General features: G+C 38.7%; 3 protein-coding genes across 4 annotated transcripts; 2 read left to right on the top strand and 1 right to left on the bottom strand.

The window, feature by feature from the left end:
- Positions 1-15089: 15089 nt before the first annotated feature.
- On the bottom strand, positions 15090-19223 carry LOC108413071 (macrophage mannose receptor 1-like). Its single transcript, XM_017685412.1, has 5 exons — positions 19133-19223; positions 16494-16895; positions 15970-16323; positions 15435-15797; positions 15090-15346 (listed from the first exon to the last, which is right to left on the bottom strand). The coding sequence occupies exons 1-5, from the start codon at positions 19170-19172 to the stop codon at positions 15342-15344; spliced, it is 1164 nt and encodes a 387-aa protein (XP_017540901.1). The 5' UTR covers positions 19173-19223; the 3' UTR covers positions 15090-15341.
- Positions 19224-28804: 9581 nt separating this feature from the next.
- On the top strand, positions 28805-30871 carry LOC119264724 (C-type mannose receptor 2-like). Of its 2 annotated transcripts, none has more exons than XM_037543428.1 (6): positions 28805-28898; positions 29008-29059; positions 29148-29546; positions 29755-30117; positions 30267-30629; positions 30726-30871. In XM_037543428.1, exons 2-6 carry the CDS (start codon positions 29020-29022, stop codon positions 30728-30730), a joined length of 1170 nt encoding a protein of 389 aa, XP_037399325.1. In that variant the 5' UTR covers positions 28805-28898; positions 29008-29019; the 3' UTR covers positions 30731-30871. The 2 variants fall into 2 exon arrangements, with proteins under 2 accessions (XP_037399325.1, XP_037399324.1); XM_037543427.1 differs by having other exon boundaries at positions 28997-29059.
- Positions 30872-34988: 4117 nt separating this feature from the next.
- On the top strand, positions 34989-47902 carry LOC108413070 (macrophage mannose receptor 1-like). Its single transcript, XM_037543763.1, has 6 exons — positions 34989-35034; positions 41065-41454; positions 41635-41997; positions 42155-42517; positions 47002-47015; positions 47693-47902. Exons 1-6 carry the CDS (start codon positions 34989-34991, stop codon positions 47900-47902), a joined length of 1386 nt encoding a protein of 461 aa, XP_037399660.1.
- Positions 47903-72089: the final 24187 nt, after the last annotated feature.

The raw sequence follows: 72089 nt of genomic DNA, 5'->3' as shown, positions 1-72089 counted from the left end.
TACATATTCATATTGTATAAACGGGTCTAAAACCATTATAAAGATGAGGAGTACATATTCATACTGTATAAACGGTTCTAAAAGCATTATAAAGATGAGAACATATTCATACTGTATAAACGGGTCTATAACCATTATAAAGATGAGGAGTACATATTCATACTGTATAAACGGTTCTAAAACCATTATAAAGATGAGGAAGTACATATTCATACTGTATAAACGGGTCTAAAAGCATTATAAGGTGAGGAATACATATTCATACTGTATAAACTGTTCTAAAAGCATTATAAAGATGATGAGTACATATTCATACTGTATAAACGGTTCTAAAACCATTATAAAGATGAGAATACATATTCTTACTGTATAAACGGGTCTAAAACCATTATAAAGATGAGGAATACATATTCATACTGTATAAACGGTTCTAAAACCATTATAAAGATGACGAGTACATATTCATACTGTATAAACGGGTCTAAAAGCATTATAAAGATGAGGAGTACATATTCATACTGTATAAACTGTTCTAAAACCATTATAAAGATGAGGAATACATATTCATACTGTATAAACGGTTCTAAAACCATTATAAAGATGAGGAGTATATATTCATACTGTATAAACGGTTCTAAAACCATTATAAAGATGATGAGTACATATTCATATTGTATAAACGGTTCTGAAACCATTATAAAGATGAGGAATACATATTCATACTGTATAAACGGTTCTAAAACCATTATAAAGATGAGGAGTACATATTCATACTGTATAAACGGTTCTAAAACCATTATAAAGATGAGGAGTACATATTCATACTGTATAAACGGTTCTAAAACCATTATAAAGATGACAAGTACATATTCATATTGTATAAACGGTTCTAAAACCATTATAAAGATGAGGAATACATATTCATATTGTATAAACGGTTCTAAAACCATTATAAAGATGAGGAATACATATTCATACTGTATAAACGGTTCTAAAACCATTATAAAGATGAGGAGTACATATTCATACATTATAAACGGTTCTAAAACCATTATAAAGATGAGGAGTACATATTCATATTGTATAAACGGGTCTAAAACCATTATAAAGATGAGGAGTACATATTCATACTGTATAAACGGTTCTAAAACCATTGTAAAGATGAGGAGTACATATTCATACTGTATAAACTGTTCTAAAAGCATTATAAAGATGATGAGTACATATTCATATTGTATAAACGGTTCTAAAACCATTGTAAAGATGAGGAATACATATTCATATTGTATAAACGGTTCTAAAACCATTATAAAGATGAGGAGTACATATTCATACTGTATAAACGGTTCTAAAACCATTATAAAGATGAGGAGTACATATTCATACTGTATAAACGGTTCTAAAACCATTATAAAGATGAGGAGTACATATTCATACTGTATAAACGGTTCTAAAACCATTATAAAGATGAGGAATACATATTCATACTGTATAAACGGTTCTAAAAGCATTATAAAGATGAGGAGTACATATTCATACTGTATAAACGGTTCTAAAAGCATTATAAAGATGAGGAGTACATATTCATACTGTATAAACTGTTCTAAAACCATTATAAAGATGAGGAATACATATTCATACTGTATAAACGGTTCTAAAACCATTATAAAGATGAGGAGTACATATTCATACTGTGTAAACGGTTCTAAAACCATTATAAAGATGAGGAGTACATATTCATACTGTATAAACGGGTCTAAAACCATTATAAAGATGAGGAGTACATATTCATACTGTATAAACGGTTCTAAAACCATTATAAAGATGACGAGTACATATTCATACTGTATAAACGGTTCTAAAACCATTATAAAGATGAGGAGTACATATTCATACTGTATAAACGGGTCTAAAACCATTATAAAGATGAGGAGTACATATTCATACTGTATAAACGGTTCTAAAACCATTATAAAGATGAGGAGTACATATTCATACTGTATAAACGGTTCTAAAACCATTATAAAGATGAGGAGTACATATTCATACTGTATAAACGGTTCTAAAACCATTGTAAAGATGAGGAGTACATATTCATACTGTATAAACTGTTCTAAAAGCATTATAAAGATGATGAGTACATATTCATATTGTATAAACGGTTCTAAAACCATTGTAAAGATGAGGAATACATATTCATACTGTATAAACGGGTCTAAAACCATTATAAAGATGAGGAGTACATATTCATACTGTATAAATGGTTCTAAAACCATTATAAAGATGAGGAGTACATATTCATACTGTATAAACGGGTCTAAAACCATTATAAAGATGAGGAGTACATATTCATACTGTATAAACGGTTCTAAAACCATTATAAAGATGAGGAGTACATATTCATACTGTATAAACGGTTCTAAAACCATTGTAAAGATGAGGAGTACATATTCATACTGTATAAACGGTTCTAAAACCATTATAAAGATGATGAGTACATATTCATATTGTATAAACGGGTCTAAAACCATTATAAAGATGAGGAGTACATATTCATACTGTATAAACGGTTCTAAAACCATTATAAAGATGAGGAGTACATATTCATACTGTATAAACGGTTCTAAAACCATTATAAAGATGAGGAGTACAGATTCATACTGTATAAACGGATCTAAAACCATTATAAAGATGAGGAGTACATATTCATACTGTATAAACGGTTCTAAAACCATTATAAAGATGAGGAGTACAGATTCATACTGTATAAACGGTTCTAAAACCATTATAAAGATGAGGAATACATATTCATATTGTATAAACGGGTCTAAAAGCATTATAAAGATGAGGAATACATATTCATACTGTATAAACGGTTCTAAAACCATTATAAAGATGAGGAGTACATATTCATACTGTATAAACGGTTCTAAAACCATTATAAAGATGAGGAGTACATATTCATACTGTATAAACGGGTCTAAAACCATTATAAAGATGAGGAGTACATATTCATACTGTATAAACGGGTCTAAAACCATTATAAAGATGAGGAGTACATATTCATTCTGTATAAACGGTTCTAAAACCATTATAAAGATGAGGAATACATATTCATACTGTATAAACGGTTCTAAAACCATTATAAAGATGAGGAGTACAGATTCATTCTGTATAAACGGTTCTAAAACCATTATAAAGATGAGAAGTACATATTCATACTGTATAAACGGTTCTAAAAGCATTATAAAGATGAGGAGCATATTCATACTGTATAAACGGGTCAATAACCATTATAAAGATGAGGAGTACATATTCATACTGTATAAACGGGTCTAAAAGCATTATAAAGATGAGGAATACATATTCATACTGTATAAACGGTTCTAAAACCATTATAAAGATGAGGAGTACATATTCATACTGTATAAACGGTTCTAAAACCATTATAAAGATGAGGAGTACATATTCATACTGTATAAATCGGTTCTAAAACCATTATAAAGATGAGGAGTACATATTCATACTGTATAAACTGTTCTAAAAGCATTATAAAGATGATGAGTACATATTCATACTGTATAAACGGTTCTAAAACCATTATAAAGATGAGGAATACATATTCTTACTGTATAAACGGGTCTAAAACCATTATAAAGATGAGGAGTACATATTCATACTGTATAAACGGTTCTAAAACCATTATAAAGATGACGAGTACATATTCATATTGTATAAACGGTTCTAAAACCATTATAAAGATGAGGAATACATATTCATACTGTATAAACGGTTCTAAAACCATTATAAAGATGAGGAGTACATATTCATACTGTATAAACGGTTCTAAAACCATTATAAAGATGAGGAGTACATATTCATACTGTATAAACGGTTCTAAAACCATTATAAAGATGAGGAGTACATATTCATACTGTATAAACGGTTCTAAAACCATTATAAAGATGACGAGTACATATTCATACTGTATAAACGGTTCTAAAACCATTATAAAGATGAGGAATACATATTCATACTGTATAAACGGTTCTAAAACCATTATAAAGATGAGGAGTACATATTCATACTGTATAAACGGTTCTAAAAGCATTATAAAGATGAGGAGTACATATTCATACTGTATAAACGGTTCTAAAACCATTATAAAGATGAGGAGTACATATTCATACTGTATAAACGGTTCTAAAACCATTATAAAGATGAGGAGTACATATTCATACTGTATAAACGGTTCTAAAACCATTATAAAGATGAGGAGTACATATTCATACTGTATAAACGGTTCTAAAACCATTATAAAGATGAGGAGTACATATTCATACTGTATAAACGGGTCTAAAACCATTATAAAGATGAGGAGTACATATTCATACTGTATAATCGGTTCTAAAACCATTATAAAGATGAGGAGTACATATTCATACTGTATAAACGGTTCTAAAACCATTATAAAGATGAGGAGTACATATTCATACTGTATAAACGGGTTCTAAAAGCATTATAAAGATGAGGAATACATATTCATACTGTATAAACGGGTCTATAACCATTATAAAGATGATGAGTACATATTCATACTGTATAAACGGTTCTAAAAGCATTATAAAGATGAGGAGTACATATTCATACTGTATAAACTGTTCTAAAACCATTATAAAGATGAGGAGTACATATTCATACTGTATAAACGGTTCTAAAACCATTATAAAGATGAGGAGTACATATTCATACTTGTATAAACGGGTCTAAAACCATTATAAAGATGAGGAGTACATATTCATACTGTATAAACGGGTTCTAAAACCATTATAAAGATGAGGAGTACATATTCATACTGTATAAACGGGTTCTAAAAGCATTATAAAGATGAGGAATACATATTCATACTGTATAAACGGTTCTAAAACCATTATAAAGATGAGGAGTACATATTCATACTGTATAAACGGTTCTAAAACCATTATAAAGATGAGAAGTACATATTCATACTGTATAAACGGTTCTAAAAGCATTATAAAGATGAGAACATATTCATACTGTATAAACGGGTCAATAACCATTATAAAGATGAGGAGTACATATTCATACTGTATAAACGGGTCTAAAAGCATTATAAAGATGAGGAATACATATTCATACTGTATAAACGGTTCTAAAACCATTATAAAGATGAGGAGTACATATTCATACTGTATAAACGGTTCTAAAACCATTATAAAGATGAGGAGTACATATTCATACTGTATAAACGGGTCTAAAACCATTATAAAGATGAGGAGTACATATTCATACTGTATAAACTGTTCTAAAAGCATTATAAAGATGATGAGTACATATTCATACTGTATAAACGGTTCTAAAACCATTATAAAGATGAGGAATACATATTCTTACTGTATAAACGGGTCTAAAACCATTATAAAGATGAGGAGTACATATTCATACTGTAGAAACGGTTCTAAAACCATTATAAAGATGACGAGTACATATTCATATTGTATAAACGGTTCTAAAACCATTATAAAGATGAGGAATACATATTCATACTGTATAAACGGTTCTAAAACCATTATAAAGATGAGGAGTACATATTCATACTGTATAAACGGTTCTAAAACCATTATAAAGATGAGGAGTACATATTCATACTGTATAAACGGTTCTAAAACCATTATAAAGATGAGGAGTACATATTCATACTGTATAAACGGTTCTAAAACCATTATAAAGATGACGAGTACATATTCATATTGTATAAACGGTTCTAAAACCATTATAAAGATGAGGAATACATATTCATACTGTATAAACGGTTCTAAAACCATTATAAAGATGAGGAGTACATATTCATACTGTATAAACGGTTCTAAAAGCATTATAAAGATGAGGAGTACATATTCATACTGTATAAACGGTTCTAAAAGCATTATAAAGATGAGGAGTACATATTCATACTGTATAAACGGTTCTAAAACCATTATAAAGATGAGGAGTACATATTCATACTGTATAAACGGTTCTAAAACCATTATAAAGATGAGGAGTACAGATTCATACTGTATAAACGGGTCTAAAACCATTATAAAGATGAGGAGTACATATTCATACTGTATAAACGGGTCTAAAACCATTATAAAGATGAGGAGTACATATTCATACTGTATAATCGGTTCTAAAACCATTATAAAGATGAGGAGTACATATTCATACTGTATAAACGGTTCTAAAACCATTATAAAGATGAGGAGTACATATTCATACTGTATAAACGGGTCTAAAAGCATTATAAAGATGAGGAATACATATTCATACTGTATAAACGGGTCTATAACCATTATAAAGATGATGAGTACATATTCATACTGTATAAACGGTTCTAAAAGCATTATAAAGATGAGGAGTACATATTCATACTGTATAAACTGTTCTAAAACCATTATAAAGATGAGGAATACATATTCATACTGTATAAACGGTTCTAAAACCATTATAAAGATGAGGAGTACATATTCATACTGTATAAACGGGTCTAAAACCATTATAAAGATGACGAGTACATATTCATACTGTATAAACGGTTCTAAAAGCATTATAAAGATGAGGAGTACATATTCATACTGTATAAACGGGTCTAAAAGCATTATAAAGATGAGGAATACATATTCATACTGTATAAACGGTTCTAAAACCATTATAAAGATGAGGAGTACATATTCATACTGTATAAACGGTTCTAAAAGCATTATAAAGATGAGGAGTACATATTCATACTGTATAAACTGTTCTAAAACCATTATAAAGATGAGGAGTACATATTCATACTGTATAAACGGTTCTAAAAGCATTATAAAGATGAGGAGTACATATTCATACTGTATAAACTGTTCTAAAACCATTATAAAGATGAGGAGTACATATTCATACTGTATAAACGGGTCTAAAACCATTATAAAGATGAGGAGTACATATTCATACTGTATAATCGGTTCTAAAACCATTATAAAGATGGAGTACATATTCATACTGTATAAACGGTTCTAAAACCATTATAAAGATGAGGAGTACATATTCATACTGTATAAACGGGTCTAAAACCATTATAAAGATGAGGAGTACATATTCATACTGTATAAACGGGTCTAAAACCATTATAAAGATGAGGAATACATATTCATACTGTATAAACGGTTCTAAAACCATTATAAAGATGAGGAGTACATATTCATACTGTATAAACGGGTCTAAAACCATTGTAAAGATGAGGAATACATATTCATACTGTATAAACAGTTCTAAAACCATTATAAAGATGAGGAATACATATTCATACTGTATAAACAGTTCTAAAACCATTATAAAGATGAGGAATACATATTCATACTGTATAAACGGGTCTAAAAGCATGATAAAGATGGAGTACATATTCATACTGTATAAACGGGTCTAAAAGCATGATAAAGATGGAGTACATATTCATACTGTGTACACGGGTCTAAAACCATTATAAAGATGAGGAGTACATATTCATACTGTATAAACGGGTCTAAAACCATTATAAAGATGAGGAATACATATTCATACTGTATAAACGGGTCTAAAAGCATGATAAAGATGGAGTACATATTCATACTGTATAAACGGGTCTAAAAGCATGATAAAGATGGAGTACATATTCATACTGTATACACGGGTCTAAAACCATTATAAAGATGAGGAGTACATATTCATACTGTATAAACGGTTCTAAAACCATTGTAAAGATGAGGAGTACATATTCTTACTGTATAAACGGTTCTAAAACCATTATAAAGATGAGGAGTACATATTCATACTGTATAAACGGTTCTAAAAGCATTATAAAGATGAGAAGTACATTTTCATACTGTATAAACGGTTCTAAAAGCATTATAAAGATTTTTTGTTGTTTGCATTGAAAATTGTCACAGGTTTATATGTGTGGTTTTGGATAATGTAATCTACCTCTACTTTTAGGGTTCTTTAGGAAAGCCAGTGGTTTATTTAGAACCGTGAGTTTCTACATGGTTCTTTATAACATCTGCTATTTTTAAGACGCCAAGCTTTTAACAATAAAACAACACTTTTGGGTGCTACATAGAACCATTTTCACAAAGTTTCTATATATAAAACCATTTCACCATGCAAAGAACCATTTAAGAATGAAATGGTTCTATATAGAACTCATGGCTCTAAATACAACTATTGCCTAAATTAAAAAAGCTTCAAAGAACCGTCTTTTTTTAAATGTGCTGTAAATATTACTAAATAGTAGAGCTGTAGCATAGACAATTGTTGCTCTAGACACATCCAAGACTATGACTAGTTGAGACTGAGTCAAGAACGAGTCTAAAGGGGACAGGACCAAGTGAAAAGCGATGAGAGCAAGATAGTGTTAAGTTTGGGTCCACTTTGAGACCAAGCATAACCTTTAATACCTTCCAGAACAATTTTTTTTTTGTTTTCAAGTTGTTTAGAGAACACTGTGGCCATTGACCACAACTTTCCACCCTGTTTACTGTCTTTCCCACAGATTTAAATTCAAATGTTGCTTTAGTCACTGCCACTTGCCATCTGAGGGGTTTTTGGGACTAAAGCTCCTGCCATCCATTCCTCAATAATGGACCTCCTTTCAAACTCATTTAGGTCTTTTCCTCTTGTCAGCTGGTCAACTGGCGTCACTCAGCATTTTACACCTGCCACAGAACACGATAGGATGTAACCTGTTTAATTATATCATGCAGTATGTCTGTGTGGAATGTTTGTTTCCTCACTTGTCTATTCAGGTTCTTCTTTTATTAGTTCACGCGTTGGGAATATGATCTTACACTCTCAGAATTAAAGGGCACTAAACTATCGCTGGACACTGAAAGACTTAATGTTCATGAAAGTTTTGTCACGTAGCTTCTGTGTAAAAATGTTTGATGAAGGTGTTTCTGTTCTGCCCCAGTATAGCATCACTTGATAATGAGCCTTTTTCTCTTGTTCTTCACAGCTGTCTATGGTGTATCTGCATACAGTCCTCATCGATATCACTTTGTGAACGTGGGTAAAACCTGGACTGAAGCTCAGAGCTACTGCAGACAGACCTACACTGATCTGGCCACCATCAGCAACATGGAGGAGATGAAGAAGCTGAATGCTACTCTGAAAGACAAACCTAGCAGCTCTGTTTGGATCGATGAAGTCAGAAGAAACACTGGGAAATGGCTCTGGTCTCTGGCAGATGCAAATTTCTATAGAGACGGAGATACGTACAGAAACTGGAATAATGGTGCCCTTAAAGATTCGAACAATGTTGGGGAGATTGAGAACTGTGTTGGGATGTTTAAAGACAGTGGAACTTGGTTTGATGTCAGATATGGTGTAACGTACACTTGTGTGTGTAATGATAGTAAGAATGAATTAAATATTAATGAAAGGCGTTATGACTTCATGAAATGACCACTGAAAACTTAATGTTTTTACTGTCAAACATTGTCATCTTACTGCTCTGTATAAAGTCCTTTTATGAGTTACAAGCACAGAAATGTGCAAACAGAAATGATTAATAATGTAATTAAATCTTTCAGAAACGAAGACGAGCACTGAAAGTTTGTTCATTAATGGGACAAAGATCTGGCACAATGCTCAGAGCTACTGCAGAGAACGTCACACAGACCTGGTCAGGGTGAGGAACCAGACGGAGAACCAGCTGATTCTTAATTTGTCAAAAAATATATTTAAATGTATTAAACATCGCATTTGGATCGGCCTGTTCAACGACTCAAGGAAGTGGTCAGATCAGAGTGACTCCTCATTCAGATACTGGATGTCTGGACAGCTCCCATATATATGTATATGGGATGCTGTAGAAATTTGTTGGAAAGTGTCTATTCTTTTATTTGGCACCTACCTAATTAACGGCCACAAGTGCAAAGAAACAGTTCAAATTTAGGTTGACATCACTTGAACTTATGCAACTTTGAGCCACTCGCTTAACATTTCAGCTGTAATCCATTAATGCAGTTCTTGACATTTCCCCTACTTTTCTGGAATGTCTGTCTTCCAGTGGATCTCCTATAGCTGTTGGTTTGTGAATGAAGCTTTACAAGTTCATAACAGTGTATTTACTACTAGTTCATTTTTCAAATGAGCAGTTTTAGAAATAGACATTTGACCTGGCAGAAGCATTTATCTACAAACAGGCTGTATATGACACTGAAAGACAAATGGACAGATGTATTTGCCTCAGCTCTATGAAAGAATCAAGGCCCTGTGCCACACTACTATTACCCAGAATCAGATGCTAAAAAAGGCATGAACAGAGGAAAATGGATGTGCTAGAAGGTTTTGTTTGAAATAACATTAGGTTCAGGCTCAGATTTTCTCTGGATCATTGAAAACAGAGTTGCTAATCCCCTGCCTGGACAGGATGCTTAGTGAGCTTGAACAAGTTTGAAGAGAGCAATTTTCTAGTGAAGATGCAAACCTTCTAAAAAGGTATCCAGGCATGCAGCCCTAAGAGCACATCTTGAGTGATTCTTTTTTAACTGAGCTTGCAAAGCACCACCGTATGGATCTCAAAACAGAACAGGTGCTAGTGGCCAGAAATTTTCTAGCCCACAAAACAGAATATGGATTCCCATCAGTAGATGATAACTGTGCACATCCTCCTAAATGCAGGTTACAGAAATTCAAGTTGCCCTAACAATACCTTTGGCAGAAAATGGGCAGAAAAGACTTCACAGTCTTGCAGTCAATTGAAAGTAAAATACTAGAGCTGCTGACTGATTTGCCACATTCAAAAACAAGAAATGTTTTTTGATGATCCCATTCATAGTAACAGTAGCAAACTGCTTTTAAATACCTTAATTCAGTTTTTACCACACAACATGGTACACCCAGCAAAGCTGGCCCATGGCATAGGATAACTATCCAACTAGTGTTACTGCCTGGCTTAAATAGTTTGTTGGTAAATTAGACATTTAAAAAAATGCTTGTTTTTGTATTTGTAAGGGAAGTAATATTGTTCAAATGTTATCCAAAATTAATCTAAAAAAGTATGCTTCTATACTAGTAATGCCGGGGATCAATGATGAGGCAGACACGTGATGAGAAGCGAGATTTGTCAGGGTCAATGAGCCAACATGGAAAGAACAAGGGACAGACATGACGAAAATGAACACAGGAAAAACACACAACGGAGGCCAGAAGAATGATGCTAAACAATACAATACAAACCAAACAAAGAAAAAACACAAACTAGGACATACACAGGGCTTAAATACAGGTTAATGAGACACAGGTGAAAATATTCAAGGGTGGGGTCTGAAAACAAGGGGGCAGGACCAGGAAGCAATTGATGAAAACAAAAGCACATGGACAGGACTAGAAGGTAAATACAAGCACATGGACCGGACTGGAAGGTAAACAAAAGCACATAGACTGGACTGGAAGGTAAACAAAAGCACATGAACCGGACTGTAAGGTAAACAAAAGCACATGGACCAGACTGGAAGGTAAACACAAGCACATGAACCGGACTGGAAGGTAAACACAAGCACATGGAGGACTGGGAGGGGTCAATCGTGACAGTACTCTTATTTAAACAGTTGAGCTTTGCTTAAATATTGTCTACAACTTTTTGTAGTCTACATATTATATGGTTGTTTTTAAGTTTATAATGATCTTAACACTTGGTTTAGGGGAATTTACTGTTCTTGTATTGGGGCTCAGCAGCAGTCAAGCCACATTCAAAACACTGAGTATCAAAACCAGGCTGATGAGGATGTGTAACAAAACCTTACTTGACATTGGGCACCTAAATTTAGCATTCAAATGTATTTATTTACCTATCAGCCTGCTGTTCTGGCCTGGTTATGTAGGCAAAATCACAGGCTGTGTATCAAGTATATATTTGCATGCATAGGAAAGCAAAGGCTGGATGCGACCCTGTCACGCCTCAGACAGTTCCTTTTAGTGCCAAGAACTCCGTCTACCAAGATACATTGGGAGAACACGTGACCTCCAGAGCGGACTCCATTTCCCAGGAGATGCTGAGTGATCAGTCACGCACCTGGTTCAGATCACAATCACCGGATTACTGATTTTCCACTCCTGTGTTAGGCAATCATATGACTTGCTATGAGTATACTTAAACTAGAGCTTTAGCTTGCTCTCATTGCGAGGTATTGTTTCATCTATGAACTTGCTGAGCGTTTTCCCAAATCGTTACAGACCCATGCTCATGACATCGAGAGCCCCCCTGTACATGTCCAACTGACACTGCTAAACTTGAATTTTGAACCTATTTGTGCTGCTGCAGAACCTCTACATCCACTTCAGAGTCTTTTAGTACCCACAAAAAGCTTTAATATGGGTAATACTGGATTCTTCCTTAAACACAGACACACATACTGACCTGAGGAAAAGAAGATGATGGAGATCCATGTCTGGTCCATTTCCAAGAGAAAAAGAGAAGCTGTTTGTTTTGGTATATCAACACATGGGAGTTCTATTTGTAGTAGTAAGGTATGGTATTCGTCACAAACACTAGAGGTGAGTCTGAGTCAAGACACATTGGATCGGAGTCAAGAGTTTGTAATAGTTCAGTCTGAGGCGAGACAAAGACAAGGAGTGAGAAAGTGATATGTGCATGTATTTATATGCACATATAAAAATGTATAAGAGGTACAAATTTGCATTACAAATACATACACTCTCATACACCCTCTTTCACCTGGTCTTATGCCCCTTTAGACTCAGTCTTGACTCATTCTCAACTAGTCTTGGATGTGTTTAGGACTCAACTACTGTCTATGCTTCAGCTCTACTTTGGAGTAATATTTACACATTTAAAAAGTTGGTTCTTCAAAGCTTCTTCAGTAAAGACAATGGTTGTATTTAGAGCCATGATTTCTATATAGAACCATTTCATCGTAGAAATGCATGGTTTTAAATTAACCACTGGCCCTAGTCCTAAAGGACCCTAAAATGTGTGATTTCATTATCCAAAGAAACACACATAAACCTATGAATTTCCAATATACACACTAAAAAAGTATGAAGAAGCTGTAGCCTCGAACTGAACAACAAATTCTCTCCTAAAAACTCATAAAACTTTTCTTGGTAAGCATATATAAACCCTGATGTCGCCTCATGAGACTCTAATATGTACTATCATGAACTGTTTGATGACTCCACGATACACATAAGGATGAGGAGTATATTGCAACACAAGTCACTATTCATTCTAATGACTTTTAAAGTGATAATAACCTGTACGTAGTTACAAAGTGTATTTTTCAAGTTGCAATAATTTTTATTTCCATTCAGAATTAGTTTGGAAAATAAAGTGTATCGTATTTTATCATTCGTTTACATGAAAGAGTACCAGGAAATGTCAGTCAGTTTACTCAAAGCACTCAGTTAGGGCATTTTAGATGTTTACATAACATGTATATGTACTACTCATCTGTTTGTAAGGTCAGTTTCATTATTAAGGCCTTGTCAATCACTTTTAGAGTTCATAAATATGGTTACAAAGCCTTGTTATAAAGAGTCATAAGTGCATTTGTGTTTGTAATGTCTTATGAATACAGACTTCATAGGAAGCATTACCAAATCAATAATGGCTTAGAAATGCAGTATAAAATATATTATATGATGCATTAATACAGCCTTCTGTAAGTTAAATAATAACTGCCTTTGCCTATTGTGTTAATTGCAATCTTTCAGATGCAAGCATAGTTAAGTTCCTCTTTAGTTTTGCTCTTGCAGTTTTCATAAGTAATGATCTTTTAAACATTACTACTTCTTTAGACACTACACTATATTACTGAAAGTATTCAGTCACCCATCCAAATCAATGAATTCAGGTTTGCCAGTCACTTCCGTGGCCACAGGTGTATAAAGCCGAGCCCCTCGGCCTGCAGACTGCTTCTACAGACATTAGTGAAAGAATGGGTCGCTCTCAGGAGCTCAGTGAACTCCAGCGTGGTGCCGTGATCAGACGCCACCTGTGCAGCAAGTCCAGTCGTGAAATTTCCTCACTACTAAATATTCCACAGTGAACTGTCAGTGGCATTATAACAAAGTGGAAGCGATTGGGAACGACAGCATTGTGACGTGTGTAAAGTTTGGTGGAGGGGGAATTATGGTGTTGGGTTGTTTTTCAGGAGTTGGGCTTGGCCCCTTAGTTACAGTGAAAGGAACTCTTAATGCTTCAGCAGATCAAGAGATTTTGGATAATTTCCAAAATTTTCCCAAAGCAGGTCCATAAAGACATGGATGAGCGAGTTTGGTGTGGGCCAACATCATATTAAACCCTATGGATTAAGAATTGGATCTCACTGAAGTTCATATGTGTGTGAAGGCTGACGCGCAAATACTTTTGGCAACATAGTGTATCCTGAGGATATTTGTAAGCATTTATTAAGAGTAAAGTATTGATAAATCAGTACAAGTGTGTTCCACTTTTGTTCATTTATTAATGCATTTTGTAATTTGCTCACTATTTTACAGGGAATTTGTAAAAACTTGTAAATAGTGCATTCAGTGATCTAACTGCAGCCTTCAGGAATCAAACGCTTTCAAATCTACACATAAGATGTGAATTTAGGTATTTGCATTAGATGATATTAACAAGATATTTATAAGTGGGTACTGTGAGTTTTTATGACTAAAATGAAACCATAAGTGATTTTCACAATTCTTTCACGCCAGTTGTTTAATAATACAGTGCAATACATGAAAACAGCTTAAACCAAAGTGAATGACAATGATTAGTCCCTAATGTATGTTTTTTAAAATAAACTCTTAATCTTTCCCTGAGGGAAGAAAGCATACAGGGAATGTGCATGTGAATAAAACATGAAAAAAGTTCAAGAAAAGCTTAAAAAGACCTGAACTGATATGAGTTGTATATTAATGATAACTGAAAGAAATAATGAGGCAATTAAATTTAAAATTCCCTATGATTACATATTAAAATAGACAAATATACAGAAGAAAATAATATTATACACACAGCCTCATAGAAAGTTATATATGGATAAGAAATACATGTTTATGCTAAAAGTCATTTTACAAGAGGTTGATGTTCAGTTTTTACTGCATTCTGACTGAGGTTCAGTAATGAGGCCCCCAGTAACTTAAAAAAAAGGTCAAATCTGCACATCAAACACTCAGGAGTGCAGTCAATATTCATGTTGGCAGACCGTTATAACTCTCACTGTTAAGAAAAGCAAATAAAAAGTATAAAACTGATCTGCTGATGGTGGTTCTGGAAGAGGAACCACCTGGTTTCAGTCTTTGGTCTTCATTCAGTCTTTTGTTGGAAAGAGAAAAACAAAAAAGACAGTTTACAAACAGAAAGCACATCAGAATCCCAGTAACATCCATGAACAGGAACTAACCTTCATAGGTGAGGCAGATGAAGTTGAGTTTCTGGCTCTCAGGCAGGCTGACCCACTGCTGACCTCCTCTAGCCTGCACTGCTCCGGTTCTCTCTACAAAGCTGCAGTCTTCTCCTCCTGTCCCATTACCTGGAGCCCAGTTCTGGTAGCAGATGGAAAAACCACTCACCCAGTACCAGAAACCCTGAGTGCAGGTGTGACGCAGACCCAGCCACACAAGTTCAGTGGAGGCGTTCTGTGCCACCACGTTCACCCAGAGCTGGATCTCCTCAGAGTGAACTGAGACCAGATCCACATGATTATCTCTGCAGTATCTCAGAGCTTCTCTCCAGGTCAGATTCTCCTTGATCAAGATCAGCTTGTCTGAAAGAAAAAGGAAAACATAATATGATTACTGGAAAATTTAGATGTTCCAGTGTCTTCAAAGTCAGCTTGGGGTTTTGCAGTAAACACAGTGTCAAATATAAATAAAAAGGTAAACTAAATTATTAACGTTTAAATGCAGACATTGTTGATGGAGTGAACTATAACTCACTCTTATGACAGATGAACCGCAGCTGGTTATTGCACGGCTTATTTTTCCACTGACCCTTCTCAGTCAGCGACACTGCAGCACACTTTTCACCTTGACCATAATTCTCTGGACCAGACATCCAGTATCTGAATGAGGAGTCACTCTGATCTGACCACTGCCAGGAGTCGTTGAACAGGCCGATCCAAACGCGATCAAAATTTGTATTCATTTTGAACGAATTAAGAATCAGCTGGTTCTCCGTCTGGTTCCTCACACTGACCAGGTCTGTGTGACGTTCTCTGCAGTAGCTCTGAGCATCGTGCCAGTTCTTTTTCTCATTAATGAACACGTATCTTTCAGTGCTCGTCTTCTTTTCTGAAAAATGTAATTACATTATGAATGTCAGTTATTTTAATAACATATTGTCCCCATAAACCACAATAGTACACTAGAAAAATCTGCACAATAATAATCAGTTTTCAGTATTTTCTAGATCTGTTTCATGAAGTAATGTCTTTAAGTAGCATATGTTTGTTTGTTCTTACCGTTGTAGCACACAAAAGAGTTTAATACTTTACACTGCTCATCAAACCAGTCTCCACCATCTTTAAACATCCCAACACAGTACTCGCCCATGTTCCCCCTATTGTTAGGTTCTCCACTCCTCCAGTTTCTGTATGTGTCTCCATCTCTGTAGACATTTCCATCTGCAAGAGACCACAGCCATTTCCCAGCAACTCCTCTGTCTAGGCCGATCCAAACAGAGCTGTTGGGTGCATCTTTCAGTTTGTTTAGAGTAGAATTGAGCGTCTTCATCTCCTCCATGTTACTGATGGTGGCCAGATCAGTGTAGGTCTGTCTGCAGTAGCTCTGAGCTTCAGTCCAGGTTTTACTCTCATTCACAAAGACATACTGACGATGAACGTATGCAGATACGCCACAGACAGCTGTACAAAACAAAAGCTAATATGTTGTATTTGGTCTAATTTTGCAGCAGAAAGGTGCAAAATTCACACCTATAACACACAATAGCACAAACACACAAGAGTAGACAGACACACATATGGGCAGTGTTCAGCAGAACGCTGTAGTGATGGCTAAACACTGAATGCTCTGTGGTATCTTGCAGAGTTTTGCAGAACATTGCATTGAAAGTATCATATTTAGAATATGTTTAGAGCCCAGCCAGATTACCAGTTGATCGAGCACAAGGGAAAATTCTGCCGTTGGCAATTTCATTTCATTTACAGCGTTTGTTGCTGTTACTGGTTGGCAGCTTTCTTCATGGAATTCTTCTGTCAGTGTGCAAAGCTGCACTGTAGTCTTCACAACTTCAGATACAGCTATACGATTTAAGATAGAGACATGCTTTGTATATCAGAACACTCGGCAAACCCAGCTCTCCATCATCCAACATGCCATCAAGCTGTGATGTAATCATCAGTGAATAGTTTGGCTCAAAAAACCCACCAAAATCCTGATATTACCACTCTGACTTGGCCTTAACATGGCAACACATGGGCGTCACAACATTCTGCAGAGCCTGTCCTCACAAACATATCATTTCACCCAGCTGTGACCAAACATCAGCCAGCAGTCCAGCTTCAAAATCACCCAAACTCCACTCACTGCTGTTACACTATATAGTCAAATGTATTTGGACACATCATCAATCATTGGATTCAGGTGTTTCATTCAGTTCCTTTGCCACCGGTGTGAAAAATCAAGCACCTAGCCATGCAGCCTGCCTTTACACACCTTTGTGAAAGATTGGGTTTGTCTAAAGAGCTCACTGAATTTGAGCATGGTACTGTTATAAGATGCCAACATTGCAACACATTTCTTCCCTCCTAGATTTTCTGTGATCAACTGTGAGTGGTATTATTGAAAAGAGAAAGGAACCTCAGCAACTCAGCCACGAGGTGCTAGACCACGTAAAGTTCAGAGCAGGTCGCAGAGTTCTGAGGAGGATACTGCATAAAAGCCACCAACGCTCTGCTGATCAGTAACTGCAGAGTCTCAAACCTCCTCTGGCATCAACATCAGCACAAAAACTATGTGCTGGGAGTTTCATGGCATGGTTTTCCATGGCCAATCAACAGTAGGCAAGCCTTATGTCACCAAGCGTAATGACAGATGCTGGATGGAGTGGTTGATTTACAAATTATTAGAACAAAAAAATAATAAATAGCATAAGGAAGCCATTGTTTTTTAAAGTTTGTGTCTTGCTGTGTATCTGAATTTTAGCACTCATCATGAACCCAAGAGGACCTACTAATTATTTATTTTTACCAAATAATACACAATTGAATAAACCATCGAATGAATCAGAATTCTTACATATTAAGCTCACAGACACTCCAGACTATCAAGTTCTGAAAAGGCATGTGAAGTGAGACTTTTATCAAGAACTGTCTAAGCAACATAAGCAACATATTGCTGCTGTTGGAAGTAAACCTCATATCTCCAAAATGGTAACTTTACAGGAGAAGGAAGAAACATACTTTACTTTCAATGTAAGTCAATGGAACCAGAATTTTTCCCATGTCATTTTGGGTAATTTCTTTTAGGCCATTCATCATAACATTTACAAAAAGTGTAAAGAGTAACAGACACTTTCAAATTATGTCAAAAAATGCCAAAAATGGAGATACAAGGTTTTCTTCCGACAACAACAATAAGCAACAAAAAAATTCAAGAAATTCGGAACGTGTGAAAATTCCATTGGAATTCTATGTCCAATATTGGCACAAGAGAAGCCTAGAGTCTCCTTAATATAACATATGGCCTGTATGACTGTCTCATGTAAATTCTTTGTAATTGTAATGTAACCAAAACACCAAAACATTCAGTAATTAATTTAGATAGAAAGTTAGATCTATATATGTCTTATTAATAAACATGAATTGATGTTGTTTCTTATAAATATGGTATACCTAGTAAATTTAGTAAAAAAGTATATTTAGTAAATAGGTATTCTTAAAAATGCATAAAGTAATTGTATTCTGAAATACCGCCATCCAAAAAAAGTGTAATTAAAAGTTTTCTGAATATGGATTCCTTAGAATTGTATTGTTTTAATTCAAACCTTGTATGTGAGTGGCTAAAGCTTTCCATACACCCAGCAAACACATTCATTTTCTCATGTTAGTAATGTTCTAGTAGAGGCAAAGTGCCCACTGACCTGAGAAAAGCAAGATGATTGAAATCCACTTCTGATCCATTTCTGAGAACCTCTGTATTTCTTCCAAACCCCACGGTAGAAAAGTAAATGTCTGTTTTTCTCCTCTGTGATGTGCTTCTGTTGCTCTTCTCCTCACGTTATGTTCATGCACAATGTTCTATGCCTATTTATCTCTCTCTTGATACGCCCAGCCTCTGATGAATGTGGACCTGGAGAGATGCCATCACAGTCTTTCTTTTCATTAGTCATTGTACAGTGAAAGTTCCAGTAAACACGAACTGGGAAGCTCTTTGCATGAGGTCCCGTAAACTGTTCAGACTGACGCAGGTTTATTTACAAGCCAAACCTTCTAGCCTTATAATTTGCATAGCTCTGTCCATGGATTACCAGAACTGGACCAGAACCGACACTCTGGTTTGACTCCACTTTGATCCGTTCTCATTCAAACATGTGTTACAACTCAGATTCCAACTCCTGGACACGACTTTATGATCCAGCTGTCATCGTGTTGATGTTCATTTTTTTCATAAGACAAGTTTATCTTAATAAAAGGACTTACATGAGCTTTAAATACCAAAAGTAGAGAAGACCTCAGTGGACTTTCTTACACAGCCTGTAGGAATGCAGCTCATTTTCACTTGTATGTAGACATTTCTGTGAAGCTAACTCATTTGCATGTTACATCATGTTAAATTTGGGCACTGGAGACACACTGAGCCTGCCTACCATGCCGGCTCCCTTCACCCTCACAGCTGGTCAATTGATTGGCTAATCATTTATGATCGACAGCTCCCCCAGCCAATGTGAATTTGACTGCAGGTGATTTTAAAAGCAGCAGATTCATTTTAAGAAGAATAGGCCTTTGTGATAAGAAATAATGGTGGATTAGCTATAATAGTCTATTATTTAATATGGACCATTATATAGCATTGTGTACACAATATGAAATTATCTTTTTGGAAGCATTTTGGGTGCCATTGTCCTAAATTATAGTCTAATATCACAGTTCAGGGGACTTTCCAAACATATTTTTTGAGTGCATAGATATGCCATTATAAAAACAATACAGAAACCAATTTGTATTTCTCCCAGCAACTTTTATTTGAACCAAGAGCTGGAGACTAGTATGTGTATGATTCCACTGTGGTTCCACTTTTTAGGCCCGCTGACCACACTCAGTGTACTTTTATCACTATTTTTGCACTTTAATAGATGCAAATAAAAAACTCCCATTTCTATTGTGAACTTCTGATGTTCTGCTTCAGTGACACATAGAGTGACTCTCCTACCCGGACACCAAACATCTGATTGTTAGCTTTTTAAAGAGACCTAATCTAACCTAACTAATTAGAAAACATGGGCGGCACGGTGGCACGGTGGCGTGGTGAGTAGCGCTGTCACCTCACAGCAAGGAGGGCCTGGGTTCGATTCCCCGGCCGGGTGACCAGGGTCCTCTCTGTGTGGAGTTTGCATGTTCTCCCCGTGTCTGCGTGGGTTTCCTCTGGGTTCTCCGGTTTCCTTCCACAGACATACAATCAAGCCAATTGGACGTGCTAAATTGCCCCTGGGTGTGAGTGCCTGTCTGTGTCTGTCTGTCTGCCCTGCGATGGACTGGCGACCTGTCCAGGGTGTATCCTGCCTTCCGCCCAAAAGACTGCTGGGATAGGCTCCAGCACCCCCCCGCGACCCTGACGGAGAAGCGGCTTAGGAAATGGATGGATGGATGGAAGATAGCACAGGTATTGTCTTATAGCATGTTCATTTAAAGATTTAAAGAAGTAAACAAATCTGAGCCATTGGCACTGTTTATTAAACCCTTACGTCCAACATGCTCCCTAAACATACAGCTTTGTTTAAACTTTGTGTTGCCAAGCCTTATGAGTCTAAGATATGTTGGGCCATGTAAGAGACTTGGAGGCAACTGGCACCTATCTCCCTGAGACAAATAAGTCCTCTAAGGCACCAGCGTTTGCAGTGGATAGTAGTAGTGGAGGCAGGGGGCATGCCATTATTGTGTCACAGAGGGATCAGAAAATGTATAAAGACATATTCAGATGAAAGTTATTCTCAGTGCCAAACGCAGACTCATACTGAATGTCCTAAAGCTTTTTAGTGGACACTGGTGCAACATAATCATCTATTACCAGTGCCGATGTATAGTGGACCAGTGTCAGGTTCCACAGTTTATTCTCTATATGTGAGTGGGGCACCAATTCAATGTCCAAAAACAAAAAAGCTATAAGTAACCTCTACACATGACCCAGGAACTTTCTTCCTGCTCTGGTTGGTCATTATTCCAGCATTTAGTTTATTGGGTCATACCATCATGTTCAAATTGCATTTGCATATCAATAATTATGTCGGCAATATGGCTGTGTCTAATGAGCGCAATTATTCTTGTTCGATTTGTGCAAACTCAGCATATTGCTAACAATTCTATAGCACTTACATTGAGTATCTCATGTATCTCATTTACATGGCAGCCAGTCTAATGGAAGCAGTATCCTCTGTCTACATACAAAGAGGAAGGAATGAAGGGTTTGATACAGTCATTGATAAATCAAGGCGTACTCAACAAAACAGAGTCCCCTTACCACACACCAGTTAACCCAGTTCACAAAGTGGGTGGTTGCAACTGGAGGTTTACTCTGGACCTGTGGCAAGTTAATGATGTTGTTATCCTACGTGTGCCAAGTGTGCCAGATGTGCCTGCCATGGTTAACAGAATTTGAGTGATGCACAAACATTTCACTGCTGTAGATTTATGTTCTGCATTTTTCTGCATCGCTGTCCATAAACACTCCATATCTGGTATACCGGGACACTCACAGGGCTTTAATGATTCACCAGGTGTTTTTGCCACCACAGTTCATGATTCCTGCAACATACTGATGATCTGCTACTGCCTGCAAAGAATAAGAACACATACAAGGTACGCTGTCATCGAGCTCTGGGCTTGCCTGACTACAAACAGCCTGTTCATTTGTACACTCATGAACATGAAGGGGTCACCAGAGGTGTGCTGGTCCAGTGGCATTGGGCTCACATGAGACCTGGGGCCTACTTGTTTGGAACATTATATCTTTAGATGAAAAACATATCATTATGTGAACATTTCTTAATATACAGACCAACAGAAATGCTCCATAATCTGGAATAACATTTCTGTACTTAAAAGTTAAATAAGTTTTAGCATTTTCACAAAAATGCTGGAGCATGTGCCTCCCGTTGAGAGGTACCAACTAGATATAGTTGGACTCACCTCCACCCACAGTGTTGGCTCTGGAACCAAACTCCTGGATAGGGGTAGGTCCATCTCCTACTCAGGGGTTGCACAGGGTGAGAGGCGCTGGACGGGTGTGGGGATACTCACGAGTCGCCAGCTGGAGGCCGTACAGTTGGAATTTGTCCCAGTGGATGAGAGGGTCACCTCAATGCGAATTAAAATTGCAGAGAGGAAAACTCTTGACTTGTGTGTGCTTATGCTCCAAACAACAGGTTGGAGTATCTGGCCTTCTTGGAGCAAGTGGGTGGGGTTCTGGAAAGGCTCCTGCCTACAGACTCCATAGTCTTACTGAGATACTTCAATGCTCATGTTGTCAATGTCTGGGAGACCTGGAGAGGCAGTCCAAACAACTTGTGGTTGCAAAGGAGGTGTTAGATTATAGTTTGGAAGACATTCTGACCCAAGACCTGACTAATGTCTGCATTTCACCATCTACAATCCTTGCCAACTATTTGTCCACTAGAACCATCCTCCTTACTGTGCATGGGCTTAGTATAGGCATATGTCCCAAACATTCCCAGCCAATTTTTCACATCTGAAGTTGTTTTAAACTTCTTAATTATTGCCTGGTAGTGGAAATGGGTGTTCTCAACCAGTTTATTGCTGTATCATTTGATCTTCTATCTTAATTGATGGCTGAGTTAATTTGGCCCATGGTTCACCTCAAACATATTTCAACAGGTGACACAGGAAGCCAGGCTGACCATTTATGGTTTCCTAATTTCTCTAATTTTATGACATAATATACGGCATGAAATATACTTCACTTAGATTTAATTCTATAATTTCTAGCAGCACCAACAATTATGGTGCAGATACATTTGTGAAATATATATTTAATCAAGACAAGGTTTAGTTTTTTTCTCTTTCAGACAATATACTGTAAATAGATATTAAATAGATTTTTCCATATTTTGTTAATTTGAATGAATGATGAAAATAAATTTAAAATGTCTTTAGAAGTCAATTTTTCTCATTACTACATCAATTCATCAATTTATATATACTTGAAGCACTCCGTGATGACAATTCAAATGTTTATTTGGTGGTTATAATCATTAATAAGTACTGTATGTGCTTTATGATTTATGTAACATATTTACTGTTGAAATGCCATTATATTGCATAGTGACATTTGTTTTCCAGCATATTTATTATAACCAAAGAATTATATAAAATTACTACAGCATTATGAGATGTGCTTCTAGTTTTTTTAAGCATGCTCACAAAGCATTTTAACAAAATCCAAAGAGATATAAGCATGTTTACAATATTTTGGAACACGAGCGTCATAGAACGGGTTACTGTCATCTCCCTCAACAGTGCTCATTGTAATCGGGTTATTTGTTTTGAAAATCAACTTGCACTGTTTGGCATGTCTGATGGGAACTGCTGGGAATGCAAATTGCATTATAAGCCCTTTTTACTGGAACTGAAAAAATGGGTGACAAAAACAAAGCAAATGGAGACTATGATGATAATTCTACAGGATTGAGTACCACAGAGTGGCATATCATGAGTGAAATATAAAGAGTTGAGACACTTGGTATGAATGTAATGTGAGGAGAAGAGGAGCAGAAACACGTCACGGGAGAGAACAGATGACATTCACTTTTCTTCCAGGGTGATATATGGAAATACAGAAGAAGACTACATTCATTTTCACAGTGTGAGTATGAATATTTACAACTGCTCTATTGTTTATGATCATCATTACATGTCAGTATAGCTCAGCTATAGCTGCTTTTCTCACATCTCTGGCAGGAATCTTTTGGAATTATTTTTTTGTAAAATGTCTTTTTGACATTTGATTTTTTACAAGACTTTTAATTTGCCAGCTTCTTGATTGAATTTTCACGTTTCACATGCTGGTGTGAGAAAAGCTCTCCCGGAGGTGGGAGTTGAAATCATTCCGAACAGGGGCCTCTGAAAGTCGTTCCCAGCACACCCTCACTATTCGCTTGGGCCTACCGGATCTGACCATCAGTCTTCCCTGCCATCTGATCCAACTCACCACCAGATGGTGATCAGTTGACAGCTCAGCACCTCTCTTCACCCTAGTGTCCAGAACACATGGTCCCAAGTCAGATGAAACGACAACAAAGTTGATCATTGACCGTTGACCCAAGGAGCTCTGGTACCATGTACACTTATGAACATCCTTGTGTTCAAACTTGGTGTTCGTTATGGACAATCCATGCCTGGCACAGAAGTCCAATAGCAATTCACCTTTCGGGTTTAGATCGGGCAGGCCGTTTTTCCCAATCATGCCTCTCCAGGTCTCCCAGTCATTGCCAACGTGAGCACTGAAGTCTCCCAGTAGGACTATGGAGTCTGTAGGCAGGACCCTTTCCAGAACCCCGCCCACTCGTTCCAGGAAGGCCGAATACTCTGACCTGTTGTTTGTTGCATACGCACAGACAACAATCAAAGTTTTCCTCTCTACGATTTTAATTTGGAATTTTCTCACATCCCGGAGGAGGTAGGGCACATGGAGTCTGAATGGACCCTGTTCAAAACCTCCATTGTGGAAGCTGCCAGGCGTAGCTGTGGCCAAAAGCTTGTGGGTGCCTGTCGGGGCGGTAAGCCAAGAACCTCCTGGTGGACACCAGTGGTGAGGGAGGCCGTCAAGCTGAAGAAAGAAGCCTTTAGGGACTGGTTGGCCCGAAGGACTCCCGATTCAGCAGATAAGTACCGACAGGCAAAAAAGGTGGCAGCTGCAACGGTGGCAGAAGCAAAATCCAGGGCATGGGAGGAGTTTGGTGAGGCCTTGGAAAAAGACTTTCGTTCGGCCTCAAAGAGGTTCTGGACAACTGTCCGGCGACTCAGGAGGGGTTGGGGTGGCTGCGCCCAAGCTGTATTCGGCAAGGGTGGAGAAACTCTCACTTCGAATGAGGATATTGTCGGTCGGTGGAAGGAGCACTTTGAGGAACTTCTTAATCTGGGAGACGTGCCTCCCTCACAGGAGTCAGGGCCAGAGGCTTCTGGGGTGTCAAGTTCCATTTCCCTGGTGGAGGTCACTGAGGTAGTTGGTAAGCTCCTCAGTGGTAAGGCACCGGGGGTGGATGAGATTCATCCAGAAATGCTTAAGGCTCTGGATATTGTGGGGCTGTCATGGCTAACACGCCTTTGCAATATTGCATGGACCTCGGGAACAGTACCCTTGGACTGGCAGACTGGGGTGGTGGTCCCTATTTTTAAAAAGGGGGACCGGAAGGTGTGTGCCAATTATCGGGGTATCACACTGCTCAGCCTCCCTAGGAAAGTCTATGCAAAGGTGCTGGAAAGGAGACTCCGACCGATAGTTAAACCTCAGATTGAGGAGGAACAATGTGGATTCCGTCCCGGCCATGGAACAATGGATCAGCTTTTCACCCTATCACAGATTGTTGAGGGGGCATGGGAGTTTGCCAACCCAGTCTACATGTGTTTTGTGGACTTATGAGAAGGCTTATGACCGTGTTCCTCGAGATATCTTGTGGGATGTCCTCCAGGAGTATGGGGTGCCAGGGCTACTACTCCGGGCTATCCAATCTCTGTACTCCCGGAGTGAGAGCTGTGTCCGTATACTCGGCATTTAGTCAGACTCTTTCAGGGTTAGCGTTGGACTGCGCCAGGGTTGTGCTCTGTCTCCACTCTTGTTCGTGATATTCATGGACAGAGTGTCAGGGCGTAGCTGGGGTCAGGAGGGCATTATGTGTGGAGGTCGGAGGGTGGCGTCTCTGCTATTTGCAGATGATGTTGTTCTTTTGGCGGAATCACATGGATGCCTCCAACGCTCGTTGGAGCGGTTTGCAGCTGAGTGTGAAGCGGTTGGTATGCGGATCAGCACCTCCAAGTCTGAGTCCATGGTCTTGGCCCGGAAAATGATGGCATGCCCACTCCAGGTAAGGGGAAAGGACCTGCCCCAGGTGGAGGAGTTTAAGTATCTTGGGGTCTTGTTCATGAGTCATGGGAAGAGGGATCGTGAGATCGGCCGTAGGCTGGGACAGGCGGTAGCAGTAATGCGATCACTGTACTGGACTGGTGGTGAAGAGGGAGTTGAGCCAAAAGGCGAAGCTCTCTGTTTACCGGTCGATCTACATCCCAACCCTCACCTATGGTCATGAGCTGTGGGTAATGACCGAAAGTACGAGATTGCAAATACAAGTGGCGGAAATGAGCTTTCTTCATCGGGTGGTGGGCTACACGCTCTGTGATAGAGTGAGGAGCTTGGTCATCCGGAAGGAGCTCAGAGTAGAGCCGCTACTCCTCCGCATTGAGAGGAGCCAGCTGAGGTGGTTCGGGCATCTGATCCGGATGCCCCTTGGATGCCTCCCGGTGGGGGTGTTCCAGGCACGGCCTACCGGGACAAGACCCCGGGGTCGCCCTAGGACCCGCTGGAGGGATTATGTCTCCAAGTTGGCTTGGGAGCGGCTTGGAGTCCTCGGGAATGAGCTGGAGGAAGTTGCGGGGGACAGGGTCATCTGGGATTCTCTGCTCTCCCAACTGCTACCGCGACCCTGTTTGGACTAGCGGGCAAAAATGATGATGACGATGATATGCTGGTGTGCCTGTCATACCAGAATGTAACTGCTGTGCCATTTAAGGTGGAACAGGAGAAGGTGAATGAGAAGCGACTTCAGCTTTGTGACTTTTTAGTATTTGACACTAGATTAACATATCAGGAAACCAGCTAGAGTGATTATAAATGCAGAGAGGTCCATTCATCTCAGATGAATTCATTCATCATTCATCTCCAGATTATAGATGCTCATATTAAATCTCGTTTGCTTTTTTTTGTTGAGTCTGGGTTCCTCTCAAGGTTTCGTCCTCTTGCACTTAAGGAGTTTTTCCTTGCCACTGTTGCCACTGGTGATGCTCATGGGGTTTCGGACCCAGACTTTTCTGTAAAGCTACTTTGTGACAACACCTGTTGTAAATAGTGTGATATAAATAAATTTTGACTTGACTTGTGAGAATGGGCATTCTTAACCATGGTTTTCTTGTAGTCATATCCTGATTTGTGGAACTCAACAAAATTTTGTTGCACTTCCTTGCTGTGTTCTTCGGTCTTTCTCATAACGATGGATGACTGAGGAAATTTGGCCTGTGTTTCATCTCATACACATTCCCTAGTGACACAGGAAGTCATGGCTGACCATTTATGTGCTCTGAATTGCTCAGGCTTTATAACAAAAATTCTGAAACTAAATATACTTCACTTAGATTTTACTCAAGAATTTCTAGCAGTGCCAACAATTGCACTGCACAGAGGTATGAGAAAAATATTCATTTTATGACAAGGTTTAGTTTTTTCTTCCAAACCTTACACTTTAAATAAAGGTTAGATTTTTCTTCATTTTGAATGAAAGATCAAAAGGATAAGCCATTAAGAACGTCTTTTATAGCCCATTCTTTCTTATGGCTACATGTGCAACCTCATATTTAACATTTAAGTTCAATTCAATTCAACTTTATATAATACAGTGTAGTACAATATAACGAAACACTATCGGGCTAATTCTCCAGTGCAGTGATAAAAGATAAATAGCAAACAGTGCAAAGACAAGACAGTAAAAGATAAGACAATATGTGCATAGGCAAAGGTTATAACAGGTATATTGGACATATAGACAGTATGTTTATAATCAGTCATTCAAGTGTATCAGATATATAGACAGAAATGTGCATACAGTGAATTGCAGTACAGTACAGTAAATGCAGAATTACTAGTGGTGCAAAAAGAGATGTAAACAGTGATCTGTATATAAAGTGTACAGTGCAGGTAGAGAGTACGGCATGGAGCGAGGAGGCGGACGCATACTCTGAGATAACCGGCTTTTATTAGGAGCAAATCCAGGGTGATAGTCACAATGGTCAGGACAAGGAGGGACAGACATGACAAAATTAAAACAGGATCAACAAAAAAGACAGTAAGTAAACACAAGCACATGGACAAGACAAAGGTAAACAAAAGCACATGAGGAGACTGGGAGGGGCTGATCGTGACAGAGAGTAGCAGCATAATGTTCAGGTAACATCTTAAATAAACATTTACAGTATAAATATATAAATATTTCTCTCAGTACTGTATGTGCTTCGTGATTATGTAACATTTACTGTCGACAAGGCATTATTACGGTCATCTCTTTCTGAACCCTCAACAGTGCTCATTGTCATCTGATCATTTGTTTTGAAAATCAACTTGCATTGTTTGATGGGAACTCATGCAAATTGCTTTACAAGTCCTCTTTACTGGAACTGAAATCATGCGTGCCAATAACAAAGCAAACGGAGACCATGACGGTAACTCTGCAGGACTGAGGACCACAGAGGTGGAGCATATCATGAGTGAAATATAAAGAGTTGAGACACTTGGTATGAATGTAATGTGAGGAGAAGAGGAGCAGAAACACATCACGGGAGAGAACAGATGACATTCACTTTTCTACCAGGGCGATATTTGGAAACACAGAAGACTGCATTCATTTTCACGGTGTGAGTATGAATATTTACAACTGCTCTATTGTTTATGATCGTCATTACGTGTCATTGTGAATATCATATGAAATGGTACTAAACTATGATCTAAACAGCTGTGAAATAGTTTCTCTCAGAAATGGATCTAAAATGGATTACAGTCATCGTGATTTTCTCAGGTCAGTGTGCCCCTCACCTTTTTGAAGAGTTCCATGGTGCTAAACTAGACTCCGACTAATTTTAATACATTTTTGTTTGTTTTCACAGCTGTCTGTGGGGAATCTTCATATGTCCCTTACCGTTATACCTTTGTGAAGGAGGAGAAAAGCTGGACTGAAGCTCAGAGCTACTGCAGACAGAGCAATACACACCTGGCCACCATCAACAACATGGAGGAGATGAAGGACCTGAGTGCTACTCTGCAAAGCACAGCAAGGCCAATCCAAAGACCAGTTTGGATCGGTCTAGAAAAATGGAACACTGGAAAATGGCAGTGGTCTCTAGCAGAGGGAGATTTCCACAGTGAGGGAGACGCTTACCGAAACTGGAGCCCAGGAGAACCAAACAGTAAAGGAGGGAAGGAGTTCTGTGTTGTAATGTATAAAACTGATGGAACCTGGCTTGATGATTACTGTAATACACCGCGCAGATTTATGTGTTATGACGGTGAGTACATAGAGATACATGTTAATGAGTGACATCACCTTATAAACTGGGTCTCAAACACACTGAACTCTAACTGGCTGATAGACGTGAATCATTTTCATCTTTCTGTCTTTGTGGAAAATGTTATTTTGTGAATTATGAAGGTAGAAATTTACATGATGTGCATCATATAACCAAGTTTTAATAAGGTCGTTTTTATGTGTCTTAGAAAAGAAGACTAACACTGAAAGATACGTATTGATTTATATTGAGATGACCTGGCGTGGTGCTCAGAGCTACTGCAGAAATTATTACACAGATCTGGCCAGTGTGAGGAACCAGACTGAGAACCAGCAGATCAAGACAGCAGCACAAGCATCTCATGATTATTATTTATGGATTGGCCTATTCAGTGACTCCTGGAAGTGGTCAGATCAGAGCACCTCCTCATTCAGATACTGGGCACCTAAGGAGCCAGATAATTATGATGGAAATGAGAACTGTGCTGCTGTATCTGTGACTACGCCAGATACAGCGGGTGGCTGGTATGATGCGGCCTGTGAGATTGAGCTCCCATTTGTCTGCCGTGAGAGTATGTCATGTCTCCTTTATTCAAAAACGTATCCATTTATTGACTAATTAGTGGGTTTCCTTTTTAAAGGATTTGTGTTGTGGAGTTCATCTCGGAATGCTTTTTGTTATACTGCTTGTTCTTAGGAAAAGACTTTTGTTTTTATACAGATCAGCTGATCTTGATCAAGCAGAATCTGACCTGGAGTGAAGCTCAGAGATACTGCAAAGATAATCATGTGGATCTGGTCTCAGTTCACTATGAGGAGATCCAGCTCTGGGTGAAGGAGGTGGCACAGAACGCCTCCACTGAACATGTGTGGCTGGGTCTGCGTCACACCTGCACCCTCAGCTTCTGGTACTGGGTGAGTGGCTTTTCCATCTGCTACCAGAACTGGGCTCCAGTTAACAGTACAGGAGGAGAAGACTGCAGCCCCGTAGAGAGAACTGGAGCGGTGCAGGCTAGAGGAGGTCAGCAGTGGGTCAGCCTGCCTGAGGACCAGGAACTCAACTTCATCTGCCTCACCTATGAAGGTTAGTTACTGTATTTGAGTGCTACTGGAATATGTAATATTCCACATTATTACACATTTGTAAACCTCTTTTTTGTCTTCTCTTCCTGAAATGAAGACTAGAAACCAGATGTTCTCCTCTCCCATACCCAGCATCAGCGCATCTACAATTTTATTGTTTTTGTGCTTTCCTACATAATACAGGGTGACATAGGTTTGTAAGCATATATACATATTATAGTCCGCTGTCTTTGGTGCGCAGATTTAATCTTTCTCATATAGTTTTCCATTTGAGTTACTATGTATCATCTTAAAGGTTAAAGTTTATATGAAATTAAGAAGTTCATCAGCAAAGCTTTTTTAGTTTTCAGTGTTTGTTTGTTTCATGTGGTTTTATCTGTTTTTCACTATTTTATTTAAACTATAAACAGTTAAACTAATAGTCGGGTCAACATCTAATTACAAGGTAACCCATTACACTGCTTTTCCTGATTTAACTCAACTTGAGGACACTGTAGATTTCACTCAACTAAAACTTCTTAGTTTAGTCAAAATTGTTTGTGTTTGTGATCCCAAAGCAGTGAACACCTGGAAGCACAAGCGGTGATGGGGGGATTGTGCGATAGAAAAAGTCGTAACCAGTGAGGAAAACTAGTAAAAACAAGTTCTTGACTGGCTTTTTGATCATTTTGTCCTCAAGTTGAGAACTCGAGAAAAAGTGTTTCAGTTACCTTACATGTGCCGGGTGAGCTGAATTTAAATTCCTTTAGTGGGATTTTTTGATGCATACATTATTTTTCATGAGCCTGTATTTCTAATCATGTTCGGTCTATACCTGTTAAGTCATAGCATTTGATTTTGGAAGAGTAGTCCTAATGAAGTTCAGTTGTGTCTCATTACTGCTTAAAATTTCAATAAATATGAAAAAATCCAGTCTGTCTGATTTATTTTTTGTCTTTTTGTCTGTTATATATTATGAGTCCACTGCTGTAACTAGGATCTAATGAGACTGCATGGTAGCTAAATAAATGTTAATACTATCAAAGCATGCCACCCCACCCACTAGCATCTAACTTTAACCATGACGTTTAGAGTAACCACTTCATAATTATTAGAACCCTTGGGTTACTAGCTCATTTTTTATGCAATAAAACCACATACCTCACACCTATTTGCACACTTTGGAATTGTTTTAAGAAACTGTAACTGGCGCCTGTAATTAGGGCAACAATCAATCTCAAAACGTAGCTATTCTTTTGCTCTGGTTTTTGAGTTGAAAATTGTGTTTCATTGAAAAGGTGTGCAATGGGCTTCGACCCATTTTCTCTTGTTTGATGGGTGTGTCAGAGGTGTTACCCAATGAGCAGTGATGTATAAATGAACTGGGAGAGCTGCAGGTTGGTGTATGCAACAGTTAAGGACATTAAAACACGTTTGCTGTGACATCGTCTTTAAACCCGTTTCATTAGGTTCAGAAAAATCTTCAAAACAGACGGAAAGAAAGGCCTTCTCAGCTGCCGTAGGTTCAACAGTTGAGTGACCCAACAGAGAGATCAACGCACCATCATTTCCATTTAAATAAACATATTGCTACGTTTTGTCAGGGTGAATTCAACCCAGTTGACATATTGACTTCCATCTCTGGGAAGACTCCATGTGGACTCTCCTTGGACCCATCCATTCATCATCTAAGACTCATTACTCCCTCTTATAGACCTCTTTATTTGGTTCATTTATTTGTGAAGTCTCCATGAATTCTGAGCCTGTGTTTTAACTCTCGTCTTGTCTTTCTGGCTTTTGAATATAGGTTTGCCTCTGATATTGCTTACCTGTGTTTTGACCCCTTCTTCTACTGAAATTATGGACTTTGAGTGTTTAAGCTTTAGCTGCTTTAGTTACATCTCCAACAGGAAACTTTTCCTCAAAAGTGGAATAGTTTTTGTAAAATGTATCTCAGCGTTTGATTTTTTTACAAGGCTTCTTATTCACCAGCTTCTTGTTTGTATTTTCCTGTTCCACCTTGTATGTGACTTAAGACACCAGAATGTAACAGCTGTGCCATTTAAGGTGGAAGACAAAATTCAAAGAAGAAGCTGGCAAATGAGAAGCCGCTTAAAATACCAAATGCTGAGAAACTTTTTACAAAAAAGTCTAATTTTGATGAAAAGTTCCCTGCTGGAGATGCGAGAAAAGGGGCTATAGCTGAGCTAAAGCTTAAAGCAGAGCAAAGTAGGTCTGTCTTATTATGTTTATGACTTCAGCTTTGTGACGTTTTTGTGTTCGACATCTTCTCGTTGCAGTTTAAAGGTATCAGGAAACCAGCTTAAAAACCCAAATTAGTCGTTTCGTCTCCAAATTGTCAGCGTTCATCCTAAATCCTCGTTGGTCTTTTTGTTAGCTTCTAGCCAGGGGAGATTGTTGTCACTGCTATGGAAACCAGCAGTCTGTGTGTCGATCTTCAGGGTTAAAAGGTGAATAAGCCGTTATAGGCTACATTAACTCCAGCGTTTGAGACCTATTATTGTTAAAACTGTGTTGAATGATCAGCAGAGCTTTATTTTACTGCAAAGAAGGGTTATTTGACTTTTACCTAAAACCCTAATTCTGCTGTGGAGCTGCAACAGGGCAGTAAAAGAGCTGCATGCTGCTGACCCCTGTTCTAGAAGGTCTGAAAAACAAACATTCCATTCATTTGTTTTGTAAATCAACCTGCCTAATTCATACACAACTCAGAAAATCTTTACACCAGCTCTTGACTGGAACTGTCCATAAAACAGCTAACAGAAAAACCACAAACACTGGCATGGTATCTCACTAGGACTGCATGCAGAAGAAGTGGAGCATTTCAAACAAGAGATATTTTTCTACTAGGGCGTTTGTTACCAACGCAAAGGAAGAAGGAACGTTTCCCAGTAGGATTGCATTCATCTTTGTGGTGAGAGTATAAATATCTTCACTTCTTCTGTTTGCTGTGGTCATCATTGCATGCCAGTTTGAAAGTAGCGATGCTCTGGAATGACGTTGAGTACGATCTTAACATCTAGGCGGTGAAAAAGTTTCTCTCAGAAACGGATCTGAAATGGATCGCAGTCGTCTTGCTGTTCTCAGGTCAGTCACTTTGTCTTTGCTTAGTCAAACTAATAGAGGAGAGAACGGCACAACTTAAGCCTGGTTAAGAACAATGTGTCATTTTATTTCAATGCCATAATCCACACATCTCTGCTACATCATTTTATCCCAAAATCTGACATCTATGATCTATGAAGACACAGGAGTACAAACATTACAACTTAGAAGAGTTTGTAATATATGCTAAAAAGTCTGGTACAGCAATGCCAAACCCAGTGAATTCAATATAACTGTGTTGTGAGAACCAGATGATGTTTCCAACCTAAATACATGAAAGTAAATTTGTTAAACTATAATGTATTAAATTATGATTAGAAAACACAGCTTTGAACAGCTGTACACACATAAAATCATCCTATTTTTCATGTAAACGCAAAGAACAATGAATTAATGGCAGAGAAGTTGTGTTTTGGTAGTGACTATTAATGTTCAAAACATTTCCTTCAAAACATTAGAAGTTAACTGGTCACCCTGTGGCCAGGATGGACAGGCATGCAGTCTCACTTCTCGCTCTGAAATGCAGTGGCGTGGTTGAAATAAGGCTCCATTTAAGGATGAAAAGGAAAACGTAGGACGTTTTTATAACAGAAGTTTGTATCTAAAAATTCAAATCATGATGAATCTAAATTGGGAAAGTCGAAGTAAAATTATTTTATTTTATTTTATTTATTTATTTATTTATTTTAGTAAGCATTATTTTCACATGTGTAAATTTAGGAGTTAGGGAAATGATTAATTTCACTTGTAAATCAATACAGAACCATGCAATAAACTGTAAATGGTTTGAATGAGCATAAAGTTTCTTCTGTAATTTTACAAGCGCTCAGTATGAACCTCCTCCAGCTGTACAGACATCATGGTCAAATTTCAGAGATGATCCAGTCATATTGGAAGTTCACCAATGCGGAAATCACATTGTCCACTTGGGACGAATTCTCTCTTATTCACTCATCTTCCGGTGACGGTCAGAATCTCTATGACCCCCTCTTTCAACTGAATTGTGATCAATCTTTTTGAAAATATCTAAAGTCAGAACATGGTTTAAAATGCTGTTTTACTTTGTGGCTGCAAGTTAAACTGATTAAATAGAATGACCGATATAATGCAAAATATATATGTTTGTATGACTTATACACAATTTAGCACTTGACAAACATTTATCAAGTCAAGACAAAGTTTATTTAAGTAGTGCTTTTAACAACAGGTGTCGTCACAAAGCAGCTTTTCAGAAAAAATCTGGGTTCCAGCCTCCATGAGCGTCACCAATGGCAACAGTTGCAAGGACAAACTCCCTAAGAGTAAGAGAAAGAAACCTTGAGAGGAACCAAGACTCAGAAGGTCAACACCGGACAGCAAACAGTGTTAGTATAAAGTATTATAGTACAAAACAGGGAAAAAAGGTGGAGCGATGGCTAAGTAGATAGTTTGAGTTCATGCAGCAGCATCAGCAGCATCAAACTATGATGAAAACAATTGGCTTTTATTGTATTAAAACAGTCCTCAGGAGAATGCTGGAGAAATATCTGTATCAGTTGCTGTCCGTATTCACAGACGCTGCTATGGGAAATCAAGAGCATGTCTAAACGCATCTTCTACTGGAACCTGTTTACCTACATGAAATATCAATGTATTAATGTTATGTTAAATATCCACCTCTTAAACTCATACATGAAATAGCTGTCTGAACACCATGGATGGATGCAGACTGGACTGAAGTGTTTTGAAACCATTGTAATTCTGTTCTTCTGCAGTTCAACACTAATATTAATAGCTTTTGTTTGTTCTTCACAGCTGTCTGTGGTGTATCTGCATATGTTCCTCATCGGTATCACTTTGTGAATGAGAATAAAACCTGGACTGAAGCTCAGAGCTCCTGCAGACAGAACTACACTGATCTGGCCTCCATCAACAACCAATGGAGGAGATGAAGGACCTGAGTGCTACTCTGAAAGAAAAAGCTTGAAGTCTCGTTTGGATTGGTCTAGAAAAAGGGAACACTGGGAAATGGCAGCGGTCTCTGGCAGAGGGAAATTTCTACAGTGAGAGAGACGCCTACCGAAACTGGAGCCTAGGAGAACCAAACAGTATCTGGCTTGGAACCTGGCTTGATGATGATCGTAATACACCACGCAAATGTATGTGTTATGACGGTGAGCACATAGAGATACATGTTAATGAGTGACATCATCACCTTATAAATTGGGTTTATAATAAAATTAATTCTAACTGGCTGATAGACGTGAATCATGTTCATCTTTCTGTCTTTATGACACATTTTATTTTTTGCTTTATGAAGGTAAACAAGAGCGGTGCAGACTAGAGGTCAGCAGTGGGTCAGCACCATAACCTCAACTTCATCTGCACCACCTATGAATGTATTTCAGTGTTACTGGAATATTAATGTAAACACATCTCTAAACCCTTTTTTTGTTTTTCTCTGAAAGACTGAAACCAGATGTTCTCCTCTTCCACACCCAGCATCAGGAGATCTACAATTTTACTGCTTTTTTGTGCTTTCCTACATTTATGGGTAAAACTGAAAGTCAGCTCATCATCTAATTATAGAATAACTGATTTCATTGCTTTTTCTGAGTTAACTCAACTTGAGGAGACTCTACATTTCGCCCATCTCAGTCTTAATCCAGTCAAAAGTTCTCCAAACTCACATCTTTTTAATTCTGTATCTCATTTTGGTAAACAGTATAGAATCTATGCTTCCACTCACTTTCCCCGCCAGCTGGGACTAAACAAGGCAGCTCAGCATTTTCTCCTTGCAGGCTTCCAGTTGTGAATAAGTGTGGGATCCCTGGGTTTAAACTCACAACCTTCTGGTGGAGTTGAATGCTCAGCCCATTGCATCATGTCAAGTCTAATCTTTCACCCCAATATCAGTGATCCCACAACGGTCCATGACTGGAAGCACAAGAGGCAATGGTGGGATTGTGTGATAGAAAGAGTCTCAGCTAGTGATGACAATAAAAAAGTAAAAAAAAAAAAAAAAACAAGCAAACAAACACAAGTTCTCTTAGCTGAAAATTAAGAAAAAGAGCCAAGAGAACTTTAAATCTTTTGTCCCCAAGTGGAGCTAACTCCAGAAAATCAATTGCATCAGTTCCCTTATATTTTGAGCTGATTTCTCATTTTTTTACAGTGGAACTTTCTGATGCTTAATGCATTTGCCACAAGGCTGTTGTTCTTATAATATTCTCTTTACACCTGTCACAACATTTGATTTGAAGTGTATTTGCCTCTTTCCTGCTTTAGGTATAAATAAATGGGATTTCTTTGGTCCATTCAAGCCTGTGAACCTCATCTTTGTCTCCATTTATTCATTCATCCTGCTACATATTATGAAGAGTCCAGTGGTATAACTAAAGTCTACTGAGCCCTATAAAAACCAGTAATACCCTCTACAAATAGTATTTTTAGTAAATAAGAAAAACGACGTATATAACTTACATGTTCATTCAATTGTCATAAACAAGTCGATGCTCTCGCGACCCTGAAGGAGAAGCGGCTTAGAAAATGGATGGATGGATAGAAGTCGATGCTCTCAAGCATACTACTCCACCAAATAGCGTTTAACTAGAATCTAGATGTCTAAAGTAAATAAAAAAGTCAAGAAAGCATTTTTGAGGTCAACTTGCTCGTGATGGGAATTTTTGAAAGATTTTTATTTATTTTTTTAACAAAACCACATGTATCACCATCATTTGCACCATTTGGAATTCTTAGAAAGAAACTGGAACTGATACAGTTTATCAGATGTCTTGTTGCCCCCACCCCGCCCCCCTCTGTGAGTATTGAGCAGTATACTATGCGCTTTATCTATGTCACTGTGAAATGGTACGGTTCCTACCATTTGAAATGGTACGGCTTCCTAGACAATTGTTCCTACTACAGATGGAATAATGGTGACCTCAATGATGTCACCACATCTACTCACATTCCTCACCCCCAGGTGATTAGCGACCAGCAATTTGGGTGACAAAAGTCACAATTGATGGCCATGATGCCAATGCAAATGTAGGGTCATTGCTCCATTTTTATCCATGGTTTTCTTCTATTCTCAATGACAGTTGCCATGATGTCACAACAGTTCCTCTAGAATGGGCTGAACTTCCACGTACCGCTTTTCAAGAGTATTCACGATGCCATCGAGCTGTCTCAAAAGCATAGGAACAATATGTGCTGTCAGATGGTGTCACCACAGCTCTTGAAAGCTTAGAACCATGTTGGAAAATAAATGCTATGAACACAAAGGCAAGCGCAGATCAGAATGTCGGTGTCCGAGGAAGACAAGGCCAAAAGAACATGGCTAGCTAAATATTCATGTTTGCTCCTTCTATTTGGTGTCAAAACATAATAAATGCATAAGAGATACATTCTGATGAACAAAGCCAATGAAGAATGAACACCTGATGGTATTTTTGCCGGCCTACCAAATTGCTACCAATTATAATGCTTCTCAGAGAAAATGCATATTTTTCTGTGCTGTGTGTTCTAGTTTCATTTAAAATCCCTAACATACCTTCCACAAAACAGCAGCGACTTGGCTGCAAGATCTGCCCAGACCAGCGATGCAAGACCATCCTGCTGTCTCTACTACACCAATGCTTTGAGCCATAGCCCATGCAGAGTAGTTAGGTTTCCTGATGGACTGGCGTGGCTGTACTTCAGCTTTGAGAAATGTGAACTGTTTGCAATTTAAGTGACCCTTATTAGTCCCACAACAGGGAAATTTCATCTCCGCATTTATCCCAATGAAGTAAAACACCACATACACACTAGTGAGCACACACATACTAGGGGGCAGTGAGCACACTTGTCCAGAGTGGTGGGCAGCCCTATCCACGGCACTCGTGGAGCAGTTAGGGGGTTAGGTGTCTTGCTCAAGGACACCTCAGTCATGTACTGTCGGCGCTGGGGATCGAACCTGCAACCTTCCGGTCCCAGGGCCAGTTCCCTAACAGTTGTAATACAGAACCCTTCCAATTTTATTGACGTGTAGATAATGATAAGCTTCCATGCTTTTATAATTTTTCAGCTCCTCGTTGTCTACACCTTCAGAAAAAAACAAGGTAGTTGATAATGTCAACATATGTAACATCTGGCCAGAGTTTCACATCATCAACCCAGATTTGGGATGTATTCCATAGATGAGGAACAGGCATATGGTGACACTGTTTACAGTTCTTGTTAAACAATCGTGTCCATGATGCCACCATGACAGAACTGCTACATTCTTGTAACGTATTCTTGATAATGATAAATCTCTTTAGCCTTGAGCTAATCTGTATGCTGTTGGTTGTCAACAACAAATGCATAGTGGAAGTCGTCCCATCCCCATTCCCATTCCCGTTCCAAAGACGTAATGATAAATGTTGCTGTCTAGGAAAACTGTGAATTTGTGCGTGGAGTCCGTATGTTTTACCTGATGTCTAAGCCATCTTTTCTGTCAGTTGTGCCTGCTTTCTGACCTTCTCCTTGTCTCTCTGGATTTTGAACATGGATATGCCTTTGATATTGACTACCATCATTTTGAATCCTGCCTGGACTTTCTGGACTTTGACTGCTGGGCTGCCCTAGATAAAAGGATTTATGCCTGCAACTGACCTCGGTGGCATTTCTTTATGAGGTTCTAGAGGGTCTGGAAAACATTGAAGCAACACTGCTGAGAATTTGTTTTAATGTTGGCTGTCACTCATGCACACTTGATAAAATCTCATTCAAATAGCTTTACGTTTCCTGCACACTGGCTAATTAAATAACCAAATCAGACCCGTGATGGTATCTCACCAGGACTGCGTACAACAGAGGTGGGGCATCAAGACGGAGCTATAGAGAGGTGAGATACTTTGTATGAACATAACGTGAGGAGAACAGGATCAGAAGTACATCACAGGGACTAAGAACTGACTTATTCACTTTTCCTGCAGGGTGTTTGTACCAAATACAGAGGACCACAGAACATTTTCTAGAAGGATAATATTCATCTTTATGGTAAGAGTTTTAATATTTTCCATTATTCTGTTTCTGATTATCATAATTACATTTCAGTGCAGTGATGTTATGAAATGAAATTGGTTCCTAAAGTAAGAACTAAACAGTTCTGAAATATGGTTTCTCTCAGAAATGGATCTAGAATGGATTACAGTCGTCTTGCTGTTCTCAGGTCAGTGGGCACTTTGTCTGTACTAAAGGCTTTACTTAGTCCAACTAATAGGAGACAGTGGGGCACAACTTAACAGTATTTGAGAAAAATTTTGTCATTTTGTATATATATATATATATATATATATATATATATATATATATATATGTGTGTGTGTGTATTAATGAAAGAGTGTCAAACACAGTTTGTTTGTTTTTGATCATATATGTATTTTATTTGCATCATTGTTGTAGTGAATAGTTGAATAATCTGTAAATGAAATGAATATATCCAAGACCAGACAAGACAAAATCTCAGACTGGCTGTTATTCATTGGCAGGAGTTAAAAGAGATAAAAGATGCAAGATACTCTCAAAGCTAAAAGAAAAAAAAACAATGAAATCTGACAGCACAGTGAATATCCCTGCCAATGTTACTAATGAAAGATTCCACCGAAGGCAGTAACCTCAATCGGTCTTACCCCTGTGTCGTGGAGTTTTTAGGGATGCCAAAAGTTATCTAACCTCAGTCCCATTTCAGGCCATCATGCAAAGAAATAAATTAATCTCATGCCTAAAAGTTTGGTCAGTCTTTGTCAAACTCATACCAAATGAGCCTAGAAAGTTTGCAACATCCAGTACAGAAGAATCTGTTACATTACTCTACCTTGTAAGTCGACATGGCTCTTTTGCTTCTGATGTCATCTTTTCATGTGTTGAGCTGAATTTTGTCTTGTCTGCAGACTGCAGGCGTATGGATGCTACAGAATGCACCAACAACTTCAGTTATTTCAGAGAAGCATCTGTTTGTCTGCATGACACCCATGTATGTGAATGGGAGTCAGATTCTGTATTGCCCATTTCATCAACACACACGTGTATATTAGGGGGTCTCACAGTATGATACAGTGTGATTTGTACATTAAAAAATCCCACTTTTAGCCTACAGTAGTTTGTGCCTTGTTCTTGACTACATGGAACAGCTTTCTGGAAACCATCCTCAACCTGTTTATTTATGTTGTGTGTGTACATTGCGTATGAGAGAGGTTTCTGTGTTGTGTTTCTGGCGTGATCTGAATGCACTGAAGACTGCACAGAACCATTTTAAAACCATTGTATTTCTATTCTTCTGCAGTTTAACACTAATTATAACAAATTTTGTTTGTTCTTCACAGCTGTCTGTGGTGTTTCTGCATACGTTCCTCACCAGTATCACTTTGTGAATGAGAGTAAAACCTGGACTGAAGCTCAGAGCTACTGCAGACAGAACTACGCTGATCTGGTCTCCATCAACAACATGGAGGAGATGAAGAAGCTGAATGCTACTCTGAAAGACACACCTAGAAGTCTCGTTTGGATCGGTCTAGAAAAAGGGAACACTCGGAAATGGCAGTGGTCTCTAGCAGAAGGAAATGTCCCCAGTGAGAGAGACGCTTACCGAAACTGGAGCCTAGGAGAACCAAACAATAGTGGAGGGAAGGAGTTCTGTGTCGCAATGAAGAAAACTGTTGGAACCTGGCTTGATGATGACTGTAATACACTGCGCAAATTTATGTGTTATGATGGTGAGCAAATATAGACGTGTTGAAGTGTGAAACACTGAACTCTAACTGGCTGATAGACGTGAATCATGTTCATCTTTCTGTCTTTGTGGAAAATGTTATTTTGTGAATTATGAAGGTAGAAATTTACATGATGTGCATCATATAACCAAGTTTTAATAAGGTCATTTTTATGTGTCTTAGAAAAGAAGACAAACACTGAAAGATACAGATTGATTTATACTGAGATGACCTGGCGTGGTGCTCAGAGCTACTGCAGAAATCATTACACAGATCTGGCCAGTGTGAGGAACCAGACTGAGAACCAGCAGATCAAGACAGCAGCACAAGCACCTCAGGATTATTATTTATGGATTGGCCTATTCAATGACTCCTGGAAGTGGTCAGATCAGAGCACCTCCTCATTCAGATACTGGGCACCTAAGCAGCCAAATAATTATGATGGAAAGGAGAACTGTACTGCTGTATCTGTGACTACGCCAGGTACAGTGGGTGGCTGGTATGATGTGAACTGTGAAGTAAAGATCCCATTCATCTGCCTTGAGAGTGAGCTACACTTCACTTCTCCAATAATATGTTTATTTACTGCTTATGCAGAACAAATTTGTTTTTGTTGTTGTTTAATTATTGCTGTTGTTATAGTTTATATTTGAGAAGACACTGAAATCTCAACAGTCTTGTCATTTTTTCCTTTTGTGTCCAGATAAGCTGATCTTGATCAAGCAGAATCTGACCTGGAGTGAAGCTCTGAGATACTGCAGGGTGAAGCATGTGGATCTGGTCTCAGTTCACTCTGAGGAGATCCAGCTCTGGGTGAAGGAGGTGGCACAGAACGCCTCCACTGAACATGTGTGGCTGGGTCTGCGTCACACCTGCACCCTCAGCTTCTGGTTCTGGGTGAGTGGAGAGTCTATCTGCTACCAGAACTGGGCTCCAGGTAACGGGACAGGAGAAGAAGACTGCAGCCCTGTAGAGAGAACCGGAGCGGTGCAGGCTAGAGGAGGTCAGCGGTGGGTCAGCCTGCCTGAAACCCAGAAACTCAACTTCATCTGCCTCACCTATGAAGGTTAGTTACTGTTACTATTGTTACTGTTATTAAGTGTTACTGGAATATTGATATGGATTGCATGAAAGATTGAATGTTTTTGTTTTTCTCTTCTGAAGACTGAAACCAGGTTTGCTTCCTCTTCTTCAAAGAACATCCAAGGTTCTACAGTTTTCACTCTATTGTTTGTGCTTTCCTACATAATGCAAGGTAAAATTAGTCTTTCAGCATGAAATATAATTACATGTTAAATATAGTTTGGTGTGTTTGGTTTGCAGGATTTTCCGTTCTCACTTACTTTTTTCTTCAACTTAGTTACAATGTACCATTTTAAATATTTTGCATTGTTAACCTAAACTTATAGTGCTAAGAATGTGATTCAAGCCTAAAGTTGATTAATCATTTGTAATTTTTAATTGCACTATATTTCTTATTTAGTTTTATTTGTTTGTTATTGTTTTTTTTTTTCTTTTGTATGCATTATATACATTTTCATAGGCATAAATTTCACCATAAAGCTCAAATTATATTCAAGATTGTGTTTCATACCGGTTATCATTTTAGTAATGTGTAATCATTAGGCATTCAATTCTGGAAGCTACATTATTCCTCTCAATTTAAATAAAGATGAAAAATGAATTTCAGTGCAAGAGTTTTGGTCTTCATTCATCCAGTCAGCTGTGTATTATGAAGAGTGCAGTGATGTAACTAGGATCTAATGAGCCCCAGTGCAATAATAATAAAAATAAATAAATAAATAATAATAGTTGATACAAAACTTACTTTCACAGAATGACCATGTACCTAATTCGCTTGTTTATTTACAATTATGTTGCAAACAATTTCGAGCTTTCACAGAATTACACTGCATCCCACTAGTGTCTATAAATAAAATTGATACCTAAGTTTTAAGATATTGATTTTAGTCCTGCAACGGGGAAATTTCACCCCCATTTTTAACCCATTCATGTAGTGAAACACCACATACGCACTAGTGAATGCACACACACTAGGGGGCAGTGAGCACTCTTGCCCAGAGGGGTGGGCAGCCCTGTCCGCAGCGCCCAGGGAGCAGTTGAGGGTTGAGGGGATCAAACTGGTGACCTTCCGATTATAAGGCTGGTTCTCTGAACTCCAACCCAAGTAACTTTAATTTAAGGAACCTAAAACCTTAAATAAAAGAAGACAAACACATGGGATGCAGATCTGCAAAAGCACCCAGCAATTCAGGGCTCCAGAGATCCATACCTTCGACGGGTTTCCTCCTTGGGATGCAGTATCAGTATGCAGATGGAGGTTAAGGCAGAAGTCAAGACATTTAGGCATCTGTTTATTGTTGATGGACATGTATGAAAAAGGTTTAAGAGCTCTGTTTGCTACGACTGCTCGGCTGGATAAACAGCTTTGAGACCAATCAGGAGACCATAAAATTACTGAAATGAAAACAATGATCTGATCGTATATCACTAGATTGCACAAGACAGGAATAATAAGCTCATAGCTATTATCCAAGAAGAACACCGAAACGAAAACAAAAATCATTTTGACCACTGCGAAGTGTGGTGGTGGTTGTTTTTCACATTTTAAGGCTATCCTGTAACTCTAATTAAAGTTGACCTATCGTGCCATCCACAGTCCAAAAATATTCTGTTGCAGAAAGTGACCTTATCTCAGCTTTTTTTGCAAACAATGCCATGGTAACACTGTTGTCGCTACAGGCCTGAGTACATAAAGAAATGCAGGCCCTTGTGAATGGTTTGAAATGAATGTGGTTTAAGGAATCTAAAGCATTTATTCAATAAACTAACTCCTTAAAAGCATAACTGACCCATAAATGTCCCTTTTTTTACCCCCACCTCCACTCCTAATGGTCATCCACAGCTTCCTTTTCCACATTTCCTTTTTCCTTTTCCTACGTTCCCTTGCTCATTCATCAACATGGGGAAGATGAGAGAATTCACTAATGGAATGAGATATATATGTATATGTCACGCTTGCTTGTTCTCAATCGGACTCTCCTTATGTTATGGACTCCACTCCCCAGAAGCCTTCCATCTGTCATGTGACTCCATCAGCCAATCACAAGCCAGCCAGCAGATCCCAATCACCTGAATATTGATCACCATCACCTGTGTGTCCACATATAAAAGCCTCTCAGATTTGTCTTTTTGGTTTAGTCTACCTGTGTGTTTGCTTATGGTGATGACCCTTGCTTGGTTATTTGACATTTGACATACTGTGTCCACTCAATCTGGATGCTGACCTGGTCTGGTGTTAACCCTGTTGCTTCAGTTCATTCTCCTTTTAATAAACCTCACGGTTTATCTTTTGCACACCAGTGTTTAATTCATCAACCCAGCATTACAGCCTGAAAAAGTCTCGTTTAGAACAGCTGGAACTGTCGTGGATTTTCCTGAAAGAGGATGCATGTTTTGCTTGTTAAAATGTGTCCATGGATCATGGTTGGAGACTGGCAGAAGATACCATTAGATACAATTAAATGCCACTTCCTTACCAACAAACTATTTAGAAGGCCTATCACAAGAAAGCCTTTTCTTTTTTCTAACCATGAACAAAACACTTAGAGTAGCTTTTCTGGAGAGTCAGATCATGTGAGATAAAAAAATACAGTATTTTTTTGGCAATAAACATCCAAGTTGGGTTTGGCATTACAAGAAGAATGTTGTGGGATTGAATTTGCACAAAAAGCCTAGGATCCTTGTTAAAATATCTAGCATCATGGATAACTGGGACCAATTAAATTAGACACACGAATTCGTTATCACTGCCACCTTTGTTGAATATAAACATTCCCTTTCCAACAATACAAATTAGGCTAAAAAACAGCACAATATGCCACAATGAAGAAATGAAGTGATCGTTTCAAACTGTTTTGGGCTTCCTCTTGTTCTTGTTGTCTTAAAATACAAATTAAAATACAAAAAAAAAATATAAAACAAATCAGGAAGGGGCAAATCCTTAGTAGGGCACTATATAAAAGGGATTAAGATCTGCAAATGGGCCCAGTAGTCCAGGCCTGTGAAGTATGGTGGTGGATGTCATATTTTGAGGCCATGTTGTAATTCTGATTTAAATTTACCTGCCGTCTGCCTCATCCCAACATTGAAATTCTGTTGGAGGTAGTAAACTTACCTCAGCTTTTTTGCAAATGCTGCCATGATAACACCTTTTTCTCTACTGCCCCGAACATGTAATCATATGCAAAATGAGTACACATGCTGCATTATTATACTGATACATCCATTATCTAAAGGGCAATAGCTCCTAGGCATGTAAACACATGCAAAACATTTACCGTGCACTGGCCATGAAAAATGGATCCTTGTGTATAAAGACAACTTGTTTAATGATGCCTTTGTACGTAATCCCAACATATAGACACACTAACAAAAGAAATGACTCCAAAACAACTGTTATTGACCAGAAAGTCAGTGACCACCTTACATTTATTTAATGTGTAGTCAAAACAGCCATTAATTAAAGACATATTTATCAACAACAACAAAAATGCCCAAAAGCCTCAACGACATGCGGGTCCACCCTTTGACTTTGTTACAAGTCCCATTCTTTTTGCTTTCAGTTTTTCAAATAAATCTGCTGGGACATTTTTTCACATCTCCAGAGTTCAGTTTTAGATGTTTCTTCTATTGCTTCTAATGATCCAACACATACAGTATATGAACCTCAACGTGTACAGTATTTCTGATTTATGCAGTTTAAGGGGGCCCCTGCGGGTCCTAGGCAGCTGCCTGTCTTTGCCTAGTGCAAAGACTTAAGACTTTGGGACGGAAACACCTGTGGATTATTTCGAATCTGAATCAAGAGTGGAGCTTTTCTGCTTTCTCTAAAAGACAGCTTTGAACGCTTTTTATCTGATGGGGAAAGTTTTCTGGTCTTTCTTTGGTTTTATTACCTGCCCGAGCAGCAGGTACGGTATGAGAGCAATGAGAGTCAGACGTTAAAACAGGCAGATTATACTGACAGTGTACAACGCTGACGTGCTGCTGGAAGAAAAGGAAAGCCAACTCTGTTGACGAATTCCCTTCTTTGATCGCTTCCCTTTCCATTGCCATTTTCCTGCTTTCCCACCAGCAGTGAACTGAACAGGGTTTGGCTGGAAGCGGACCAAGACTCCCAGGTTTGCTGGACCGGTTGTGATCATATCCCGTTCAGAAGCTTCATCATCCAGCCTTGAAGTGCACTTTTTGGCTTGATAATATAACTTGACTTTTGTTAACCTTTTGAATGATAGATCAAATGGATAAACAATGAAGAACAGCCTGTTTTGCTCATGTTTACCAGGGGCGCCGGTGTTTGTGGAGGGCACTCTATACGGTGACTTGTTGTTTACTGTTGCAGACTTAGTAGTAACACTTTCAGACCCTTAGAAACCTAAAACTTTGGTCATTTTTGGGTCAGTTACAATTGCAATTATAAAGTATCTACATGTGTCAGTCAAACATACCATATGTTGTTATTTTCAGGAGAGGCTACTCAGGTATGCCATTGTTTGAGATCCAGGTCCAGGGTGGGAATAGAGCTGTAAAGGACCCATTCTGGGTGGACTGGCCCAATTATTGGCCCAAACCTGGCCCAAATATTATTTCTCAGCCTCTAACTTGTCCGACATTGGACGAAGAGCACTGCTGGCTGGATATATTTGGGTGTTGAAAGACTCTGGTGTCTGTAAAACAGTGCCATGACTCACGCCAACCCCACACACACATCATCATGCCACTACCTTGGTGTTGTCACTGCTATGCTGAGAATGGCCCTTCACTCAATTAATATCTGGTCAACTGGTTTCCCTGTCCCAGTTTACTACAAGAAAACTTTATCTTGAAATATAATAATTTAAAAATTAGTTCCTGTTGCAAAATATTTGAAAACCCTAAAATCAATTAGCACTGGCAGGTAAATGAGTGACCTCATTTATCCAAGAACAACAGAACTCGTTTCATACATGCTTTCAGATGACCCTGCATGAACACAACCACTCTGCAACAACAATGCCAAGGCAAGTACAGTAAAACGCCTACAATGGTGCCACTGTCTCAGCCTGCCGTTGGTGTAGGGGGGCGTGTGTGCATTGGACAGAATTAAGGGGGCCAAGACTGATTACAACACAGAGGACTTTCTTAACTTTCTATATACAGCCCCTCTGGCACCACCCAGTGCTTTGGAAAGCACCAGTGGGACAGTGCCGTGGACATTACAGCAGGTTTGCCTGCCACAAAGGACATCGTAGAAGGTCTGTCTGCCTCCACGTATGCCAGTGCAGCCCAGCCTGCACCTGAGAACACTGGTGCCACCCAGTCTGAAGCTGCTTCCAGTGCAGCAACCCTTGACCAGCTGGCCTCTGAGTTCTCTGGCCAGCCAATCTGAGTCCCCTATCCTGTGCTGCCCTTCAAGTTTCCTGCCCTGCCACCCTCTGAAAAGCCAGCTATTCTTGTTGTCTGGCCCACATTTTTGCTTATCTTCATGGCTTTGCCTAATGCTTTGGTGAACACCAGCACTCCAGCACCAGCTTCCCAGTGTCTTGCTCTAGCGCCGGCCTCCCAGTGTCGCGCTCCAGCATCAGCCTCCCACCACAATTCATTTCCTGCTCCATGCCTTTTCATTTTGCAGCTCGGCCAGTTGCCCTGCCTTTCAAATGGCTCTTTCTGTAGCTTATAGCTTTTATTTCAAAGTTTTTTATTTACAACTGTCAAAACATAAGTAAAGCATGCCAACCTTAAGGTCAAACCACTTATTTGAAGGATTGTTTCCCTGTCCACTTAAATATTTTCTTAAGTGATCTTAAAGAAAGTGTTTGTTTGTTTACCCATCTCCAAGCCTCTCCTCGAGGAAGCCCAGTATTATATGTAGTTAACACTAATCTTCCGCGAGCTACGAAAATTTTCGTAAGGGAAACCAGCGACCATGTAGCCCACTCCCCTGCTGTGAAGCGATTAACGCCCATTGTCTTGGTAATGATATGGAGTGCGGTGGAAGTGGAAACCCCCCATGACCACAGAAAACTCCTACAGCTCCCAAAGCACCTAACATGACACAACTTGAAGGTGAACTTCAAGTTACAACCCGAGTGTATATGTTACCGATCCGACAGCGCGACGGAGAATCTGTAGAATCGTGTTTCAAAAGTTATAATTCAAGGGCGCGTAGTAGCGACGGACGGAGCAGTGGCGATTTCTCTAAGACTGCAAGGGAAGCTCAGCTTGCCCTAAAATGTCAAATATGTTCAGTTGTGTTAACATTTCATTCACTACAAATGCGTTAAAAGCTGAGTGTCTTTTCACTTCAACAGGACCGCTCATTCAAACGGGACGTTTTTTTCATTGCTTCGAAACTCGCCGGTCATTGGATAAATGCTACGATTTTGTCCCGCCCCCGAACGCAGAGCGTCTCTGTGGTGAATGGAGCTGTGGGCGGGTCTGGACGCGGAGCTTCTGCAAAATGATTGAAGGATCAGACGAAAGGCTGAATCCTGTTTTGATTGACAGCTATTTTTACCCATTTACGTCAAAAGACAAACTGCAACCCATTTCTTGGCGTTTACTTGGTGAAATTACTTGTGCATTTCCGTTGTTCATTGTGTAAATAAAACACACTCCTAGTATTTCCTTGTTTCAGTTTAACATAATTTCAACATTTCCTTGTACGAGTCTAATTTCGTTTCGTTAGTTTGTTCAGTCAGTCGTTCATACTGTTGGCAAGGTCGAAGTGAACTAGCCAGCAAACAAGGTTCACACACAGAGCTGCTGTCTCAGTCCTCCTCTGTGAATTAACATAATAAAGGGTGATGTATGGTCCTGCTAATTGCTGGCAAGAAGGAGGGGTGATGTCCTGAGGATCTTGAAATCTCAGGAGGGCTAGTGTTAAAAAGCAGCTCCTGGTTTGACCAATCAGTGCTCAGTAAATTGAGCTCATGATGTAATTGATGATATTAACGAGTCTCTGTGGCGGCTGTGAAGGCGTCAAGGAAAAATATGGAACCTAAGAAATTCTTGTTAGTTTTTATAGTTTTTAGGTTTTTTTGAATTATGAATGTGACTGTATTCTAATGTTTATTGTGATAAACTCACTGCTGAGGGAAACTGTTTAAAAATTCGCTTAGATGCCTAAAACTGTTGCACAGTGCTGTATGATTCGTTTGAATGTGGCCATGCTAGAGAGACCATTCTCTGCTGACTTCATGAGATTCCATCTTGCTTTGTTTTATGCAAATGATTACTGCCAACCACAAAGACATGAAGTTGTCTCATTTCCATAAGCCTGTGACTGTTGTTGCACTATGAGATACCACAAGGCTTTCTAGATTGTTATCCATCTTGAAACACCAAAAACATGTGCGCTGCTATCACACATAGTCGGAAATAAAGTTTATTGGGAGAAAATGTGAACACTGCTAGTTTCACCACCTTCTAAAGCTGGTTACTGTTTGCTTTGGGTGCACTAAATTGATGGGTCCTTTCAGTAAACCCCTCATTTTGTATTTAGCTTAGAGTCTGGTCTTATCCTTACAGCTGAGTGAGTGATACAGCGTGCTAAGATAAACAGAATGCTCAGGAGCTTTCAGAAGATTATAGGGCACTTGCAGAGAACTTTCCAAGGCGGTCAATTCACAGTAGAATGAATTCTAAATCAGTGACAGCCAATCCTAAACTTCATGTGAATAAGAGAATGTGATTGACACTTATTATGGCCATTTTACAGCTTTATATTTTGCGCTGCCTGATGTGTCCAGGTGAGAGTATGCTCTGTCCAGCAGGTAGATTACTGCATCATCCACTCCAATGCCATCCCGGTATGCAAACCTCAGAGGGTCAAGAGCTGTTTTGACCAGAGGTCTCAGATGAGCTAGCACCAGCCTTCAAGTGTCCTCATTAAATTGGATGTCAGTGCAACCAGTGGATAATCAAATCAGTGCTGTCGGTTGCCTTTTCTTGGAGACAGGAACCACACAAGATGTTTTCCACATCTTCAGGCTGCAGCTTAGATTGAAGATGTGCTGAAGAATTCCACACAGCTGCTCCGCAGACAGTTTCAGCACCCTGGCTTCAACGCCATCAGGTCCTGCTGCTTTGCTCTGCTTGAGTTTTTTCAGTTCAACCTTCACCTGATTAGCAGTGAATGTAATATCACTGCATGGTCCAGTTGTGGGGAGAGGGTGAGAGGTGTCTATTGCAGTGAGTGGTTGCTGATGGTCACAGGTGTGAATGGCTGTGGTGGAGGAAGGTGAGGCTGTGGATGGCCCATGGTGTAGTTGTATAGGAGTGTTAATCTGCTTAGGAGATGGACACAATGGAGCAGGAGAGGAGCCGTTGTCAAACCGCACAAAGAACTGGTTTAACTCATTCGCCCATTCACGCTTTCCCTCTGCTGGAAAAGGGCTGCACTGGTTGAAGCCAGTGATGTCTTGTAGGCCTCTCCAGATATCACGAGCGTTATTCAGCTCTAGTTTTCCAGCTTGGACTTGTATTCCATACCACTTCTGAGTGTATTTGTATGCAAAAAGATTTGGTCAGTTGGTCTAGCCACACATTTTCTTTCCTCCACAGCTTGTGAAACCACAGTGTTTAGATCAAAACTGCCTTGAAAATATGTGGTTTTGCTACTACATGTTGAAGAAACACATCCAGAAGTACACAAGCTTAATGCATACATGGAAGGTATATTATTAGCATCTATTTACTAAACAAATTCACACAAGCAGCCATCAAGGGCTTTCTGCCTACAAGGAAACTGGTGCTACATGCTGTTATTGTAATCAGCACTGTGTGGATCTGCACTGCAGTTTGTCCTCAAAGCCCTAACTTCCTCTGTCTCATATCACTCCACTGCCTTTGTGCACAGCTGAGGGGGAAGGAAGATTATTCTGCACCATTTGCACTGCATGGCAGCCTCAGGGGCTCAGGATGGAGCTAGCAGTGTGTGTCTGTATGCGTACGTGTTTGTGTGTGGTGATGAAAAATGGCCTACTGAGCCAAGTGGCCACAAAGTAGATTTTAAGAGCCTAAAGAAGATTGAGTTTTTTGACCAATAATAGCAGTGGCGGAATACAACGACAAGGCGATTTGTTAATAAATAGCATTAGATAGCATGAAGGCCAAATGTAAATGAATTTACTAAAGCACAATATAGACAATTTAACAAAAAAACTCGACATCATATGTATTATTATTATTATTATTATTATTTTATTTTTTTATTTTTTGTATTTATTGAGTCCACTGTTTGTTTTTATTGAAGCTTTCATTCTTCGTGGGAGACTCTCTTTCAGTTTTTCAAGAAACTCAGGGATATCTTGAAGGATATCAGGGCTATCCCTCAAGATACACTATGTTGCCAAAAGTATTTGCTCGTCTGGCTTCACACGCATATGAACTTGAGTGACATCCCACTCTTAATCCATAGGGTTTAATATGATGTCGGCCCACCCTCTGCAGCTATAACAGCTTCAGCTCTGCTGGGAAGGCTTTCCACAAGGGTTAGGAGAAGCACATTTGTGAGGTCAGACTCTGATGTTGGACGAGAAGGCCTGGCTCACAGTCTCCGCTCTAATTCAGCCCAAAGCTGTTCTGTCGGGTCGAGGTCAGGACTCTGTGCAGGCCAGTCAAGTTCTTCCACACCAAACTGGCTCATCCACGTCTTTATGGACCTGCTTTGTACACTGGTGCTGCAGTCATGTTGGAACAAGAAGGGGCCGTCCTCAAACTGTTCCCACAAAGTTGGGAGCGTGAAATTGTCCAAAATCTCTTGGCGCTTAAGCTTTAAGAGTTCCTTTCACTGGAACTAAGGGGCCGAGCCCAACTCCTGAAACACACCCCCACACCATGATCCCCCCTCCACCAAACTTTACACACATCACAATGCAGTCAGACAAGTACCGTTCTCTTGGCAACCGCCAAACCCAGACTCGTTCATTGGATTTCCAGTGGCAACGCTTTACACCACTGCATTCCATGCTTTGCATTGCACTTGGTGATGTAAGGCTTGGATGCAGCTGCTCGTCCAGGGAAACCCATTCCATGAAGCTCTCTACGCTGTTCTTGAGCTGATCTGAAGGCGACATGAAGTTTGGAGGTCTGTAGTGATTGACTCTGCAGAAAGTTGGTGACCTCTGCGCACTATGCCCCTCAGCATCCGCTGACCCCGCTCTGTCATTTTACATGGCCGACCACTTCGTGGCTGAGTATCTGTCGTTCCCAATCACTTCCACTTTGTTATAATCCCACTGACAGTTGACTGTGGAATACATAATAGTGAGGAAACTTCACGACTGGACTTGCTGCACAGGTGGCGTCCGATCACGGCACCACGCTGGAGTTCACTGAGCTCCTGAGAGCGACCCATTCTTTCACTAATGTCTGTAGAAGCAGTCTGCAGGCCTAGGGGCTCGGCTTTATACACCTGTGGCCATGGAAGTGACTGGAACACCTGAATTAAATGATTTGGAAGGGTGAGTGAATACTTTTGGAAATATTGTGTATCACACAATATCATTTGCCATATGTGTAGTCTTGTTATCCAAGTCAGACTGAGCCATAAAGCTGCTGCAATATCAGGTTCAGCTCAGTTTTGTCAGTTTCTCCAGATCAGTGTTAATGTTGTTTTGTTCCAGCCGGTCTATAAAGCTTCTTACAGCCCGTTTAGTTTGGCAAATGGTGTTGGGTTAATTTCTCGCTGATTCCAGGTTGTTCAGCTGCTCTTCTGTCACAACTGCCGACTGAAAAGCTGCTCAGTGGTGACATCAGTTTGGGAATTTAGTGTCGTCTCGTCTTCAGAGTCGGACCAAATTGGCTGTCAGTCAAATGTGATCTAAGTGTCCATTATCTGTTTGTGGAAAAGTAAGAAGTAAAAATGTTCAAAAGGCTTGAACCTTTTCTATAGTCATCATAGTTATGCTTAGCAATGACATCTCAGCGGAGTGATACAATGTTTGTGAAAAAAAAAAAGTGATGTTATGGTGAAATAACAGCACGGTTAGAACGGTTCTCAACCAATTAGCTAGTGTGGCTCGAACAAACTGTCATACAATAATCAATAAAGAATGGATTGAAAAATATCTGCTTACTATACTGTCAGTCTGAAATGGTTAGCCAGTTTTCTGGGTGGTGAAAGAAGACCACCTGATAGTGGCAGAACCTTTATGTGCTCATATATTTCAGTAGGTCTTGATGGTGAACAGTGTGCTAGGTGTTATCATTTTTATAGTTTCCAAATCATTTAAAAGAACCAATAAAGTGTTCAATATGCTGCAGGCCTCTTTGACTCCATTCATCATTTATCAGTTTCTGAACTCTGTTGACCAGATATTATTTAGGTGGTTGAGCATTCCCAGCATTGCTATGTTAAAAACTTGTTAAAACTGGTCCATTACCCACATATACCTAGCCAAAAGCATCTCTGTGGTCAGAAACAGTAACACTTAATATGAACCTTGCTACATAACATTGACATAACCATACCATAGAGATGTCATGGCAGATGTGCTCTGCTGTCACAAGTTATTGTCTGTTCATTTTATTCAACACTATCCTCCTTTCTAATCATTGGACCAACGCAGTTTGATTGACTCCTGCCACAGTGAGGCAGTGTTTGTCCTTTCATGTTGTGTCAGCTCTTTAATTAGCTTGTTCCTCTGAGACAGTCCACTAGGCCACACAATCCCTCTTTAATTAGCACACAGCCGGACACACAATAATGAAACACCCAGATAAAGCAGCTGCAGCTCCTTCTGATAAACCTCACTGCTTCATAGATACATGGAGTGCTATAGGGCAGAACTGGAGACTTGTCACCGAGACTCAGTCCAGTCCCATTTCGGGTGACTCAGGACTCAACTAGTGACTCAATAGACACCCCTTACCCAGTTGCCAGGTAATCTAACTTGAGTTTTAGTAAGTTAAGATCACATTCTTTGAGGAGTCTCACTAAAACGTCAGATGGCTTTGCTGTTGCACCATCTAGCTACCGTGTATTCTCTACAAACTACAGGCTAACCAACCATTTAACGTTGCTTTGTTCATTTGAAAGCCACACTTACCACACAAAACCCTTCAGTTTTATGATTCAGACTTAAAGACTAAAACTAAATTCTCAACTAAAGACTCCAGACTTGAGTCACACACTTATAATAACAGAGTTCCTTCTTTATTATTAAGGTTTTATGATGGACCATGGTCAAATTATCCAGACACTCCTTCTTGATTGATTTATTTGTACAACAATTGCCAACACATGTGCACAGAAAAAACATGGACCAATCAAAAGGGATGCACATGAACCTAGGGTCATCATGACCAATGCCAAGTGGAAGATTATAAAGCCCCCAAGAATTGAGCTGTGGAGCAGTGGAACTGTTTTCTCTGGAGTGATGAAGATCCACCCAATCAAGTTTCTCAAGTGAATAACTGATGTGATATTTGGTGATTATACAGTAAACATGAAAACTCATTAAGCTATTATGGTCTTATTGCTTTTAACCTTTGTGTATGTGTGTTTTGTATATATAATTTACCAGTTGACTTAAGTTATGAGATCATTTCATCATTTCTTTCCATTTTTACCAAAGAAGGAAGGAAACTTTTCAACTTTCAATGAAAGTTCATAGAAATAAAAGCTTTTTTTCAACAAAACTTGGACAATTCTTCAAACTCTGCAACATGAGGTAACAACTGATATCTTCAATTCATTCAAAAGCATCAATTATCTCAACAGAAATGGAGATAAATATTATCCTACATGTAATAGTAGTATAGTGAATCCATAATAACAATATAATCATTCTATAATGACAGTTTAATAATACAAAATTTAAAAATGTTACGTCCAAACTTTTAGTGCATGGTTTAAATATGGTCAAATGTAACGTTCCTATGAGAAAAGGTAGAATTTATATATGTGAACATTTTCACTGTTGTTGCATTCAGAGTTACAAACCATTTTTGTTCTTATCAGTGTGTTAGTCCCACATATCGCCAGAAGAAAACCTCGATTTTAAGAGAATCTCCTTTTTTACGGTTTTGACATAACTTGAAAATGGCTTTCGTCCTTTACGTTGTGTGTAAATTTCATGATGAATGGGCCAAAAGAAATGGCCCAAAATGACCTGGAAAAAATTCTGGTTCCATTGACTTGCATTAACAGTAAAGCAGGTTTTTTCCTTCTCCTGTAAAGTTACCGAGGTTTTCTTCCGACATGAGTAATATGCTGTGCAATTATGAGTGTTATAAGTATCACATATGTGTAAGCAAATTAAATTCCTTTAATTAAGTGACATTTTGTAAAATTTTTATTCACAGAAAACATTCAAGAGAAGGCCAAATCATTTTTGAAGCCACTGAAGTTGTCATTATTCAAATTGCGTCATTCTTATAGTTGGTGGGACTTCTTGGCATGAAACCCACAGGTTTGTGACTCACCAGAACCGTTTTTCGTTTAAAAGCCATGCTTTTGCACAGAGTTTCTCAGTGAGTGAGTTCTAATAACAGCGCAGTCAGAAAGGAAATGCACTTCTGGCCTTGCGTTAGCTGTGGGCGATCCATTAGGTCGTACAGGGGATTTGATTACTCGAGTCGGCTTTGCTCTGGCCGAGACTATATATTAGCCTGCCTGAACAGATGGGCCAACACTGCTCCTGAAATTACTACAGAAACGTGATACAGATCCATTTATTGCAAAGCCGTGGCAGCTGCTAAGTGGCTGTAGGTGGTTTGAATGACTGTTGGGGGACATCCAGCCAAAGGGGGCATGGTGATTTTCCACACCTGATCTCCCCTGCCTTGCCCTGCGTATTGGTGCTGCCCTCTTGTGCTTTCTACCTGCTTTTCCAGCCTGTGGGAGTAATGTGTGCATGCACGTGTGCTTCAGCCTTTTTTGCTGAGAGATTTAATTTGTCTGAAGTGGGGCTGCTCATGCCCAGTCACATCACAGGGGCCAGAGCAGGTGTTTAAAATTCATTCTGGCTTTTGCTGCCAGGCCTAGCGAGCAAGAGAGCAGAGAGAGAGAGTAATGGCTTTCTAGAGGCATCAAAGGTATTCACTGGCACTTGTATGCATAGAAGGGGCTGAGTGAATGAGAGAGAGAGAGAGAGAGAGAGAGAGAGAGAGAGAGAGCGGCATACACCTGCCCATTAAGTCATTAGCTTTTCATTCAGATGGATCTCCATGCTTCTCAAGGCTCTGGCCAGGAGCAGTTCCTCAGGCAACAATGAATAGTGTTGAAATCACTGCTAGTAATCTATTTTATTTAATCTAGTAAATGATTTTATTTTGTTAAACAGGACAAGGCCATGAGACCATGGAGGTTTTCTTCCTCCAAGTGACCTTACTTTGTCCCCACTGTTATTCATAGTCAGAGCCTACCTGCTATAAAGCTCTGGCAAATCACCCACCTGGAGAGAAGTAGCCTATGCCCAACTATGTGGACAGCCACCAAATTCTGTAAAAGTTAGGGCTGTCAAAGCGAACACCTTAATAACACATTAATAAAGTGTTAATAATGCATCCATAACCCATTCATGCAATAAATTACAAGTGAAATACAGAGAGAGCGAAAGATGGAAAGAGTGAGGGAGGCCCATAAATATAAACCCACATTAAATGATTAGATTTCCATGCAGATGGAAGCTTCTAAAGGCGCTAGGCCAGGAGTAAAGCTCGTCTGACAACAATGGAGAGTTTGGAAATCAGTGCTATTTATTTATTCACTACTTATTTATTTATTAAGCAGAGAAGGACCTTGGGAATCTTCTTCCCCCAAATCAACCCTAATTTCTCCCCAGGGTTAGTCCAAACCGACTGGCCGCATAGCTCTGCCCAATCCCAATTACTACCCACCTAGTGAGAACTGGCCAATGCTAGGTCAACCACATGTAGATAGTCACATAATTCTGTGTAAATTAGGGTGGTTGTAATCAATACCTTAATAACACATTAATAATGCATTAATAGCGCATCAAAGCAGTAAATTATTAAAGAGAGAGAGAGAGAAATATACAGGGAGAGATCCATGTGCACACCTGCCCATTTAGTAATTAGCACTCCATTTGGATGGGTCTCTGTGCTCCAAAAGGATTTTGCCAGAAGCAAAGTTCCTCTAGCAACAAAGACCAGTTGGGAGAAGAATTCTAGTAAGATCTTCATTTATATAAATTATTGCTTTATCCATTTGTCTGAGGAAATTTTAATTTTAGATGTTAACTAAAATGCATTGTTCTTTGCACAGCCCACACATTTTTAACAACTTTGCTTCCCCTTCAAATCATCTGTAGGTCCAGGCTGAAGCCCAGCTGCAGCGTGGTCCATGTTATGATAGAAGCTGCGATAGTAGCCCTTTCATTCGGCCACAGCTGTTGAATAATGATAAGTCAATTGTATTTCTGAAGAAAGTAATGTACTTTTTTACAGTAAGGAATGTACTTCTGTTCCTTTTTTGTGTTTGATTTCATTATGTTTTGTTGGTGACAGCATCTGTACTGCTTTGCATCTAGTCATGGCTCTGACTTTGAAGTTGTATGATTTTATTTTAAATGAAAAGGATCCCAAGAATAGAAAAATAGAGCCTAAGAAACTTCATATGCTTATAGATGGATATACTGAGAAGTTCTCTAAATTACTTGCTTGCTACATTTGGAAAGGTGTTTTTACTGCTGCTTAAGTCATTGTTTAATCAAAGTAGTAATACTTTTACTTATTCATGGGTCTAAGTTACTCTACCCACTTCTGTTACCAGTAGCATCACTAGTAGGGAAAGAACAAGACTTCATGACAAAAAGTTATACGACAGTTCATTATAATGTTGGATATTGCATGTCAAGCTATGGATTGAGCAAGCAGCAAAAAGAAAAAGTCTAGTTCCGCTCAAGAGCCTCCACTGTAACATGAGCCGTAAGGATGAGATCAAAAGGCTTCAATAACGGAGGAGTTGGAGTCGGTGACTGTGAATATGATGCATATATACACTCATTGGCTGGAACACATACTCCCTGGTTTTTCTCACTGGGTGTTGGTGATGAAAACTGGAATCTGCATCCAGTCTGTGGAAATTGAGCCATTTTCAAGTTCATGTTGAACTTTCCATTGACAAAATGGAATTAAATTACTAAAAGTAGTAAATATGCTCTGATGAAGCTGATTGCTTAGTGCCCTACAACTAACCAATGGAACTTCCATCAGGTCCAGACTTTTATTGTGCACTTCTAATACCTAAGCATTACCAATTTGCACTACAATTCATGAAGCTACTACATAACAATACTTAAGTTAAATGTGTCTGGGATTTTAAGGGGTTAATAAAGGCTGTCAGTTAGGCCCTTAGCTCCAATGGTTGTCTGAAGGCATCAGAGCAAGAGCCCTACCTTTCTAGTATTTTGACAATATGAATACTCTCTGAGAATCTTTGCTTGAGGAGTTCATATACTTCACAGTGGTTAATGTTTAAGTGCAGGACTTAAGTGGGAATTGTTTTCTGACTCTTTCATTTTCAAACAAATTGCAAGGAGAATTTCAGGTTTTTGGTATAAACAGAGAAGCAGCTACAGTCTTAGAAAGAAAGGTGTCAGAAGGGAAGTTAATTGCAAGGAAATGAAAGAAGAGCCCTAAAAACCGTTCAGTGAGTGCCATTAACTAGGTTGTAGAAGAATTTTAAAGTTTGAACACCCATAGCTGCAGACAGAAGCCCAGGTAGAGTGCATTGTACGTTGTTATGATATGATAGGGTTGCTCCACATAGTGAAGGTTCTATGTTAGTTAACAGTGGTGAACTGTGAGGATTAAAGCTAGGTCTTCAATTGGCGTCATAAATGGCAAATAATGTCAAAGTGGTCCTGCTGGCCTACGGTGTTTCAAACAGCATGTTAATGCCAAGCTTGTGGTGATGCACATAAATACTTCTGGCAGCTCTTTCTCAGACTTGTAGAAGGTCTAAAGTGGCACTTTCCTTATAAAATTGGTCCTATTCATTGTAAATCACTATCACTTTGTAATTATGTTGGTGTTTAATCCAACATGATGTTTAATCCAACCAATGGGAGAGCTCACCTGACTCTATCAACCTAGATACCCCAGGGGTAAAAGGTCTTTCTGATATAATCAAGATATAAATATGCAATCAAAGTATTTTATAATACTTATTAAGTTTGATTCTATTATCTAAAAATGGCAGACATGTATTTTTTTTTCATTCCAACAAATGATTAGACCCTCTGAAGTCCTGGGAAGGCCCTGAGGGTTCCCCTCCGCCAATTAAAGGGTTTTTCATAGACCCCTTAATTCATGTGGAGATCATTGAAGCTTTAAAAAGTACACATCTCATTTACAAGTATGGTTTTTGAAAAAAAACTCAATCGAAAAAGTCTGCGGGAGACCAATGACACTGCTCCAAAAACCCTTTTGGTACCTTTATTTTTCAGAATGTACAGCAAACTTGCGAAGCCATTGGTGGTGGTTAGCCCTGCTGTGCTGTTGTGGCTGATCATTAGCGGAGGAGTCAGCTGAGAAGATGCCTTTGGCTTCTCTCTGATCTTGGATTGGTGCTGCATTGAGAGGAAAAGAGAAGCTTTGAAGATTTGACTTATATAGCAAGAAAGTGCTGTGTAGAAAACACGTGAGAGCCGTGAGATTGACTGACTGAATTCTCAGAGTGAAATCAGCAACATCTCCCAGACTCTTTTGGAGCTTTGATGACAGGTTATGTAATTGTTTATGAAGCGTTTGCTGATGGAAGTGGTTATATTGTGGTTATGATGTGCTGCAGGTGAACTGCCTGTTGGTAGCGTCTGAGTGGATCTAGATGCTCAGTTCAAATCAGTTGGTGAACACTATATTCGCACACTTTTCTGACTATAGCCCATCTGTTATCTTGCAAAATATTTCAGCCCATTCTACTCCATTACTGGTCAGTTTGTGGTCCCCTTCAGGCACAGTGATGTCGCTGGGATTTTCATCTAACTGCTGGCTTGAGCCTTCCATTTCCTAAAATTGTCAAGTTGGGAGTGGCTCTGTGGTAAGAAATTGACCACTGATGAAGGTCTGTAGAGGACGACTAAAGCTACAGTCACACTAGAAATTTGCCAATCAGGGTGCCTAGTGAAATAAGAATGATCAGAAGATTCGTGGCAGAAAAGATTCACCATTTTGGTAGAGTTAGCAACTATAAACAGTAAGAAGTTGGTTGGTTAGTGTAGTGGGTAACAGACATCCCAAGTGTCCCGGAAGCTCTGGGAGTCTCCGGCTTATTATACGATTATACATAGCGGATCCCTGATGCCTACAAGCCAGATAAAATCTCCTGGAATCTAGAATGAGCAGCCAAGAGCGCACACAAACGCACACGTAGGCGACACAGACTTTTTTTCCCGATCACGCAAAAACTTCCGGGAGACTTGGGATGTTTGGGGTAACGCCTCTGCCTTCTACGCTGTAGACTAGGGTTCAAGCACCCTACACTATACCAATAAGAGTCCTTGGGCAAGACTCCTAACACTGCCTTAGCCTACCTGTGTAAAATGATCAAATTGTAAGTCGCTCTGGATAAGAGCGTCAGTCAAATGCCGTAAATGTAAGAAGACAAAAGTGATTTGAATTGTTTGGGACAATTATATGCTTTCAGGATATTGCTGCATATTGAGTTGTAGCCAAAACATTTTAGGTAATTGGTATTATAATTGTAGCTGGTGGCATTAGTGTAGCAGTGCATATCCAAGAATCTAACCTAGCTATTAATAAGCTGGCTATATAACAGGAAAAACACAAAAATATTGAATTTTATACCATCAAAAACTGACTGCATATCATGGGGAAGTGGAGAAGAAATGTTCAAAGATCATTCTTATGGTGCATTCATGACATCTGGGAGCTTGGAATTTCCCAACTTGGAATCGGAATTGGAATGGCTGCTGCATACATATGACGATCTTGAAGAGATCTTGAAGAAATCATTTACATTTGAATCAAAGACTTATTTGGTGGGTATTTATACTTTTCGATTTACCCCATGTGTATCATTGACACATCATGCAGAAATAGCATAAACTTAAACTCGATTGTCTTGAAAATTTTAAAATGATGCCAGTTGTAAATATTGGAAAAACAACTCCAGAGAAATCTGACCTCTTTGGAATCAAGAATTTGGGAATTGGGGACATTTGAATGGATTTTCCCCACTTGGAGGTCAAACAAGCCCTATTGTTAGACATTGTTAAAATTGACCTTTCCCCCACGTTGGATCTTTTACAGCTGCTATATGAAGCCCTGCGCTTTAAGTCAGTGCAGAGAAAGCAGTAGCATAATTGATAAGGATGCAAATGAAATGATTTGACAAAGTTAAACAAATTCTGTGCATTCTTTAAGTAAACAAGAAGACACTATTGTTTTTAATGGCGTGGCCAGATAGTATATGGAAGATTCTCATTATCACTCACATTAGACACTTACAACCTTGTCCTGAAAACAGCCTATGCTTTAGATAGTCTACATCTTGATATGCATGATGAGTCATTCTGTTTGAGCACTGCATTAGCAAATGCCAGTCTGGCTTAGCTTGGCCTCAGGTGCAAGAGGTTTGCAGGGACATGTAAATGCTTTGCCGATTTGTTTGGCATTAGGGCCAGCCTCTGGATCAGGCTGCATTTGGCAGGGGCAGGTAGAGATGTGATGGATAGCCTGATTAGGGCATTGGCAGGCGTGCCTCGTGCAGATGGCAGGACTGCCCCATATCCTTCCGTGTCTAACTCCTCTTTACTCTTCTGTCTTATTTCTACTTTTGGTTTATTCATCTTCATTACTGGTGCAACACTACATACAGTGAATATTATATTTAGCCTTGATGTGTTAACAAGAAAATGTTACAATACAAGCATGTTTTAGTCAATAAAACAGACTAAAAGTGCAAGTGTATTTCTATCAGTGTGTAGCTCAGTCAGCAAAACTGGGGTGGGGGGTGGGGTGGGGTGGGGGTTGCATTCTCTACAGGTAAAAGATACAATTGACCATTAATTTTTTTCATCAGACAAGATAGTGGTGAATCAGTGGTGAATTGCTATTTTCTACTAAATCAATCCAAAATGCAGCACAGCTGGCTGTAGACATTGTACATTTTTAGAGATTAATAAAGCCGTTCTCACATCTGGTTAGCAGGATTAACATTTTGGTGTAGAACTATTGTCTGATTTGGGAGATTTAATAAAGCATTGTTTAGGCCTTGTTAGCAGGACAGTTGGAATAGAAATATGGGATTACTTTGGAGATTCATGCACTTTTATTTAGGCCTTTTTATCAAGACAGTTGGTAATAATCAATGGGATTATTAGATTAACGAGATTAACAAAGCTCTGTTTAGACATTGTCATCAGGACAGTCAAACTGTGGGATTGTTTTGAAAACTGATAAAGGTCTTCTAGGTCTTATTAGCAGGACAGTTGGTATAGAACTATGGGATTATTCTGGAGGTTAAAGCTGTTCTTATATCTCGTTATCAGGACAGTTGGTATAGAACTATGGGATTATTCTGGAGGTTAAAGCTGTTCTTATGTCTTGTTATCAGGACAGTTGGTATAGAACTATGGGATTATTCTGGAGGTTAAAGCTGTTCTTATGTCTTGTTATCAGGACAGTTGGTATAGAACTATGGGATTATTCTGGAGGTTAAAGCTGTTCTTATGTCTTGTTATCAGGACAGTTGGAATAGAACTATGGGATTATTCCGGAGGTTAAAGCTGTTCTTATGTCTTGTTATCAGGACAGTTGGTATAGAATTCTGGGATAATCCTGGAGATTAATGAATCTGTGTGAAACATGACAACTGGTGAAGAACAATGGGTTTATTTTTGAGATTAATAAAGCTGTTTTCAGGTCCTTTTAAGAAGGCAGTTGGTACAGAACTACGGGATTATTTTGGAGAATAATGAAGCTGTTGTAGGTCATGTTAGCAGGTCAGTTTGTATAGAACCATAGGATATCAGTGACATCTTTGCCTTGTAAAAGTTCAAATTCCCAAAAGAAAGCCTAACCTTAACCTCAACAGAACCCTCCCCCAGGTGTAGGCCTAACCTTGGTCCAAATCCTAACCCTAACCCCACAACTGAGTTTCAATGGATAGATTATTAACCATGTGAACATCTGTGGGTTATTTGAAGGAGGCTATAGTGGATTATCCAAATAAATATATATCCAAGGCACTATGGATTGGCCTTAAAGTATTTTGAAGTTTGATTAATCAAGCGCACTATAAAGCTGTGTAAAATCTGCAAACACTGACCCAAACACGCCCCCAAAGCCTGGAAGCAACTTTATTTACCTACACAGATGCTCATGACTGTTGGTGCATCCAGACTGTTTGTTTACCCTCTACATCGTCCTCCTCAAGGCCATATTCTATAAATTATTTATGCATTCCTGTGATCTTTGATTTTGAAAATATTTGCAATAAGCAATGCTGTGGTTTACATTAGATCCAGATGGAAACCTACAATCAGATTTCATTTGATATGGATAATTCAGACAAGTGTACAGAATCAGATCATGAGTCATGCTGATGCCTCGATAACAGTAGCTATGAAGCCCATATTTTATTGTCATTAACATATGTTATTGGTTATTTACAGTTGTATAAGGTATAATTATAGGCATTTTAATTAACAAAAATGCATGTTTGTGTTAATACAGAGTCAAAAGTCTCACATTGCAGGTCATTATTACAGCCTTATGCAGTTTATCAATATGCTTATAAAGCATTGTTACAAAGTTACAAAGTGTTATAAGCACATTCATAATGACAGCCTTCATTGAAGTATTACCAGAGGCCTGTGTTTGTTTGTTTTTGTTTTTAACATGCAGATTCTAAACTTTGTATTGGTGCAACATTTCTGTGTGTATATATTAAAGGAGCTGCTCTTATTAGACTGCAAAAAATAACATCTTTTCAAGTCAAATTATCATAAATATACTCACTAAACCTAATAATTTTCATGTTCAGATTGGTGTAAGCTTATTTTAAGAGGTTTTACCTCATTTCCAAACATTTTTACAAGTTTTAAGTGATTTTAAAAAGACAAATTTATCTCACTATATTGGCAAATAATGTTGCTTGTTTCAAGAAAGGTGCCTGAAACTGAAACTGAAATATAGTGAGATACATTTTCCTGATGAAATTACTTTAAACATTTAAACAACATCTAGAAAGAAGGTAGATAGTCTTACAATAAGTGCACAACTATACCAAAATAAAATTTATTACATAGATTGACTAGAATTAAGATAATTGCACTTGACAAAATACAGTTTTTTTTTGCAGTTTGTGATTTGAATTTGATAAAGTTAGTGTTGTACCCTTTTTTCCCCCCATGGTTTGTCATTGCTCAGCACTAAAATAAACAGAAAATAAGTGCTGGAAGTGCTGGCTTGACCTGTCAGTACACAATATCAATTGAATACAAATGTTATTCATTGCATAACTAGGTTATTACATAGTTATGCATGCATTTACACAGTTATCAACAGTATAACCAATTGAGAGTAAAACCATGGATGTCTAAGGGTTAATAATAAAGTATAAAGGTGATCTCTACTGATTCACTGGTGCTCCCTCATGCACTAATGTGTGACCCTGTTTTTTGTTTGTTTTTGTTCCCATTAAGAACAAACAAAATAATACTAAAATTAAAATAATATGTAATAATATATAACACTACCCATGTTTTGTCATTGCTCTGCTCTAAACCAATGCTGGAAGTGCTGCCTTGACCTGTTAGTACAGAATATAAGTGGAACATAAACATTATTCACTCTATAACTAGGTTATTACATAGTTATGCATGTAATTACATAGTTGTAAACAGTAGGGCAAAAAGAGAGTTAAAAACCACAGATGTCTAAGGGTTAATAGTGAAGTATAAAGGTGATCTCTACTGATTCACTTGTGGCCCCCTCATGCACTAGTGTGTCCCCCCGGTTACCACCAAAGAGGCGTCGTTATTTGGCTGCCTCTCACGTCCCCTGGTGGTAATGTCATTAGTGGTCCTCCTCCCATTAGGATAATGTGCTGAAGGCCATTCGTTCCCCTTCTCTTCAGGGATCGGGGGTGAGGCCGAGCTGTTTTACACTTAATGGGAATCTGAGTGCTTGCACTTTCCGTAATGAAAGCCAGGTCACATCACTGATTTGACTTTCCTAAAAGTGGCCGCTTCTGCCTGGTCAGGGGAGGTAAGTATGGTGGTCTCCCCCATCGCGGCTCTAGGTCTCCCTCTTGCGGGAGAAGCAGGAAAGGATTCCTCAACACCGCCATCACTTCTGTTTCAGCCTATCAGAGAGCCACAGAGGCGGAGTGTGAGGTACAGGGGTGTTAGAGCTCAGCTCTGCTGCTGCTTCAGTAACCAGCTCTTCTGTTCATCTCCGACTGAGAGGACAGTGCTCGGGTCTGCAACTGCGAATGTAATATTTCCCAAAATCTCATCCTCCTTAACAAATTCAGGGTGATATTAAAACAAGGATGTATGAACTATTTATTATTATTATTATTATTATTATTATTAATACTATTATTAATAATAATAATAACAAAAATGCATAAATGAAATAAATGCATTCATAAGACGTTGCAAGATGAGGAAACTGTTTAGATGTATATAGTTAATATCTAATAATACCCATAATAAAACAGAGACAACGAGCAAACAAGAGCTGTTATAATGCTGCAATTAATGAATAAATAGCATTTTGTATGGGTTTGAGCTAAAAGCAAATAATTACAATGACTTATTATTATTATTATTATTATTATTATTAGAAGTAGTAGTAGTAGTAGTAGTAGTAGTAGTGGTAGTAGTAGCAGTAGTAGAAGAAGTATTAGTAGTGGTAATGATAATAGTAGTTGGTTGTAGTACTAGTAGTGGTATTTAGTAGTAGTAGTGGTGGTGGTGGTGGTGGTGGTGGTGGTAGTAGTAGTAGTAGTACTAGTTGTGGTGGTGGTAGTAGTAGTAGCAGTATTAGTAGTGGTAGTGATAATAGTAGTTAGTTGTAGGAGTACTAGTAGTAGTATTTAGTAATAGTAGTAGTAGTGGTGGACGTGGTGGTGGTGGTGGTGGTACTAGTAGTAGTAGTAGTGGTGATGGTGGTAGTAGTAATAGCAGTAGTTGAAGTAGTATTAGTAGTCGTGGTAGTGGTAATAGTAGTTGTAGGAGTACTAGTAGTAGTAGTAGTATTTAGTAGTAGTAGTGGTTGTTGTGGTGGTGGTAGTATTAGTGGTTGTGGTGGTGGTGGTGGTGGTAGTAGTAGTAGTAGTAGTCATAGTGTTGGTAATACTAGTAGTAGTGGTTAGTAATGGTAGTAGTAGTAGTTAGTAGTAGTGGTGGTGGTAGTAGTTAGTAGTAGAAGTAGTCATAGTAGAAAGTAGTAGTAGTGGTAGTAGTGATAGTGGTAGTAGTTAGTAGTAGAAGTAGTTGTAGTAGTAATTAGTAGTAGTAGTAATAGTAGTAGTGGTAGTAGTAGAAGTAGTTGTAGTAATTAGTAGTAGTTAGTAGTGATAGTAGTAGTTGCTGTGGTAGCAGTAGTAGTTATTATTATTATTAGTAGTAGTAGTAATTAGTAGTAGATGTAGTTGTAGTAGTACTCATAGTAGTATTTAGTAGAAGTAGTAGTAATAGTTGCTGTGGTAGCAGCAGCAGTAGTAGTAGTTAGTAGAAGTAGTAGAATTAGTAGTAGTAATGGCAGTAGTAGTAGTTAGTGGTGGTGGTGGTGTTAGTAGTAGTGGTGGTGGCAGTAGTAGTAGTAGTAGTAGTAGTAGTAGTAGTAGTAGTAGTAGTAGTAGTAGTGGTGGTGGCAGTAGTAGTAGTAGTAGTAGTAGTAGTGGTGGTGGTGGTGGTGGTGGTGGTACTACTAGTAGTAGTAGTGGCAATAGTAGTAGGGGTGGTGGTACTAGTAGTAGTAGTACCAGTAGTGGTAGTAGCACTATTTGTCAAAGCCAGTGTAATTTCACAACATGTATATAAATGAATAAATGAATAAATTAATAGTTGTTTTAGAATTAGAAAGTTTATTTATAAGGTTTAGGTGATTTTATTTTTTTGTGAAATACACGTCCATGACTTCTTTTTTTACTACTACTACTACTAATATTTTCTCAAAACAACGTCACTTTATAAAAGTAACAATAAAAAGTTATTATATGGTGAATGTGTTTTTACCATTTCTCTAAAATGCTACAATGGCAACAACAACAATGACAACAACACAATAATAATAATAATAATAATAATAATAAAATAATTAGACGAAGTACAATTATTATCTTCAGAACTTGCTTCATACTGCACTTTTCTTAAACTTGAAAACAACAATACAACCAGCAAATAAACAAACACATAATGAATAAATAAATGAATAAATCATATTTTTTGTTCTCTTTCCTACTGAAACCCAAACTCCAAGTTCAGGCAATCAAAATTAGTATTAGAGCGAGATTCATTCAGCGGTCACTCCGTCACACACACTCATGCACATTCACGCACACTCACCCCCCCCCACACACTCACTTAGACACTCACTCACACACACACTCCCACAAACGTGTGTGTGTGTCCTGCTGGTCAGCAGTGGCTGGTGAGTGTAGACATGATAAATGTTCAGTTTCCTCAGGCACGGCGTTCCTGCATGGCTGCCTCCTGACACACCGCGACACAGAGGTATGGAGGGTGTGTTAGGACACTCTCTGACAGCAGGACACCAAATCCCACATACACACTCGCTCACACCCGCACACCACCAAGGTCGTCCCCGCCGCAACGCTCCTGTTCCTGACAGAGGGGGTGGGGGGTTTAGAGGACGCTGGGCTTTGTCCCCTGCAGTGGGCTTTGCTGTCTTTACCCCTCATACAGAAAATCACCAACAGCTTTTTAACGTCAGAGAAGCAGGAGGACGTGAAAAACCCTGATCAAGAACAAGATACACTTGAAGTTGCTGGAGAGCTGTTAACAGAGCTGGAGCTGCAGAAACAGGGATGAGCAAAATGCCCAGCATTCCAATAGCCAAATGTCATTTTGGCTCAGTGACTCAAAAGTTTGAGAGAACAAGTCAATCTTTTGAGAAACTGTCATTACATTGAGAAACCAACCATTTTCTTGAAAATAAGTCAGTATTCTGAGATAATACGTCTATATTTACAGAAAATAAATCAGTTCAAATGCTGATTACACTATACCATTTTTTTTTTATTTAAGAAAATACAAAATTTTAACATTATAACAATTTTAACATAGAAAAAAAAACAGGGATGTACACTTTTTATTCACATTGTGGAAATGAGCTTCCATAGAACCCATATCAAAATAATGACTTATCAGGATGATCATTTAAATAACTCATAAAAAACAGATAAATTATTTTCTCAAAAACTTTTTTTTGACTTAAAATAATTACATGCACACCTTGAAATTGAATATCTTGCCATTTTTAAGAGGTTTGATGGAATTTGAATAATTTAAAAACTTGAAAAAATCTAATCAAAGTCATAATTTTATAAAAAGCATTTAGAGAAAAGTCAATTATTTTCACCTTGTGATGGACTGGTGACCTGTACAGGCTGTTTCCCACCTTCCACCCAATGACTGCTGGGATAGGCTCCACCACCCTCCCGCGACCCAGGATGATAAGCGGCTTAGATATGGTCTCTGGGCACCATTGTTTTGAGATTGCAAGTCAACATTTAGAGAAAACAGATTTTTTTGACATACTAAGTAATTAATAAGTCATTATTCCAAAAATATTGTCAGTATTTAGAGAAAATACATTGCATTTTGATATAGTAAGCCACCAGTATGAGATACTAAGTCATTATTTACAGAAAAAAAAATGATCATGGACATAGTTTCTTAATTTGCAAGTTGGGAACAGGCTTCCGCAGAAACCACATAAGTATATCAAAAAATAATGACATATAACGTCAAAATAATAATAACTTGTGCTGATAAATAAAGAATGTTCTCAAAAGTTTGACTCAACATGTTAAAGTAGTGACTATTTCTTTAATACTGTGACAAAATAATGATTTACAATTCCAAAATGATTCCATATCTTGAAATTGAATAACATGTTATCTTAAAATAATATGCCAGAATTTGATGTTAGTATCTCAAATTTCAGTAACATTTTTATACGCAATTATTTTCAGATACAAAACTGATATTTTAAGAAAAGTCCCTATTCAAAATATTGATCGGATTTTTTGAGAGGATTTTGAGAGTGGTCAAAAATTTCTAAGTAAATATTTTGTTTGATGCAAATGTTTGATAATTTAGGCAAACAGTTTACATGATGTCAGTTTGTTTACATAAGGTTCCATTACTTATGAGCTACATTAGCTTTGGGAATCCTGATCAAACCTAAGAAAATAAAATGTAGACACCCAACTTGTTTTGTTGATCGGGAAATTGGGAGATGATTTTCAAGCCATATGTTGACAACAACTCATCAGCGCTTTACTTCTGCGTTGACTCCTCAAATAGCCCCTATGTGTCAAAACTATGTACCACCCTAGTTCAGTTTTCCAGAACCGCCGCTGTGGAGATGCAATGTTCGCTTCATTTGGCCATCGTCTTTTTCATAGTCACAGGATCCAGGAGTAGCCCTGGCTCTGGTCTTCTTTTTCCGTGCCAGTATCTCCTTGGTTGTCTCAGTCTGCATATGGGGCCTGAGCTGGGCCAAGTTCACCACCGACGTCCACCCAAGTCTTGGAAGGCCTTTTGTTCTCTGTGTACCAATACCACCCACCCTGCCAGCTATGAGTCTCTCTTGGTGTTGAAGTTCATCTCAACCATCTCATATGGAGCGCTGACCCTTAAGTTGCAGTTTTCACTGGAGAAAGGAAAAACATTTTTGTGCTTTCTAGAAAGAGAGCTTGATGCTGACACGGCCTTCTGCTGTCACTGCTGGATGCAGAGGAAGAGTTTTTGAATATTTAGAATGTTCCGTTTATTCAGCATGTATTTGTTTAGCATCTTATTTAATGACTTCATAAATATCTGCCTCAAATAACAATTAGAGGCAAGTGAAATGGATACAGGGTGTCCCAAAACAATTGACATCATTTGAGATGTGAATATCTGAGTAACTACATGATTTAGGCAAACAAAATTAAGTAGTTTTCATGTTGAACTATACAAGATTTATTCTTCAAAATTTGAACAGGAAATTCAGAGGGATGAAGATTTTATAACCGATTTCACAGCTTCAAAATATGCGTTCACTCAATATGTGCACCGCCTGTGACACGACACACGTCAAGTCAGTAATGCAGCTCCTGCCGCTTTGAATTTTTTGTGCTATGTCCAAATCTGCTTTCCAGTTGGCGCATTTTTATTGACTTTTCTCGAAAATGCATGCTGCACTCTTGTTTGACTGTGTTTGAGTGTATTCTAACACACAAAATGCCTTTTCATTTCTAGTGAATGCCATTCCTCAACCTGAAGGAAAACAATATTAACCTTGGTAAGTTTTTATACCTTTAAAAAAAAAAAAAAGATAATTTGGGGGAGAATTGGCTGTTATTATACTACAAGATAATGTCAATTGTTTTGGGACAGACTGTATATGTGTGTGTATATCACAATTGGCCCCTCCCAGTCCTGTCCATGTGTCCGTGTTGTGTTTTGATCTTCCATGTGCATTTGTTTTGGTTTCCTAGTCCGGCCTTGTTATATCTCTGTTTTTGTCATTTTTCAGTTTTTGACATAATTTGAAAATGCCTGCTGTCCTTTACATTGTGCATACATTTAATGAAGAATGGACCAACAGAAATGGCCTAAAATGACATAGAAGGACGTCTGGTTCCATTGACTTCCATTAAAAGTAAGGCAGGTTTTTCCCTTCTCCTGTAAAGTTATCATTTTGGAGATACGAGGTTTTCATCCAACAACAGCGATATATTAAAATGTTCTTCAGGGAATCAAAAGTGCCTCTTCCATTAGAAAAGCGTCACTCAATGTGTTGTTTGTGTTGTGCTGTTCTTAGTACTGCTTTGTGTTGGAGGGTTTATTGGGAGTGTCCGTTGTTTCCTCCACAAGAGTGGAGTTCAAAGTGGCACCTGTGCTGCAGAGCCATGGCGTACGCTGCAGGTTAACAGCATGCAAACACAGGTGAGACACAGATGGTGTCTGTTTCTCGTCTCACACGCTCCAGGACATAGAGCTCCCTGCTGGTTCAAACATTTGCCAATGCTGGAAATATCTGAACACAGAACTACATTGACGTAAAATGTATTATAAGTGTATTGGAATATTTTGAAAAGTTATTTAAAATTTTTCAAGTTATTTCCTGCAGGTTTCTTATGGGCAGTGCTCCACTGAACTAGCAAACAGTTTAAAAGATAGAGCAAAAAAATAAAATGTTACATGTAAAACATACATGTTTAATAGAAATTATGGCTTTAACAGATATTACTTTTTAAGAAACTGTCAGTTTTATCAATATTACTGTTTTTATTAATATTGGCATTTTTTCATTATTTTTTTTAGATTTACCACTTTTTCAAGAAAGTACCATATTTTAGATATTTTTAAAAGAGATTTCTCTTATTAAGA

This window comes from Pygocentrus nattereri, chromosome 12 (genome assembly GCF_015220715.1).
Source record: "Pygocentrus nattereri isolate fPygNat1 chromosome 12, fPygNat1.pri, whole genome shotgun sequence".
NCBI lineage: Eukaryota > Metazoa > Chordata > Actinopteri > Characiformes > Serrasalmidae > Pygocentrus > Pygocentrus nattereri.
The sequence above is the reverse complement of the archived record's forward strand: the minus strand, read 5'-3'. Positions and strand labels throughout refer to the sequence as shown.

Bases quoted from the DNA above. Each gene is read 5' to 3' on its own strand.
- LOC108413070 (XM_037543763.1), top strand. From the start codon at position 34,989: ATGAGCGTCACCAATGGCAACAGTTGCAAGGACAAACTCCCTAAGA. The intron at 41,455-41,634 runs GTGAGCAAATAT...TATGTGTCTTAG, and splicing joins CAAATTTATGTGTTATGATG to AAAAGAAGACAAACACTGAA. The intron at 41,998-42,154 runs GTGAGCTACACT...TTTTGTGTCCAG, and splicing joins CCCATTCATCTGCCTTGAGA to ATAAGCTGATCTTGATCAAG.
- LOC119264724 (XM_037543428.1), top strand. From the start codon at position 29,020: ATGGATCTAAAATGGATTACAGTCATCGTGATTTTCTCAG. The intron at 29,060-29,147 runs GTCAGTGTGCCC...TTGTTTTCACAG, and splicing joins AGTCATCGTGATTTTCTCAG to CTGTCTGTGGGGAATCTTCA. The intron at 30,118-30,266 runs GTATGTCATGTC...GTTTTTATACAG, and splicing joins CCCATTTGTCTGCCGTGAGA to ATCAGCTGATCTTGATCAAG.
- LOC108413071 (XM_017685412.1), bottom strand. From the start codon at position 19,172: ATGGATCAGAAGTGGATTTCAATCATCTTGCTTTTCTCAG. The intron at 16,324-16,493 runs GTAAGAACAAAC...TACATTTTTCAG, and splicing joins CTCTTTTGTGTGCTACAACG to AAAAGAAGACGAGCACTGAA. The intron at 15,798-15,969 runs GTGAGTTATAGT...TTTTTCTTTCAG, and splicing joins GCGGTTCATCTGTCATAAGA to ACAAGCTGATCTTGATCAAG.